Source organism: Lepus europaeus, chromosome 5, assembly GCF_033115175.1.
Source record: "Lepus europaeus isolate LE1 chromosome 5, mLepTim1.pri, whole genome shotgun sequence".
NCBI lineage: Eukaryota > Metazoa > Chordata > Mammalia > Lagomorpha > Leporidae > Lepus > Lepus europaeus.
Window position 1 is genome coordinate 25,133,641 of NC_084831.1, and position 69,597 is coordinate 25,203,237.

At 53.4% G+C, this 69,597-nt stretch overlaps 2 protein-coding genes across 3 annotated transcripts in view; one reads left to right on the plus strand and one right to left on the minus strand.

Moving 5' to 3' along the window:
- Positions 1–10,033: 10,033 nt before the first annotated feature.
- AZIN2 (antizyme inhibitor 2) lies at positions 10,034–45,425 on the plus strand. Of its 2 annotated transcripts, none has more exons than XM_062193235.1 (11): positions 10,034–10,155; positions 10,250–10,369; positions 11,010–11,190; positions 12,783–12,956; positions 21,681–21,853; positions 22,563–22,697; positions 23,418–23,583; positions 25,746–25,908; positions 27,094–27,206; positions 42,367–42,581; positions 44,966–45,425. In XM_062193235.1, exons 3-11 carry the CDS (start codon positions 11,086–11,088, stop codon positions 45,102–45,104), a joined length of 1,383 nt encoding a protein of 460 aa, XP_062049219.1. In that variant the 5' UTR covers positions 10,034–10,155; positions 10,250–10,369; positions 11,010–11,085; the 3' UTR covers positions 45,105–45,425. The 2 variants fall into 2 exon arrangements, with proteins under 2 accessions (XP_062049219.1, XP_062049220.1); XM_062193236.1 differs by having other exon boundaries at positions 10,253–10,369.
- Positions 45,426–68,960: 23,535 nt separating this feature from the next.
- The window catches only part of TRIM62 (tripartite motif containing 62), a 26,176-nt gene continuing 25,539 nt past the window's right edge, over positions 68,961–69,597 (minus strand). Inside the window, exon 5 of the mRNA XM_062190907.1 lies at positions 68,961–69,597. This exon is cut by the window's right edge and continues 1,622 nt beyond it. The gene's annotated coding sequence lies outside the window, so the exon portion shown is untranslated.

The following is a 69,597-nucleotide window of genomic DNA, read 5'->3' on the forward strand; positions in this document are numbered from 1 at the left end:
GCTCTGACTCCTTGCATCCATAGGACTGGGGACCCTGCCACGCTGCCTCTGTAAAGGGACTCACTGCATGGGCCCAGGGTCTCATGGATGCTGGCATGGCTGGAAGCCTCAGAGACACAGGCCCACACTGGGGCTCCCTCTGGAGAGGATCCCTCATGCCTGTCTGGCACCTGGCACCTGGCTACAGCCTCTGTGTCTCGGACTGCTCAGTTACCGGAGCATGTGGATGGGCGGTCAGTCAGCAGTGAGCAGGGCAGCAGAGGGTCCTGGGGTGCAGCCAGGGCACCCCCGCTTCCGTGGCATGAATGAACTGCTTTTCCGGAGAGCATGGCTACCATGGCAATCCTGGAAGAGGCCAGCTTGAGTCAGGCTTGCGTGACCCAGAGCTCGGCCTTTCCACTCCTGCCCCTGCGAAGGACGCCCACCACCCAGCCCCGAGCCCCGCTGGGTGTTCCTCTGCTCAGGGCCCCCACCTCCCTGGGGGACTGCTTCTCCCGTCCCACCCCAGCTGTCCCCTCCAACTCAACTCTGAACTTTCTCCTCTGACCCCATGCACACCGGCTCAGGGTCAGGATCCTAACAGCTGCTACTCAGAACACGTCAGCTGCTGCAGGTGTCAGGCGCTAGGCAAGAGTTGGATGGGCGCCTCGACTCCTTACACCAACCCTAGGAAGTAGCCATGGTCGTTATGCCCATTTTACAGATGAGTAAAGTGAGGCTCACAGAAGGTAAGAAATCACACCAAGGTCACAAAGCCAGTGAGGGTTGCCGCAGGAGGTCTGACTCCTGTTGTCTAGAAACTGTGCTGCCACCCAGCCCAGGTTTTGCCCTGTGCTACCTCCCTGCCAGGAGGTGGGGGAGGGAGCACGAGGCCTTCTCTCAAAGGTGCATGGCTTTGCCCTTTCTGCCTGTTGTGCTCCAAGTTCATTTAGGCCCAAGGCGTCTCAAAGTGTGGTCTGCAGACCGGCCACATCCAAAGCCCCTGGGGATTTGTCAGGAACGCAGGTTCTCAGGGGCGCCCCAGCCCCCTGGAACCCGAGTCTCTGGAGTGGGGCCAGGAATCCAGGCTCTACAAGTCCTCCAGGTGATCATGTGATTCTGTGCAGGCCCCAGCCCGAGAGGCGCAGGAGAAGGCAGAAGAGCGGCGGCGGCGGCCCTTCCCCACCCACTCCCAGACGGCACTGGACGAAGTGCGTTGAGTGTTTTTTTCTTTTAGGGTTGTTGTTTTCTCATCACAATTGTTAGAAAGGACTCAGGTCTGGCTTGAACGAAAGCGTGTAAATTCCTTAATTGTCGTATACTTCTCTGATTTTTGCCCCCAGATTTGTGTGAATAATAATATTAATAGAGATGATAATAATAATAATAATAATAATAATAGTGAAATAAACACAAAGGGATCCACTCCACACAATTCAGCATTTTAGTGTCTTGTCTGTCTACGAGAGGGCGCATCAAAGGTTCGTGGAAAATGTAAGTTTATTTTGCTGCAAAAGACTTTTGAAATCAGGGGCCAGTGTTGTGGCCCAGCAGGTTAAGCGCTGCTTGTGACACAGACATCTCATATGAGAGTGCTGGTTTGAGTCTGGGTTACTCCGCTTCCAATCCAGCTCCCTGCTAATGTGCCTGGGGAGGCAGCAGAAGATGGCCCAAATCCCTGGGCCCCTGCCACCCATGTGGGAGACCCGGGTGGAGTTCTGGGCTCCTGGCTTAGACCTGGCCCAACCCCAACAGTTGTGGCCATTTGGGGGAATGAATCAGCAGATAGAATATTCTCTCTCTCTCTGCCATTCAAATCAATCAATCAATGTTTAGAAAAACACATTCAGGGCCAGCACTGTGCCACAGTGGGTAATGTGCTGGCATCCCATCCCATATGGTGCCAGTTCATATCTTGGCTGCTCCACTTCCAATCCAGATCCCTGCTAATGCACCTGGGAAAGCAGTGGAGGATGGCCCAAGACGATGGGTCCCTGCCGCCCACCTGAGGGACCCAGATGAAGCCTCTGGCTCTGGGTTTCTGTTGGGCCCAGCTGCAGCCATTGTAGCAATTTGGGGAGTGAACCAGTGGATGGAAGATCTGTCTGTCTCGTCCTCGCTCTATGTAACTCTGCCTTTCAAATAAATACTTCTTAAAGAAAAGGAAAACAAGGCCGGCGCCGCGGCTCAATAGGCTACTAATCCTCTGCCTTGCGGCGCCGGCACACCGGGTTCTAGTCCCGGTCGGGGCACCAGTCCTGTCCCGGTTGCCCCTCTTCCAGGCCAGCTCTCTGCTGTGGCCAGGGAGTGCAGTGGAGGATGGCCCAAGTGCTTGGGCCCTGCACCCCATGGGAGACCAGGAGAAGCACCTGGCTCCTGCCATCGGATCGGCGCGGTGCGCCGGCCGCAGCGCGCCTACTGCGGCGGCCATTGGAGGGTGAACCAACGGCAAAAGGAAGACCTTTCTCTCTGTCTCTCTCTCACTGTCCACTCTGTCTGTCAAAAATAAATAAAAAAAAAAAGAAAAGAAAAACGCTTTTGAAACCATGTATATGAGGAAACTTTAAGAAGTTTATAGAGGGAATGTTACTGTGGCGTAGCAGGTAAAGCCGCCGCCTGCAGTGCCGGCATCCCATATGAGCACTGGTTAGAGTCCTGGCTGCTCCACTTCCAATCCAGCTCTCTGCTATGGCCTGGGAAAGCAGTAGAAGATGGCCCAAGTGCTTGGGCCCCTGCACCCACATAGGAGACCCAGAGGAAGCTCCAGCCAATGTGGCCAACTAGGGAATGAATCAGTAGATGGAAGACTCTTCTCTCTCTCTCTCTCTCTCTCTCTGTAACTCTGACTTTCAAATAAATAAATAAATCTTTAAAAAAAAAGTTTATAGAAGATACAAACCATGAAAAAAGAATGCATGGATTTCAAAACATTTTGGCATCACAATAAACTTACCTTTAATTCCACCTTTTCATAGCCTTTATGAGGTCCCCTTGGATAACTCCCCTTTCCATCAGTGTACTTGATCTTTCCTTTCCTGGTGCTGGTCCTGGGCTGGGTCCTGACGTACATGCCAAGCGCCTGCCTGCCTGTCCCCGTGTCAGGGGACATGGACCCCTTCCTAAGGACCAGAATGCAGGGTTTCGAGGGTTTGGGCCCAGGGATCTGTTCTACTGTGATCCTGAGCTGCATTATTTTAAGTTCCTCAGCTGTGTCCGGCCCTCAATTTGAGTCCAGGCTTTGTCATTTATGTGCTGTGTGCTTTGGTCCAATCGCTTGGCCTTTCTGAACCTCAAATTCCTCCCTTGTGGAATGAGGGTAATAGTTCCCACCTTGTGGGCTTGTTAGGAAGATGGACAAAATGCATGTAGCAGAATGGTACCACTGTCTTGCTGTGCGACCTTGAGCAACTTAGCCTCTTGATGTTAATTCCTGCCTTGTAACAGGCGGTTACTAACAGCACCATGGAGTTGCCGAGGCGCTCAAGGCTATGTAGATCTTAGAGCAGGCTGCACGGAAGCAAGCTCTCTCGGGAGGTGAGCTGTGGGTAAGCCTGCAGCACAGCGCCCAGAGTGCAGCAGAAGCTCAATAAGTGGCAGCTACAGTCACGATTCACTTTCGTCCCTACACGTGGACAGCTCCGACCGTCCCAAGTCCCAAGACTGCCTTTCCGTTTCTGGGTCTCCAGCTCACTAATGCCTTCAAGTTTGCCGTGCTGACCGGGGTTTGATTTCCTTCCTGCCAGTTCATCTGGTGTCTGACCCTGGGCTCCAGCCACTGCGCGGGTCCCCTGCTTGCTCTTGGCCTGCTGTGAGCATTCTTTGCTTTGGGCTCATGTCCTATTCCCAGGGCCCACCTCACTGGCATAAAATCAGACAGACCAGCGTTAAAGTCCTGCTCCATTACTCACTAGATGTGTAACTGTAGACAAAGATTAGTCTCAGTGAGCTCATCTGTAAAATGTGGCTGGTAACACTTATCTTGTAATTGTGTGTTTGTAAACAGTCAGCATGGTGCTTGACACATAGCAGGTGCTCAACAAGTGTTAATTTCCTCTCTGTCTGCCTCTCCCTGTGGAATGAGTCTCAAAACCATCCTGAACTTCTGGACCAGCCTAGGCCATTGCTGTCAGCATTGCCTACGGTGGCTTAACCTGCTGTGTCACAAGGCTGGTCCCCAGGAAACTGACTATTTTTAAAGATTTATTTATTTATTTGAAAGTCTGAGTTACACACAGAGAGAAGGAGAGGCAGAGAGAGAGAGAGAGAGAGAGAGAGGTCTTCCATCTGATGGTTCACTCCCCAATTGGCCGCAATGGCCAGACCTGTGCTGATCCAAAGCCAGGAACCAAGAGCTTCTTCTGGGTCTCCCATGTGGGTGCAGGGATCCAAGGACTTGGGCCTTCTTCTACTGCTTTACCAGGCCATAGCAGAGAGCTGGATCAGAAGTGGAGCAGCCAGGACTTGAACAGGCATCCATATGGTATGTCGGCACTGCAGGCGGTGGCTTTACCCACTATGCCACAGCACTGGCCCTGGTATATTGACTTTTACTTATTTATTTATTTATTTATTTTTTTGACAGGCAGAGTTAGACAGAGAGAGAGAGACAGAGAGAAAGGTCTTCTTTTTCCATTGGTTCACCCCCCAAATGGCCACTATGGCTGGCGCACTGCGCCAATCCAAAGCCAGGAGCCAGGTGCTTCCTCCTGGTCTCCTATGCGGGTGCAGGGCCCAAGGACTTGGGTCATCCTCCACTGCACTCCCGGGCCACAGCCGAGAGCTGGACTGGAAGAGGAGCAACCGGGACAGAATTCTGTTCCCCAACCAGGGTTAGAACCCAGGGTGCCGGCGCCGCAGGCGGAGGATTAGCCTATTGAGCCGCGGCGCCGGCCCCGTATATTGACTTTTTTTAAAAAAGTTTTTTATTATTTTATTTTTTGACAGGCAGAGTGGACAGTGAGAGAGAGAGAGAGAGAGAGAGAGAGAGAGAGAAAGGTCTTCCTTTTCCGTTGGTTCACCCTCCAATGGCCGCCGCGGCCGGCGCACTGTGCTGATCCGAAAGCAGGAGCCAGGTGCTTCTCCTGGTCTCCCATGTGGGTGCAGGGCCCAAGGACTTGGGCCATCCTCCACTGCCCTCTCGGGCCACAGCAGAGAGCTGGACTGGGAGAGGGGCAACCGGGACTAGAACCTGGTGTGCCGGCGCCGCTAGGCAGAGGATTAGCTTGTTGAGCCACGGCGCCAGCCTCCGTATACTGACTTTTTTTTTTTTTTTTTTTTGACAGAGTGGACAGTGAGAGAGAGAGAGAGAGAGAGAGACAGAGGAAGGTCTTCCTTTGCTGTTGTTTCACCCTCCAATGGCCGCCGCGGCCGGCACATCTCGCTGATCCGATGGCAGGAGCCAGGTGCTTCTCCTGGTCTCCCATGGGGTGCAGAGCCCAAGCACTTGGGCCATCCTCCACTGCCTTCCCGGGCCATAGCAGAGAGCTGGCCTGGAAGAGGGGCAACCGGGATAGAATCCGGCGCCCCAACCGGGACTAGAACCTGGTGTGCCGGCGCCGCTAGGCAGAGGATTAGCCTGTTGAGCCACGGTGCCGGCCTCCGTATATTGACTTTTAAAAGCAGGAAAAGTCTCTCTTACTTGTGGCAGAGGCTGCAGTTGCCCTGCAATACCTTTTCTTATTTAGGGGAGAACAGGTTAAGTCTCCCCGCCTCCCTTGCAGCCAGTGACCTGAGAGGAAGTGTTTGGTGGGGGTGAGGGTCGAATTATGTGCCCCTCAAAAACATCCATGGCAACCCTCGGTACCATAGATGACCTTATTTGGAAACAGGATTTACAAAGGTAATCAAGTGACAATGAGGTCCTTAGGGCGGACCCCAGTGCAATGTGATTGGTGTCCTTATTGAAAGAGGAAGTTTGGGGCCAGTGCTGTGATGCAGTAGGTTAATCCTGCACCTGTGGCAACAGCATCCATATGGGCGCCGGTTCTAGTCCCGGCTGCTCCTCTTCCCATCCAGCTCTCTGCTGTGGCCTGGGAAAGCAGTAGAAGATGGTCGAAGTTCTTGGGCCCCTGCACCCATGTGGGCCTGGAAGAAGCTCCTGGCTCCTGGCTTCAGATCAGCGCAGCTCCGGCCGTTGAGGCCATTTGTTGAGTGAACCAACAGAAGGAAGCCATTTCTCTCTGTCTCTCCCTCTCACTGTCTGTAACGCTCTCTCTCAAATAAATAAAATAAATCTTAAAAAAAAAAAAAGCAAATTTGGATCCAGTGATAGAGACACACAGGGAAGCTGGTGAGAGGACACAAGGAGAGGACAGCCATGTGGCTGGAGTGACACACCCAGAACACACCAAGGATTGTTGGCAAAGACCAGAGGCTGGCAGAAGCCAGGAAGGATCAGCCCCCCGAGGCGTCAGAGAGAGCTCGGCTCTGCCAACCCCTGGATCTGGACTTCGTACTTCCAGAACTACGAGATGATAAAGTCCTGTTGTTTTAAATCACCAGCTCATTACAGCAGCCTTAGAAAATTAATACAGGTGGGGCCAGTGCTGTGGCTTAGCTGGTAAAGCTGCCACCTGTAGTGCTGGCATCCTATACGGGCACCAGTTCAAGTCCTCGCTGCTCCACTTCTTTTTTTTTAAGATTCATTTATTTATTTGAAAGTCAGAGTTACACAGAGAGAGGAAAGGCAGAGGAAGAGAGAGAGAGAGAGAGAGAGAGAGAGAGAGAGAGAGAGGTCTTCCATCCGATGATTCACTCCCCAGTTGGCCACAACGGCCAGAGCTGTGCTGATTTGAAGCCAGGAGCCAAGAGCTTCTTCTGGGTCTCCCACACGGTTACAGGGGCCCAAGCACTTGGTCCTTCTTCTACTGCTTTCCCAAGCCATAGCAGAGAGCTGGATTGGAAATGGAGCAGCCGGAACCTGAACCAGTGCCCATACGGGATGCCGGCACTGTAGGCGGCAGCTTTACCCACCAAGCCACAGCGTCGGCTGCCCATAGACATTTTATTACTGCAGTGTTGGCGACTTGGATCACAAATGATTTAGGAAGAACAGTTGAAATTGGCTAACGTGACCCCGGCCAGAATTCAGAGACCCTTTATTCTGCTTTAGTACCCTGTTCTCCCTCCCCCTCCTTCTCTTCCTTCTCCCCCCTCCCCTCCCCCTCTTCTTCTTCTCCTTCTTTCTTCCTCTTCTTCCTCCTCCTCCTTCTGCTTCATCAGATTTATTTATTTACTTGAGAGGGAGAGTTACAGAGAGAGGAAGAACAGAGAGGTCGGTCTTCCATCCGCTGGTTCACTCCCCAGATGGCCGCAACAGCCAGAGCTGGGCTGATCCAGAGCCAGGAGGTAGGAGCTTCTTCCAGATCTCTCACGTGGGTGCAGGGGTTCTAGCACTGGGCCATCTTCTACTGATTTCCCAGCCCATCAGCAGAAAGCTGGATCAGAAGAGTAGCAGCCAGGGCTTGAACCAGCGCCCGTATGGGATGCCAGCACCACAGGCAGATGCTGAACCTACTACACCACAGCACCAGTCCCAGTTCCCTGTTCTTGAGGGCTCTGCAGAGCAACCATGGATGGCAGGAAAACAGTGGCAAGAGAGACCGGCAGGACAGGAGCCTTTGGGCCAGACGCCAGCAGATGACTGAGTAAATTTTGCTGAACCTTTGGCAAGCAGTCGAGCATAAAGGCTAAGGGTCAGAATCAAGCTCTGCCCTTACTTGCTGTGTGATACTCAGCAGGTTATTGAACTTCTCGGAGCTTTAGAGTCCTTATCTGTAAAATGGGAACAATTATAGCTCTTGTGATATAGGGTTGCCATGGAGATTCAGTGACATCACAGAACTGGTAGGGACAAAGGCAAAGCCACAGCCTACCTGTACCTCCTGGTGCCCAGGAGGCAGACCTATCTGCTCTGATTACTCACCCTTGAGAGATCGAAAATGGACAGAATGGATTCTGATTCATTCCTCCTTGCTTCTACTGAGGCACTCAGTAAGCACACTGAGTGCACCTATTTTGTGCCTCCTGTATACCAGGTAACGAAAAGCTGGTGAGACAGACCCAAGACGCAGCCTCCACAGGCTGCCAGCTCAAAGAATGAGCAAACAGAAGGCAGAGCCAAAGCCAGAGCCTCCCCTCCCTGCACTTCCACCTTTCCAGGCTCTGCCGTGGCCATCCTGATGTGTTCCCTCCCCATCACAGACGCTTGTTCTCGGGAGAACCTTGTTCCTCGCGAGAGAGGACTAGGATGTGAGTTCTCATACTATGGTGTAAATGACTACCAAGCTCTCAAACCGTGGACCTACAAATGACCCTCCTGGAAGACTGTCGCTGTGCACAGAAAGCCAGAGGGTTCCAGGTAGGAAGGCCCCCGAGAAGCCGGTCTGAACCCTCGCAGCACGAAGGGGGAACCTGAGCTAGATAACAGTGTCCCAGGTCCTGGCGAGATGACTCAGCCGAGGACACCCAGCTGGGTGCGGAGCAGAAAATGGCCCTCCCTGACTCCAAGGTCACTGCCCCGCACCATCCGTGGAATGAGCGTGTTCTGGCCAGGTTGTGCATGGTGCCCTAGGCAGAGGCCAAGGTTGGACAAGAACTGCCTCTGGGCATTTTTTTGGAAAAATGTTACTTTAAAGATTTATTTATTTGAAAGGCAGAGTTACAGAGAGAGGGAAACACACAGAGAGAGAGGGAGGGAGGGAGAGAGAGAGAGAGAGATCTTTCATCTGCTGGTTCACTCCCCAAATGGCCTCAATGTCCAGGGCTGAGCCAGGCTGAAGCCAGGAGCTTCTTCTGGGTCTCCCATGTGGGTCAGGGGCCCAGGCACTTGGGCCATCTTCTACTGCTTTCCCAGGCGCATTAGCAGGGAGCTGAATTGGAATTGGAGCAACTAGGACACGAGCCAGCACCCCTATGGGATGCCAGCATCGCAAGGGGAGGCTTAACCCACTATGCCACAGGCGGGAATGGGGTGAGGGGGTGAAGCCGGAGCCTGTGGGTTTTAAAAAAGCCACCTGCTGCCAGCAGACATGAGCACACGCTAGACCCAAAGCCCTGTGGCCACAGGGGTTTGAAATGCTGTCCTCACCGAGGACGGAATTCTCCCACAGGCACAAGACTCTGAGACTGCTGCTACTTCTTCCTGCTCCCGGCTGCTTTAAGGACCACAGTCGGGCAGAGCCAGACCATTGCTTCTTTTGTTTCTTTTCCAAGGGAGACCCAGCTGCGCTGGTACGGTTACTGCTCAGCTCAGCGTTTGCACTCGTTTCCAAGTAACACAGCTCCTGGGTCTTCCTGAGCCGTGGCGGTGAGCACTCGAGGAGCCGGGCACTCGGCGCCTGCCCCGGGAGCTCACCCGGAAGCTGAGCCGTGCCAATGAGGAGCGCGAGGCACCACAGGAGCCCCAGCCGCCGGCCGCCAAAGCCGAAGGAGGGAGGCCTCGGCGCGGGGGGTCTCGGCATGCTCCGCAGAGGAGGTGACACTCCACGGGATCTCGTCGGGAGGGAAGGAGGAGGTGCTCTGAGCTGGAGGCACTTCCCTTGACAGGTGAGCGCTGGCAGGGGGCGGTGAGGGAGACCCCTCCCCGAGCTGGGCAGGTCCTCTCTGTCTGGAGGACATTTTAGCCGGGCTGTGGGTCGGAGAAGTCCGGGAATATGTGTAGAAGCGGCAATGAAACAAAAACGCATTTTATTAGAAATACAGAGATGGCACTGGATCCGGACTCGAGGGATGAGCGGAGTCCTGAGGAGCGGAGGGTGCAGCGGCAGCATCTCAAAGGCTTCCCGCCCGCGCTCTGAGACCCAAGTGCGGCATCCAAGGCCGCCTCCCGCGCACACCCGCACCACCCTGCGCTCCCGACCCGCCGGCGCGGGTTTGCGGAGACACCGCCCCGCGCTGAATGCTTTATGTCGGAATGGACCAATGGGATGGCGGCACCCGGTTGCCAGGGCTACACGGCGAGCGGGGGCGGAGCCGGGGCGCCGTGGGCGGAGCCGGGGAGGGGCTTATATAAGCGGGCGGAGGGCGCAAGGCGGGGCGTGGGGTCGGTGGCCGCTGGGCGGGCGGGGCGCAGGCCGCGGGGCCCGAGCCGGGGGGAGCGAGCGAGCGGAGAAGCCGAGGATCCGATTCACTCGCTGGGGAGACCTATGGGCCGAAGCCGTGTAAATGCGTTTTAAGGCGAGTGCGGGGGGTGGCTGGGGAGCCCCGGGGAGCGGCAGCCCCGGGCCAGGGCGCTCACCTGCTCCCCGGGCGCCGCTTGCCTCCCTCTCAGCAGGGGCCTCGGCTCCGCAACTGCCACTCCTCCTCGGGGTGTTGCACAAGTTTCGAGGTCACCGGCGACCCCCCCTAGCAGCGCGCCTGCTCTGGCCCCCGCGAAGGAGGACGGGGCTTGGTAAGGGGGTCCAGGGGGTGGGGCGGGACCTCGGCCCTGCGCTCGGGAGGGGTCACCCGGACAGAGCCTTAGCCTACGGTGCTCTCCCGGGAGCTCGTGTCCCCCGCCCACCACGGGGCGCCCCCTCCTGGCACGTCGGGAGCAGCCCGAACACCCTCTCCAGACGGGGAAACTGAGGCCCTGAGAGCTGAGTGCGCTCGAATCTGTTTCTGTTCTGAGGCTGAGACCCCCTGGGTGTGGCTACCAAAACCCCGCCAGGTGGGCGTGGCCAGGGCGGCTTCGGGGAGCTGGAAACTACCCCACTCAAGTTTCTTATATTTTTTCTCTCATTCATTCCCTCTCTCCAGAGACCCAGAATTGCAGAACTGGAAAGGATCTTAAAAAAAAAAAAAAAAAAAAAAAAAAACCATTTTACAGATGTAGCCACTGAGGCTCGAGAGCCGGTGACATCTAGGCCTAGGATGCCTGGTCCCAGGGCCGCATCTAGGATTGTTGCCGGCCCACCCCCACCAGCCCCCAGTGAATTTCAGCTCCCGGGCTCGCGCTGGGGGCCTGGCGCGGTGGGACTGGGACGGGAGGGAGGGAGGCGGCTGCGGAGCCGGAGCCTGCCCCCAGCCCTGCTCTCCGTGTGTCCTCGCAGTGTTGCATACTTTCTAAGGCGGCGGCGGCGGCGGCGGCAGGGGCTCCATCCAGGTCGCCAGCCGCTCTTCCTCGGCATGGCTGGCTACCTGAGGGAAGCGGACTTCGTGATGGTGGAGGAGGGTTTCAGCACCCGCGACCTGCTGGAGGAGCTCACTCTGGGGGCCTCCCAGGCCACCACGGTGAGGGCTGCGAGAGGGGGTGGGGCCCCTGCCCGGGGAGCCCTCGCTGGTTCCTGTGCGGTTCAGCCCTTGCTCTGTGCCCAAGCCGGGCTCCTCTCCTCCCCATTCCTGGCCCTAGATGGAGGGCTACCCCTGAGCACGCTGGGCCTTCCCTGCTCCTCTGGCTCTCCGTGGCTCCGGCATCCAGCGTGGGGAGCTCTGTGCATCCGGCCTCCTGAGATAACTCACCAGGGTGCTCCTCTCACATCCCCCTCACTGTCTTAGCAGCCCACCCCACCTGGATCGCAGCCCTGCTGCAGCCTGGGGTTCTTTGGCAGCGCCCCAGTGCTTACAGGATCAAGGATCAGTCCCTGCCTTCCCGCAGGGCGCGCTAGGCTTGTCAGTGCCCAGTGACTGTTCATGTTTCCAGGGAGGCCATGCGCTGTTAGCACGCCTTTGCCCAGGCTGTGCCTCTGCCTGGAATGCTCTCCCCTCAGCCTCTCCCCTTCACAAAATACCCCTTTGCATCTTCTTTTGTAAGAGTTATGTTTGAAAGAGCTACAGAGAGAGAGGGAGAGACGAGAGAGATCTTCCAACCATTGGTTCACCCCTCAGATGGCTACAATGGCTGGGGCTGGGCCAGGCTGAAGCCGGGAGCCAGCAGCTTTTCCCAGGTCTCCCATGTGGGTGCAGGGGCCCAAGCACTTGGGCCATCTCCTGCTGCCTTCCCAGGCCATTAATAGAGAGCTGGATTGGAAGAGGAGCACCTGGGACATGAACCAGCATCCCTAAGGGATGCTGGCATCGCAGGCGGTGGCTTTCCCTGCTCCCCCGCAGCGCGGCCCCTGCATTTCTTTCCTCATGGCCTAACTACATTTTGTTGACATTCCCATTTGTTGCATGGATTAGTCGTTGCCTAAGGGCCCTGCCTGGTCATCCCCGTCTGGCACCATAATGTCTGGCAGCAAATGGGCATCAGTTAAAAAAAAAAAATGTGTCGCATAGAAGGGAAATGGTCCCGGGGAGGCTTAGCCAGTGTGGTCTCACCCACAGGCTCAGACATATTGGGCCTGCAGCAAGGGTTGCCCGCGGGCGTGGGTTGCGGTACATGGAGTCCCCTTGAGGCGTCATCCAGCACCTGTTGGTGAAGGCAGGGGGCTGTAGGCCACAGCTTCGGCCCTCAGGGGACTGGCCCTGCCCTAGAGCCCAACGTGCTGACTTGGGAGGCTCCAGCCGTTGCAGTGGGGAGCCTCAGAGGGGCAGTTGCCTTCGTGGTTTGGGGGAGGTGGCATTTGCGCTGGAATTGGACCAAGATTGGGATCTGGTGGTGGGATCTGGGGGGGTGGATTCTACAGGGAGGGCCTGGTGGGAACAAAGGCTGGAGGTGAGGAATGGGCTTTTGCGGCTTTGCGGGGAGGGGCTGGAGCTCGCTCACAGAGCCTTGGACGTCGGGCTCAGGAGCTCTGCAGGCTTGGGGGGCTTCAGAAAATGTTACAGCACCATGGCTTCTCGGCCAGGGCTGAACTTGGGGCCGGGAACTGGAAGGTCTGTGGATGGCACGCACAGGGAGGGGGCTGGGAGGGGTCTCACATGTGTCCTCTCTTGCCGTGCAGGACGAGGTGGCTGCCTTCTTCGTGGCCGACCTGGGTGCCGTGGTGAGGAAGCACTTGTGCTTTCTGAAGTGCCTGCCGCGAGTCCGGCCCTTCTACGCGGTCAGGTGCAACAGCAGCCCCGGTGTGCTGAAGGTCCTGGCTGAGCTGGGGCTGGGCTTCAGCTGTGCCAACAAGGTGAGCCCCACCCCTCGGTGCACGGACCCTCCGTGCCTACTGAGCGCCGCGGCCCAGCTGGTGCGGGTGGTGGTTGGCCCCTGCCCTCTGGGAAGACGGCCCACTCAGGAGGGGGCTCAGGGGATGAGTGGGGGAGAAACAAGTGTGGGATTTGTCAGCCTTGAAGTTCCAGTTTGGAGCCTTGTGTGTCCCTGGCAGATCAGATGGGTTCCTGTTTTAACAGAGGTTTTTTGTTTTTTGTTTTTTTATATGTTTTTACATGCAGCTATCTATGGTATCTTCTGATTAAAACAAAGCAAAACACCTCCATATTGTTGGTTTTATTTTCTTTTGTAATCTTAATAACGTGTGACCGCTTTTTCTTAACCAATCCTTAGCGTTGTTGTTGCTCCCAGTTCTGCTGACTTCCGACCCGATTCCTGCTGTTGTCTGGATTCCCTCCTGCTCTGTTCAGATTTGTGCGGCTTGTGTGTTACCATCCAGTGTTTGCTGACCCCCCCTATAACGTGGCAGTAGCTGTGTCATGGGGTTGGCAGTACAGCATGACCCAAGACAGACTGGAACGCTGGGTTCATCTGTTTTCATTCTGTTCTTCTTAGAGAAAAGCCTTTACGCTATGAGACTTCCTCGGAGTACAGCTTTGAACACATCTCGTGGGTTCATTCGTTCATCAGCTAGTTACCGAGCACGTCGCTTGGGACAGGTGCTTTTCTAGGTGGGGATTTAGCAGTGCATACAACGCACATCTTTAAAAAGTCCTTCCTTCATAGAGCCTGCTGTCTCAAAGATAAACAGTAGTCTCTTAGCTGCTCAGTGCTGTGGAGAAAAAGCAGGAAAGGGAAGCAGAGAATGTTAGGTGAGAGGAATACACTTTTTAGATCGTTTGGCCAAATCTTCGTTGAGATTTAGATACTGACTTGAAGGAGCCCAGGGCCCATGCCCATGGATAACTAAGGGAGGAGCCTTCCAGGCATGGGCAGCAGCCAGTGCAAAGGCCCTGAGGTGGGAACAAGTCCCGGCGGTTGCTGTCTTGTGATTTGCTGGTTGGCAGCATGGCAGTGTTGTGAGGTGAGATCCAGAAAGGGTTCCCGGGGGAGAGAGGCGAGCTGGGCCGCACAGGGTGGGGGCAGGGGAGCGATTCCAGCAGCTGGGGAGGTGTGCCCGACCTGGTGGGGAAGATCTTCTACAGAGAGGCCCTGGTGGGAACAAAGGCCTGGAGGGGGAGGGGTGCAGCCCAGTGCCGGAGTTTCAGCTGCACTGAGGGGAGGCCCTGGAGCTGGGGTGCAGACGCTCAGAAGGAGCGGGTTCGCCTTCCCAGATCTGAATGGCAGCTCTCGGTGTGGAAGCAGAGCCCCTCCCTCTTGTCTGCCTGAGCTCTCGTCTGACAGCTCTTTCCCTGCGTGGGGAGATAGTGCCACTGTACAGTTGTTGTACTGTCCTGGGGGCCAGGACTGTAGCAGCTGTCTCTGTGCCCAGCGAGAAGGAATAGGACCTTTTTCCGTCCCCTGGGTTGGGGTGAAGATGAGGAGCGGCCCCCACACTGGCCAGAGTCCTCTGTCTGGAAACCCAGGGACGAGGTGCTTGGCCCTCCGGTCGCAAGGCCAGAGCTGGGCAGTGTTAGGCTGAGGAAGACCTTGGAGCCGAGTGGGGACAGCAGCGCGTCCACCGTTTGCTGACGGCGCCTGCCGTGTCGGGCGCTTTGCTAGTTATTTTCTGCACGTGAGCTCATTTTATTCTCGAAACAACCCTGTGAGGTCATTGTTCTGGCGGAATTCTGATGACAGCCCTGCGGAAGTGCATTTAACAGGGAGGGAAGCAAGGCACAGAGGTTGAGCCACTCACCCAGGGTCCCGCACTGAGTGGTGGCACCTTGAGTCTAAGTAGTGTGGTCCCAACTCTGCCACTGTCGTCTCCTCCAAGGTCCTCAGAAAGGGGGTTGACTGGCCCTGGACTTGGCTGGTGACAACCTCTGCTCACTGCAAGGGCAAGGTCAGGCCCTGCCTCCCGGCCTTGGCATCTGCTGATTCCTCTGTGCGGTTACTGAGGACTCTTAGAAGGCCGAGGCTGCCCTCTGCTGGTCAGCGGTGGTGGGCGGCCATGCTTAACATCAACGCGCCTTAGCAGACCAAGGGCTGGGCATGAGCTGGGGTCAACAAGTACAGACAAGTGCATGTTGGACAGACCCCAGGGCCGGGGCACAGCCACTGCTTGCCCTGCAGCTGTGGTCCTCCTGGTCACCTTCCCAAAAAACCCTGTGCCCTCATCCCTTGCCTGGCTTTGCTGTCTCCCTTGGCATCCTCCCATCTTTAAAAGCTTTCTGTGAACTCCACTTCCTCCTCCAGCCCATCCCTTGCCAAACCAAATGTAGTCATTGCCCTCATCTCATGCCCCAGCCTGCACACTGCTATGCTAATGAATTTCCTTTTATTGAGGTCCCTCGCCGTCTCCAGGACCCAGTAAATGCTTTGTTTTAAACATTAATCACTGAATTATTCAACTCATCCTTTTGTTCACTCAAAAAGAAGGTACCTTTGTGTCATCACAGGTAATCGCCATTAGGGGTTTGGTGGACATACAGTCCAGATAGTCCCCGATGGGTGGGTTTTCTACTTTACAAAAGCAATGCACATTCCTTAGAAACTGCCCTTTGAGTTTTGAATTGTGGCCTTTTGTGGGCTAGTGATGTGCCGTGTGGTCTCCTCTCATGCTGCGGGCAGTGGCCATGGCCATGGCTCCCAGGCAGGGGGAACCACCGCTCCTCTACAGGGCGCTGTGTGCCGGAGTCAGAAGGCTTGGTAGGTGAGGCGCTATGTTTTCAATTAGTGCTGGCTTTGTTGGGGTGTAACCCATCCTAAGTTAAGGGGCATCCATATCTTAAGGAATACACATGTGATACACAGAAAATAGAGAAACTTTTGTGATCTTATAATGAAGCATGAGCAGATAGATATTCGTGGGATATATACTGTCTCACGGCAGCTTTAAGCTCAGCAGGTGTGGAAAGCTGTCCGTGTGATGTTGGGCACCTGATCTGCGGGATGTTCCTTGGTCCTGTTATCCAACCTCTCACCATCATTTCAACGCAGCAATGTATTCTTTTAAAAAAAGTACTCAATAATAACATACACCTCTAGCTTTAAAAAAATCAATTTATTTGAAAGAGTGACAGAAAGGGAAACGAATGCACGTATACACAGTGTGGAGAGAGATACTCATCATCCATCCACTGTTCACTCACTCCCCAAGTGTCCACAACAGCCAGGACTGGGCCAGGTTGAAACCAGGAGCCAGGAACTCCATCCTAATCTCCCACATGGGTGGCAAGGCCCCAAGTACCTGGGCCATCTGCTGCTGCCTACCCAGGCTCATGAGGAGGAACCTGGATAAGCAGTAGAGCAGACAGGACCCAGCCTGGCATTCCAGTGTGGGATTCCAGGATCAGAAGCAGTGGCTTCACCCGCTGTGCCACAGTGCCGGCCCCACACTCCTGGTTTTATGGACCAGACAGACGTAAATGCAAGTGGACGCTGCTCCGCCCTGCCGCACCCTCACTGGGCGCTTCTGACCATTGAGACAGTGCTGGCCGCTCGGACGCGAGTTTTGGTTTTACAGGAAAACGTTATGATCAGTGCAGTGCCCTCTTCCAGACAAGGTCTCCCGTGCCGCCCCGCCCCACCCCGCCCTTCAGCAGGTGCCGGGAGACCGCCCTTCCTGCCTTCCTCTGCCTTTAGGGACCCTCTTTGTGACTGTCCTCTTGATTATCTCTTCTAATGGCCTTACATGCCAGCAGCATGCCATGCCACCAGCAGCTGCAGTGGGGCCTGGCTATCCCGCGGACTGGCACCCAGCGTGTTCGGATACGCACCTTGTTTTGCCGTTGCGCAGGCCCTTCATCTAGCCGCACTCTCCGCACTTGCGATCTGTCACCCTGCTGGCCAGCCCGGCCTCTAGAACGGATCTCCTGTCCTTTTAGAGCTGGCCAAGTCATGTGTCCCAGGGCGCTGATGGCAGCTTCTGGCCAGACTCCCCAGAATTCCCTCAGGCCCTTCCTAAGGTAGCTGGAGTGAAGTGCATTTAAAAAAAAAAATCATTTGTTAATTTTGGTGTTATTTGCAAGGCAGAATTAGAGTGAGCAAGCCAGTGAGTGAGCGAGAGAGATATCTTCCATCTGCTGGTTCATTTTGCTAAATGCCTGCAACAAGCTGGCGCTGGGCCAGACTGAAACCTGAGACCCAGAACTCCACCAGGTCTCCCACATGGGTGGTGGGGTCCCGAGTGCTCCAGCCATCCTCCCAGGGTGCACGTTAGCAGGCAGCTGGACTTGAACCCGGGCATCCTGATATGGAATGCAGGCATCTCTGGTGGCACCTTCATTGTGAGGCCAAATACCCAGTCCAGTGATGGTGCATTTTGACCTTGTATTTAAACTGTCAATCGAACCATGTCATTTCCCTTCCTGGACCCTGTCACACTTTCCTGTAACCTGTGAGATATAAAGCAGGTGCAGCCTTTTTGGGTTCCTGGCTGGCCGCGCCTGCCTCCCTCTTGCCTCCTTTTCCCTGCTGCTCTTCCCTTGCCCCAGCCCCTCTAGCGTCCTCCGTTCCGTGACCGGGCTGAGCATCTTGCCTTAGAATTTTCGCGCAGGCTGCAGGCTGCTTTCTCTGCTGGGAACACTCTTTTTTTCTTTTTTCTTTTTTAAAGAGTTATGGAGGGGGAGGGGAGGGGGAGGAGGAGGGGGAGGGGGAGAGGGAGAGGGAGAGGGAGAGGGAGAGGGAGAGGGAGAGGGAGAGGGAGAGGGAGAGGGAGAGGGAGAGGGAGAGGGAGGTTCTCCATTCGCTGGTTCATTCCCCAGTTGGCTGCAACAGCTGGAGCTGTGCCAATCTAAAGCCAGGGGCCGGGAGCTTCTTCTGGGTCTCCCACATGGGTGCAGGGGCCCAAACACTTGGATCATCTTCTGCTGCCTTCCCAGGCCATAGCAGAGAGCTGGATCAGAAGTGGAGCAGCCAGGATTTGAACCAGCACCCATATGGGATGCCGGCATTGCAGGCGGTAACTTTACCTGCTACGGCACAGCACCGGCCCTGGGAACACTCTTTCCTTCCCTCCTGGCCTGGCAGAGGCCTCCTGTGGGGTTCTTCACCCCAGCCCCATCCCGAATTCTCTAGCCTCCTGTACTCCTTCTCCAGAGCTCTTAGCCGTTGTAATACCCATTCAGTGCTCGGTCATGACTACCTGCCTGCCTTGCCAGCCTCGAGGCTCTGTGGGTCAGAGGATCTGCCTGCTCTGGTCACTACTTCACAGGTGTGCATTGGCACCTGTCCCAGAGCTTGCAGCCCAACAGATGCCCCAGAGACGGCCGTCAGAGCAGCGCTGAGGCTGTGCCCCATTGCGGTGCTGGGGGTACCACCTCGTGTGCCGCTCAGAAGCTCTGTGACTTTGGAGAAGTCCCCTCAAAGTTCTTTGAGCCTTTCCTTTCTCAGGAGACTATTATGAGGATTCAATGAGACTGTATATAAAGCTTTTTCAAGGTGTATGTATTTTATTTGAAAGGCAGTGTGACAGAAAGAGAGGGAGAGTCAGAGAGAGAAAGAGATCTTCCATCTGCCGGTTCACTCCCCAAATGACTACAACAGGCAGAGCTGGGCCAGCCCAGAGCTAGGAGCCTGGAACTCCATCCGGGTCTCCCAGGTGGGTAGCAGGATCATTATCCGCTGCCTCCCAGGTGTATTAGCAGGGAGCTGGGTTGGGAGCACAGAGTAGCCGGGGCTCCGATTTCGGATGCGCCATCCCAAGTGATGACTTAACCTTCTGCACATAACACCCACCCCAAGAGAATGTATATAAAATTTTAATGCCGTGGCTGGTATATAGTAAGTCTTTAGTGGATGACAACACCTACTTAAATATTTAGAATCAAAGCTAAATCCCAGGTCCCCAGCTTCCTCCTGTCATCACATGTCACAGGGCAGGGAGCAGAACCACACTCACACCCAGGGGGTGGCAGAGTGGCTTCTGGGAAGCAAGCTGCAATGATGGCAGCAAGGCTGGCTCTGGAGTTGACCTTGGCGTCCCTCTCCACTGCGCATCGGCTGTGTCACCACAGGCAGGTGGCCCTCTGCACCTCATCTTGTCCTCCATAAAGCGTGGCCCGTGAGCATTTCATAGGTGAGCTCCAGGTGTTGTGTGTGCACAGCCAAGCCTAACGTCCCTTACTTCTCAGTTCGTCTTACTACAAACTCACGATGGCTAAACACGGCTCCCGTGTCTCCTACTGGGTTTCAAAACTGGCTCTCTCTGGACTTCCTTCCCTTCGTAATTCACAGAGCGTCAGAATTGAGTTTCAAAGTCCATGCTGGGGCCAGCCAGCATTGTGGTGCAGCGGGTTAGGCTACCACTGTGTCGCTGGCATCCCATATGGGATCTCCAGGTCTAGTCCTGGCTGCTCCATTTCTGACGCAGCTCCCTGCTAATGTGCCTGGGAAGGTGGTCTCAAATACTTGGACCCCGGCCACCCACATGGGAGACCCTATTGAAGTTCCAGACTCCTGGCTTCAGCCTGGCCCAGTGCTGGTTGCTCAACCACTTGGGGAGAGCCTGAGGATCGATCTCTCTCTCTCCGTTTCTCCCTCTGTCACTCTGCCTTTCAAATAAATAAATTTTTAAAAAATGGGGAGAGGGGTGCATTCTGCCACCCATTTGCTATTTAAGTGTTCTTTTGCTTCTCCACAGGATGGCGCCAACACCCATCTGAATGGGCGATTTGTAACACCTGAATAAAATGCTGGATCTAAAGCAGGGGCTGGCAAGCTATGGACAGGTGGCCAAGCCCAGCCCGCCATCGGGTTGTGCGGAGTTCTGTGGGACAGGGGCGGCCGCTTGGCACGGTGGTTAAGCCCCTGCTTGGGGTGCCCACATCACACACTGGAGTGCCTGGCTTGAGTTCCATCTCCTCTGGTTCCAATCCAACCTCCTGCTAATGTGCTCTCTGGAGGGCAGCAGGTGATGGCTCAAGTACTTAGATGCCATGTGGGAGAACTGGATGGAGTTCCAGATTCCTGGCTTTGACCTGGCCCAGTCCTGTGTTGTAGGCATTTAGTGGGTGAACCAGTGAATGGAAGATCTCTACCTCTCTGCCTTTCAAATAAAATGAAAATAAATGAATACAAATGAACGGTTTTGTGGAATGCCACCACACTCATTCATTTATCTGTTGTCTAAGGCTGCCTTGGGGCCACAGTAACAGTTGAGTAGTTTCAACAGAGATACATGTCTGGCAAAGCCTAACGTGTTTACTCTAGCCCTTTATAGAGAGGGTTTGCCAGCACCTGCTGTTTCGATATACGTGCACATTGTGGAATGGCTAAATCAAGCTCACTAACGTGTGCATTTTCTCACAGACGTCACTTTTTTGTGTTGAGAATCTACAATCTCTTCTAGCACCTTTCCTTTCCCTATATATTTGAAATGTGGAGAGACAAGGGAGGGGAGGAGAGGGGAGGGGAGGGGAGGGAAGGAAGGGGAGGGGAGAGATCTCCCATGCCCTGGCTTAATCCCCCAAAGCCTGAAATAGCCAGGAACACCATCTGGGTCTCCCCGACGTTGGCAGGAGCCGGAGTCTCTGGGTACTTCTAGGTGCATTGGTAGGAAGCTGGGTCGGAAGGGAAGTAGCTGGGGCTTGAACTGGCACTCCGGTGTGGGATGTGGGTGTTGAAAGCCGCGGTTTAACCTACAGTGCTGTGGCCACAACTCTGCCCCACCCCAAGCAGCTTTTCACCTCAGTGCACTGTTGGTAGCTGCAGTCACCTGTCCTCACTAAGGCTCTTCAACTTACTCCTCCGAATTCAAACTTTGTGTCTTTTGACCAACGTCTCTCTGCCGCTCCCCGTCCCCTCCTAGCCCTGGCGACACCATTCTACCTGTCAACTCCTCTGCCTTTGTCTCTGTCAGATGCCAGGCATGGGTGAGGCCGTGCACGTTGGCTTGTGCCTGGCTTATTTCATTTAACACAACATCCTCCAGGTTCCTCCATGCTGCAGCAAATGGCAGGAATTCTGTCCGTTTCGAAGAGGGAATAGTAGTCCGTTGTGTATCCGTAGACCACGTCCATCCATTCGTCCACCCGTCCCTCCATCGGCCCTTAGCCTGTTCCGTTTCTTGGCTGCTGTGACACAGCCGCAGTGCTCGTGCCAGCTCAGATGTCTTGCGACACACTGATTTCATTTCTTTTTTAATTTATACCAGGATGAGGTTGCTGGGTCTTGTGGAGTCTTATTTTTAAATTTTTGAGGAACCTCCACACTGCTTTCCAAGTGATAGTCTCTAAACATTTAAATCTACCAGGAAAATGGAGCCTGTTGTCAGTCCATATCATTCCTCTTTCTTAAGCCACTGAGTCGTTTTCATGAATAGAATCCTTTTTATTTGAATGACATATGAAGTAGAGAGACTTGCAAATCTGCCTATGTTTGCTGTAAATGGGATCCCGTCCACCCCAGGGTGGTGCAGTGTACCAGCCACACAACCGTGCGTGGCGGCCCCGCCTTTCACTCTGTGACCCCTAGGCATCGGGCCTGGTTTCCGTGTTATCTGTTGTCTTAAAGTGAGCCCCACCTGCGATGGACCTCCACCTGCGTAGCTTTGCTTTTGCCCGTCTTTGTGTTTTCTTGGGGTCCGTGGGCCAGCAGGCCCTGGTGCCTCTACACAACCACCTTTGGGGCCCCACAGGCAGAGATGGAGTTGGTCCAGCATATTGGTGTCCCCGCCAGTAAGATCATCTATGCCAACCCCTGTAAGCAAATTGCCCAGATCAAGTACGCTGCCAAACACGGGGTCCAGCTGCTGAGCTTTGACAACGAGATGGAGCTGGCCAAGGTGGCGAAGAGCCACCCCAGTACCAAGTAAGTGGAGGAGCTGCCTAGGGTGGGGCTGGGCTGGTGGGCATGGGAGGGGGTGTGGAGCTGCCGGGAGGTCAGGGCCCTGGCCAGAATAAAGACAGACGGAGGCCATAGAGGAGGTGGTCAGGAGAGCTTCATGGCAGAGGTGGCATTTGAAGCAGGTGTAGATAGTAAACTGTCTGAGCAAACACATGGCAGTGAGCAATGGCCCGGGGTGCTCTGGGGTAAGTGGATCTGTGGTGTGGCTGGGACCTGCCACGTGCATGGAGGGCAGGAGATGGTGAGCGACGTGGGTTCTAGGACAGTGGACTTTGGGATGGGTCTGGCCTAGATGTTTTCCTCCGGCCGTGGCTTTTCCTGGTTCCTCGACATCCTGGGATTCCACGGGAAGCCTGGCGGCCAGGTTCACCCGGAGCAGCTTCCATCATGGTTTTGGGCTTCTCCTTAAGACTTTGTTGAAAGCACAGGTTCATCTCATGCTCGAAAACTGCAAAGCCCTGGCTGCTCTGGAGGCTGAATGGGAGGATGGAGCTCTAGGGAGAGGCGGTGAGGTCCTGGACAACACAGGCCTTGGAGGCGGCTTGGCTGTACTGGGAGTGGACGGGCCAGGCGCCCCACTGCGCTCGCTTGTCTCTGAGCCATGCTGGGGTCCACAGAGGGCGTGTCTGGGGGCGGGGCTTCCCCTGCAAGCGTGCACTGCGTGTCTCATCAGGTTGGTCCTGTGCGTTGCCACGGACGACTCCTACTCCACGAGCCACCTGAGCCTGAAGTTCGGAGCGGCGCTGAATTCCTGCAGACATCTGCTTGAAAATGCCAAGAGCCGCCACGTGGAGGTGGTGGGGGTGAGGTGCGCACCAGGAGCCGTCCTCTCCCCCCACCCTGCCTCCACCGGGCCGGGTCGCAGCCCCTCTGTCTCCCAAGGGGGAATCCCTTCGGTCTGAGATCTCCCCTGGGCCGCCCAGCGGGGCCTATCCCTGGGTCTGGGATTCTGGAGAAGGGCCTCCCTCTGGAATGGTTAGACATATCCCCTTCCCTAACTCCCAGTCTCCACAATGCCTGTCCCAGGAGGTTCTCCCAGAAGCTCAGAGGCCGCAGCCTCGAGCCGTGGCTTTCCCTGCAGGGCTAAGGCAGAGCAACACAGATGGCCCGGCACCTAGCGTTGTCCAGTCATCCCCGGAGGCCTCTGCCAGCTGCTCTGTGCACATCACCCTTAGCCTGTGGTCCAGCCTCCCTCCCCTGGCCTTGCAGATGGGAGGCTAGAAGGGCAGGCTGAGCACCTCCCCAAGGCCACACCACTGACCAGGAGGCATGTCCAGAGCTGGCTGACTCTGGGGCCCCAATCCTCATCCTGGAAGGGTCACCTCTTGGGGCCACGTGGAGGGCTTGGGAAGAGTGCCAAGTGCCAAGAGGCCTCGGGTCTAGCTTGCTCTCCATGCTTCACCTGCCACTAGGCCCTGGGCAACCCATTTAGCATTTTGGGCCCTCAGTTGGTGCATCTGTGAAATGGGTACAGTGTGGTGGCACCGAGAGACCTGTGGGTAAGCCAAGGCTCCTCCTCCTTCCCCAGTTTCCACATCAGCAGTGGCTGTCCTGACCCTCGGGCCTATGCCCAGTCCATCGCAGATGCCCGGCTGGTATTTGAAATGGGTTCCGAGCTGGGTCACAGGATGCACATTCTTGACCTCGGCGGCGGCTTCCCTGGCATAGAGGGGGCCAAAGTGAGATTCGAAGAGGTAACCCTGGGTCTGGGGGTGTCTTGCTGGGCTCTTGGTGGGGGTGGGGGCAGGTAGCCCTCGTGAGTGGTCTTGCGTGCCACGTGCTGTGCGCTTGGTGCTTTCACTGCGTTGTCTCGCTGCTTATTAACCTTGTGCTGCCGCTGAGCAAACAGGCTCAGAGAGATTGCTCACCTCCGGAGTCCACAGCAGAGCTGGCTGCACACTGGCTCTGTCTGACTCCAGCTCACGGGCTTAACGAGCCCACATCTGCGTAACTCACAAGGCTCTGTTCACCCTCAGGCAGGGGGTGAGAAATCAGGTGGGAAGGCAGGGAAAGGCCAAACCACCCTTGAGTCACAGCCTGGGTCATCTGCCCCCTTCCCATCTGTGAGATGAAGAAAAATGTGTCATAGCAATCCCTCCAACAACCACTAGGAGTCGCTGCTCCTCCAAAAGAGCCTGCGTCTGGACTATTCATCCACATCTGGCAATTGACCCTAAGGAGATAATTCCAGTTAGACGGGAAGACTCAGCCTGGAAGACAGCTTTGTCAATAACAGACCAATGGACATCCCCGGTGCACCTAACACTTGGGATTGCTTAAATTATGATCCATTCTTGGGATGAAAACATTTGCTTGCGTGGGGAGGTCATTCTCAAGTCTGCTGAGTAAAACAGATTATTAAAAACAGGTACACATTCCCATGATCTTTATAACTGTTTATTTGAAAGGCAGAGTTACAGAGAGGCAGAAGGAGAGAGAGAGAGAGAGAGAGAGAGAGAGAGAGAGAGAGAGAGAGAGTCTTCCATCCGCTGGTTCACTCCCCAGATGGCTGCAATGGCCAGAGCTGGGCAAATCTGAAGGCAGGATCCAGGAGCTTCCTCCAGGTCTCCCACGCAGGTGCAGGACCTGGGCCATCTTCTACTGCTTTCCCAGGCTACAGCAGAGAGCTGGATCGGAAGTGGAGCAGCTGGAACTCTAACCAGTGCTCAAATGGAATGCCGGCACTGCAGGCAGTGGCTTTACCCACTATACGACAGCGCTGGCCCCTTATCTTTATAATCTTTAAAAGATGTATTTACTTGGAAGGCAAAGTGATGGGCAAAGGGAGAGAAAGACACACAGACAGAAAGAGAGAGAGAGAGGGAGAGAGAGAGACAATGTGAGTCTTCCATCTGCTTGTTGACTCCCCAAATAACTGCAACAGCCAGGGCTGGGGCAAGCTGAAGCCAGGAACCAGGAGGTCCATTCAGGTCTCCCATGTGGGTGCCAGAAGTCCATGCACTTGGGCCATCCTCTGCTGCTTTCCCAGGTGCATTAGCAGGGAGCTGGATCTGAAGTGGAGCAACTGGGTCTCCAACTGGTGCTCTCTCATAAGGGGTGCCAGCAGCTTAACCCGCTGTGCCACAATGTCGACCCCTATGTTTATACTTTTAAAAAGTTTTTTTTTGCGGGGCCTGGTGTTGTGATGCAGTGGGTTAAGCCTCTGCTTGTGGCCCCAGCATCCCATTTTGGAGCACCAGTTTGAGTCCTGGCTGCTCTGCCTCTGATCCAGCTCCCTGCTAATGCGCCTGGGAAAGCAGTGGAAGATGGCTCAACTACCTGGGCCCCTGCACCTACATGGGACACCCAGATGGAGCCCCAGGCTCCTGGCTTTGGCCTGGACTAACTCCCAGCTGTTGTGGCCATTTGGGGAGTGAACCAGCAGGTAGAAGATGCTTCTCTATCTTTCTCCCTCTCTCTGCATCTTCTGCCTATCAAATAAATACATAAATAAATCTTATAAAAAAGCGTTTTTGTGTGTTCATTGAAAAAAGAATTAAAGGAGCTAGTCCAGCAAGTTAGCAATGATTAGGTTCATCTTCAGGGCTAGGGAGCATTTTTTTCTATTAAGGGCCGTGTGGATATTTATAACCTCATGCGTGGGCCATGCAAAATTATCAGCTTAAAAAGTAACCTGCTCTGGATTGATTGAATTTCAAGTCCCACCTTTTAGGTACCTTGGCAGGGTCTCCAGCAGCCCCGCCCCTTCCTACATTCTGGCCAACCGCGAGTCACCCGCTGAGCCTTAGCAGCCCCGAACCCGGTGTCACGGAAGCTCTCACGGGAGCTGTAGCGAGTCTTGAGCAGAAAGCCCCCCTCCGAAACCCGTAACTGTGCCCCGCCCCCATCCCACCAGATTGCTACTGTGATCAGCTCAGCCTTGGACCTGTACTTCCCAGAGGGCTGCGGTGTGGACGTCCTTGCCGAGCTGGGCCGCTACTATGTAACCTCGGCCTTCACTGTGGCTGTCAGCATCATCGCCAAGAAGGAGGTTCTCCTGGACCAGCCCGGCAGGGAGGGTAGGTGCCAGGTGGGCAGTGGAGCCCCCGGTCACCCTTGAAGCAGGGACGGTGGCTGGCTGAGCAGGGTCTGGTTTCTAGGTCCAGTGACGGGGGTTGGGAGGACGAGGAGAAGGGGTCCTTGCTCTATCGAAACTTGCAATCAACTTCCCCCATCCCCACGATGCATAGCTGGCGTCTTTTTTCCTAGGCATGTTCTTATGTTGAGACTGGGCTCCAAAGAGCCTTAGGGGGAGAATGGATGCTTTGTTGACCCCATTTTACAGATGAGGGAACTGAGAGCCAGAGGGAATGCAAGTGAATTGCTTAATAGCGAGTAAGTGGTAAGGCCTGCGTTTGACCCCACACCTGTCTCCTCTCCAAGGGCTTCTCAAGACATAATGAAAATGACTAATGGCAATATTACAGATGACGGATGTGGGCAGAGAGACTGGGTCACTGGGCCAAGGTCACAGGGCTGATCAAGGCAGTGCTGGAGTTCAAGTTCAGGCTGGGCTGACGCAGAGCTGCTGGGCCAACACTGAGCACATCCATGCTCTTCTCTTGACCTTCCAGATGGATCCGTTCCCAGGGAGGGGAAAGGGACTCTGAGCTTGGGGCTTTCCCCCCTCCCCACTGCAGGACCCTCAGGCAGGGGAGGCTGAGTGCTGTGTGTTCTTCCCCAGGGGGAATGCATGTGCTGGGTGGGGGGCTCAGGGAGGCCGTCCTGTGTGTGGGTGTAGGATGGTGTTCCCGCGGCTTCCTTTATAGAGCTAGAGCATTGTCTCTGGCCAGGACACCTGGCTCTCCTTCAGCACATCCCCTCCCTATTGTGTGCCTCTGTGCAAATGGCTAAACCCCTTGGGGTCTCAGATTCGGGGCGGGGCTACTCTTTCTGCCTTTTCTGGGGCAGCTTGGGGCTCAGGTGCAGGCGGGGGACCGTGTCCCGGGCAGGGTTGCCCCGCTGCAGGGTGAGTGTTCCCAGCGTGGCTGTGAACCCTCCTAAGGCTGGGGGTCAGTGACAGGACAAGGCTGTGGTGGCTCCTGGAGCGAGACCCACCCGGTGGTTGAAGAAGGACCCGCCCTGTGGTTGCGCAGATCTGTCACCCTTGCTGAGGCCACAGTTGGGCCAGCTCCCCACGCCCAGCCCCCTCCCATCCAGCTTGTGCTGCCCCTGACCGCTGTCCCCCGCCCTCCACCCCGCAGAGGAAAATGGCTCTACCCCCAAGACCATCGTGTACCACCTTGCCGAGGGCGTGTACGGGATCTTCAACTCAGTCCTGTTTGACAGCGTCTGCCCAACCCCCATCTTACAGAAGGTGAGCTGCCCGCACGTGGGGCTGTCTTCAGTTGTGTGCCTCTGCGTGTGTGTGTGTGTGTGTGAGCCACACTGGTTGTGTTTTACTGATTTGTTAAAAGTACAACATACTCATTGTGGAAAATGGACAACAAAGTTGGAAAGGGTCCCACCCATCACCACTCCACGCAGACTTTGAGCATTCTATCTTTTTGTGTTTTTAAAATGTATTAGATTGGGCTGGTGCCGCGGCTCAATAGGCTAATCCTCCACCTAGCGGCGCTGGCACACCGGGTTCTAGTCCTGGTCGGGGTGCTGGATTCTGTCCCGGTTGCTTCTCTTCCAGGCCAGCTCTCTGCTGTGGCCCGAGAGGGCAGTGGAGGATGGCCCAAGTGCTTGGGCCCTGCACCCCATGGGAGACCAGGAGAAGCACCTGGCTCCTGGCTTCGGATCAGCGCGGTGTGCTGGCCACAGTGCGCTGGCCGTGGCGGCCATTGGAGGGTGAACCAAGGGCAAAAGGAAGACCTTTCTCTCTGTCTCTGTCTCTGTCTCTCTCTCTCTCTCACTATCCACTCTGCCTGTCAAAAAAAAAAAAATGTATTAGACTTTCCCCCCCATAACATTGGTCTCACATGGCTTTGTGACCTGCCTTTGTCATTGTGTGAGGTGTTGCTATTTCTGTGCCTTTTTCCTGTTCTTTGACAAAAGTGCCTTCTGCTTCTTTTTTTGTGACAATGTGCTTTTTGATGACCTTGTAATATTTCAACCCGTCTCACTCCGGTTGGGTTGCCCGTCTGTCTTCCTGGTTTGTGCGCTGGGAGTGTATCTGGACACACATCTCCGATTCCAGCCCCGAGGGAAATGCCTGTGTTGAGTGTTTCCATAGCAACAGGGATGCAGGAACAGACAACAAGCATCCCTCCCAGCCTGCTGAGTCAGCCCAGGGCCTCTGCAGCGTCCACGGCAGACACAGCTCTGGGCCTCCGTCGGAGCGCCCCGCCCCCCTCCTGAGCAGCACCTAGACCCTTGTGAGTGCTCACTGTGCTTTTCCCCTTTCCTCCCACTCCATCTTATTTCTCAAGACCCAATCAGGGGGACCTTGAACATCAGCTTCTCTTTGGCCCCTTATCTGGCTGCAGGTGGGGGGACTCCCCCCTGCTTCCCTCCTCCCGGAACCCACGTAGATGTGGACCTGCTTGGTGGCTCCAGGTCCCGACCTTAAGTGTGGCTATGTCCGCTTGTCTGAGGAAGCCTCATGCTGGCTGAGAAATCCAGACGTTTCCACCCTGACACATGGGTGTGGCCTGTGTTCCTGTGGCCGCTCACACCCCACTTCCTGTATGGAGAGGGGAACGGGCAGCAGCTGTCCCCAGAGACTCGTCCCCCGCCTGCCACCTGCTCTCTTCCCTTCACGCACCCTGCAGAAGAGCAGGACTGTGGCTCCAGCCATTGCCACGGCCCAGCCCCGGGTGCCCGCTTGGTCTGATCTCTGGTCAGCATTCCTGACTTCGGCACCGGATGTCACGGACTCTCTCTGGGGCCTGCGCAGTCCCACCTCTGGACGCTGCTGTGAGAGGCAGAGATCGTGCGGCTGACGGCACACGTACTACAAGTGGGAGTGTGTGTCCGGGGCGCTCAGCCTGGCTGGGTGGGGGTCCCAGCCAGGGTCCCCACCTGCTGGCCATGCAAACTTTGCACCCCTGCTCTTCCCTCCAGGGAGTTGGTGTTTAGACCCCAAGTGTAAAAAGTTGTGAGAAGCATAATCGTGGCTCAGGGTTTACTTCTTATTGTTGAACCTCGGTTGACCCTTTTTTTGTATTTCTTATTTTCTAAAATTCAACAAATGTCTGAGCAGGGGCCTGCAGGGACAGGGGGTGAGTGAGAATTGTCTGTGCCTGGGAAATAGAAACTCGTGGGATAGACGTGTGTGTGTCTGTGTGTGTGTGTGTGTGAGAGAGAGAGAGAGAGAGAGAGGGAGGGAGGGAGGGAGGGAGAGAGGGGGTCGGGTTGGTCCACAAGTTACAACAACACCATCAGGAACATACAGAGCAAATACCGGCATTTTTATTTTTTCAGAAATATTTTTCATGTACATATTTCTAAAAGACAAGGACTTTGAACAAAACCCCACAGCACCACTAGCCAAGTTAACAAGTCCCTAGTATCTCTCATCACACTGGCAGTGTCCAGAGATCCCTGAGCGTCTCATAAATGGATTCCTTTTAAAAAAAAAAGTTTTGTTTATTTGAAAGGCAGAGCTGCAGAGTGAGAGAGAGGGGGAGAGAGAGAGAAAGGTCTTCTATCCCCTGGTGCACTCCCCAAATGGCCACAATGGCCGGAGCTGTGCCGATCCAAAGCCAGGAGCCAGGAGCTTCTTCCTGGTCTCCCACGCAGGTGCAGGGGCCCAAGGACCTGGGTCATCCTCTACTGCTTTCCCAGGCCATAGCAGAGAGCTGGCAGCTGGGACTCGAACCAGTGCCCATAGGGGATGCCAGCACTGCAGGCGGCGGCTTCACCTGCTACGCCACGGCGCCGGCCCCTCATAAAAGGTTTCTATACTTGATTTGCTTAAATCAGGAACCCAAGAAGGTCCACTCAGTGCACTTGGCTGCAGTGCCTCCCTCTCCACCTGCCAGCATCGCCACCGTCCCTTGGCCTTGCAACCTGTTTCTGGCAGCCCATCTGCCGACGACACTGGGCTGCTGTCCTGCACTTGCCTGCGTGCTGGGCTCTGCTGGTGGCCGTCTCCGGGGTTCCCCCTGGGTGCTGTTGAGCGGGTTGCCCAGAGCCTGGGACTTTTTTTTCTTGAACAGATTCCCAATGAGTTTCTAGATGAACTTTCTTCAGGAGAAGTCTTGGCTTCGTTTTCCTCTTAGTAAGAAGCATCCTTATCATCTTACTGCCTCATCTCTCTCACCTTCCAGATCATTTGGTCACCTGTTTAGTTTCTTCATAGCGTGTCATCGTCTGAAATTCTCTTGTTTGTTTCGTTTGCTTGCTCAGAGTCTGCTCTCCCCACGGGCAGGTAGGCTCTGGGAGGGTCACTGCCTTCTCCAATTTGTTCCCTCGGAGTTCCCAGCCTGTGGCACTGTGTGCCAGGGATGGCAGGTGCTCAACAAAGACTTGTTGAATGACTTACGAATGGATCCATCATCCACTATGCTGTGAGACCTGGGGAGCAAGAACTGTTCACATCTGCTTCCCCAGAACACAACTTGGTACACAGCAGGTGCTTAGTATATGTTGGACTTGAGCTGATTTTTAAACATTAAATAAGCAGGGGCAGATGTTGTGGTGCAGTAGATTAACCCCACACTTGGGACACTTGTATCCCACATTGGAGTGTTGGTCCGAGTCCTGGCTACCCTGCTTCCAATCAGCTCCCTGCCAATGCCCTTGGGAAACAGCAGATGATGGCCAAAGTACTTCAGGCCCTGCCACCTATGTCGGGAACCTGGAAGGAGTTCCTGGCTCCTGGCTTCAGCCTGGCCCAGCCCTGGATGTTGAAGGCTTTTAGGGAGTGAACCAATGAATGGAAGAGCTCTTTCTCTGTGTCACTCTGCCTTTCAAATAAATAAATAAATCTTTAGTTTTATTTAAGTTATACAAGTTTCATATATTTCATATATACAGATTTAGGAACACAGTGGCCTTCCCCCCACCTTCCCTCAAACCCATGCTCCAACCCTTCCTCCCCCTCCCTCTTGAATTCCCACTCTTAAATTTTACAATAATCTATTTTTAGATATTATATCAACAACATAAAATTTTATCTTATTTATTTTTAAAGATTTATTCATTTATTTTTGGAAATCAGAGTTAGAGAGGGAGAGAGAGAGAGAGAGAGAAAGAGATCTTCCATCTGCTGGTTCACTCTTCAGATGGCCACAATGGCCAGACCAAAGCCAGGAGCTTCATCTCTGTCTCCCCTGTGGGTGGCAGGGGCTCAAACACTTGGGCTGTCTTCTGCTGCTTTTCCCAGCTCATTAGCAGTGAGCTGGCTTGGAAGTGGAGTAGCCAGGACATGAGCTGTTGCCCATATGGGATGCCAGGGTCACAGGCAATGGCTTTACCTACTATAACACAATGCTGGCATCACAAGCAACATAAAATTTAAAGGGACTTTTCAAAAAGGATAAAACACAAGTATTTGTGCTTTAAAAGATGTGCCTGGGTTTGGAAGGTGTTGTGTTAGCACTTACACGTAGGGGTCTAGACTAAGAGAAAAGAGAAGCCTCAAACAGAATTACAGATGAAAGAGGTGACATCGCAGCTGATGCTACAGAAATGCAAAGAGACTGCCGTATACCAACACAGTGAATACCTCTAAGACATGGAGAAGTTCCTAGTCCTATCCTTCTGACCAGGACTGAATCATGGAATAGAAAAAACACACATTGACACTTCATTGTGAGCACAGAAAGCCACACATATCTGGGAACTTGAGTCCCCTAGCACAGCTCTACCCATTCGCCCCTCACGTCCCCTCCTTTTTCACCTCACACGCGCAGTGGTGCACGGTTTTGAATGTCACACACACACTGGTGGCAGCTGAAGTCGTTGTGCACGTACGGTGCAGTACTCCTGTGAGGTAGATACTACTATGCTACTCACAGATGAGAAGACAGAGGCTTAAAGAGGTGAAGTGTGTTGCCCAAAGTCCCATGGTTAACAAGGAGTAGTGCTTGTGAACCACACACAGACCGTGAGCCCCTTGGGGCTGGGATTCACGTCTTGCTCATCTTTGATTATCCGTCTGGTGCCAGGGACAAAGCTCTTCCCTGCACGTCTACAAAATGACTGCCTCCTTATAAAATTGCTCTGTCACTGAGTGTTGGGCCATTGCTGTTTGTGTTCTCACTCATGCTTCCCTGACTATGCCCTCTGCCTAGGATGCGCGCTGCTGATCTGCAGACCTGGCTCCAGGCACTCGTGGAAAGCACATTCATTCTTAGGCTGAGTCTGCACTAGGAGGACTGGGTGAGAAGCTGGGAGCATTTCCTGGCCTTATGGTATATATGCCAGGTGGTTTTCCCAAAAGCTCCCATGAATATCTGGTGACCAGCTGTGCCCATTTCGCAGCAGGCTCACAGGCATTGCTAGCTACGCCCTCTGTTGTGTTGCTAGTTTATCTGAAGTTTTTCTCAATACTTCCTTCATTTGTAGGTCTTTGACGTGGTGAAAACATGTTGTTCCTTTGTTGTTTTATTCCCTTTGGCTTCAGTGTCAAAACCTTTGAAATCCTCTGTTCACCTAATTTGGGAGGTCATGAAGTCTAACAGAGACTGGTTTGCATAAGGATGTGTGTGCACTTAATATACTATTTTTTTTTTGACAGGCAGAGTGGATAGTGAGAGAGAGAGACAGAGAGAAAGGTCTTCCATTTTGCCGTTGGTTCACCCTCCAATGGCTGCTGCGGCCGGCGCATCTCGCTGATCCAAAGCCAGGAGCCAGGTGCTTCTCCTGGTCTCCCATGCGGGTGCAGGGGCCAAGGACTTGGGCCATCCTCCACTGCCTTCCCGGGCCATAGCAGAGAGCTGGCCTGGAAGAGGGGCAACCGGGATAGAATCCGGCGCCCCAACCGGGACTAGAACCCGGTGTGCCAGCGCCGCAAGGCAGAGGATTAGCCTGTTAAGCCACGGCGCCAGCCACTTAATATACTATTGAATCCAAATCTATTTTTCAATCTGTTGGTTTATTCTAGCTTTGTGGTTCTTTGTTATTTTCCCATAGACGTTTCCACACACAATCGTGTGTCTTGACAAAGTGTGCTGTGATGAACAGTGCGGAAATTTGTCTCCCTTTTGTGCCCTGCAGCATCTATATTCCCTTTTTATTAATATGTAAGGGTTTTTTCTTATAGAAACAGAGTGCCTACTGGAGGAATTTTAGCCCTAAACTGTAAAATAAATATAAACATTTTGTATATAGATCCCCTTTTTTTCTAAAGTACCATACAACACATTGTTTTAATTTCTTTAAACTGATACATTGTGAGCACATGGTTTTCTTCAAATACTGCATGTTGGGTGGGCTTTTATTATATAAACATTTTAAGTGTTTATTGTGTGGTCTAAAATGACATGTTTTGGGTGTAAAGATGCAGTTTAAAGCGTGTGCCACTCGTTCATAAATGCACAGCGTGGCTCGGTGCAGATAGAGACAGAGGGAGCAGGTGCCATGGGAGTTTTGTGGGAATCTTGGGGTGCAAAATTCAGGGTGGAAGCTCCAGTCACCCTGCTTCACATGGAGGGAAGACTGGTGCCATCCTGCTTATTCTAGTATTTGTGCCTTTTTTTTTTTTTTGACAGGCAGAGTCAGACAGTGAGAGAGAGAGAGAGAGAGAGAGAGAGAGAGAGACAGAGAGAAAGGTCTTCCTTCCATTGGTTTACCCCCCAAATGGCTGCTATGGCCGGTGCCTCGCCAATCCGAAGCCAGGAGCCAGGTGCTTCTCCTGGTCTCCCATGCAGGTGCAGGGTCCAAACACCTGGGCCATCCTCCACTGCCTTCCCGGGCCACAGCAGAGAGCTGGCCTGGAAGAGGAGCAACCGGAACAGAATCTGGCACCCCGACCGGGACTAGAACCCAGGATGCCAGCACTGCAGGTGGAGGATTAGCCTAGTGAGCCACGACGCTGGCCAGTATTTGTGCTTTAAAAATGTGCCTGGGTTTGGAAGGTGTTGCGTTAGCACTTACATGTAGGGGTCTAGACTAAGAGAAAAGAGAAGCCTCAAACAGAATTACAGATGAAAGAGGCGACATCGCAGCTGATGCTACAGAAATGCAAAGAGACTGCCGTATACCAACACAGTGAATACCTCTAAGACATGGAGAAGTTCCTAGTCCTATCCTTCTGACCAGGACTGAATCATGGAATAGAAAAAACACACATTGACACTTCATTGTGAGCACAGAAAGCCACACATATCTGGGAACTTGAGTTTTTTGTTTTGTTTTTTTTAAGATTGTATTTATTTATTTGAGAGGTAGAGTCATAGATAGTGAGAGGGAAAGACAGAGAGAGAGGGAAAGAGGGAGGGAGGAAAGGAGGGAGGGAGGGAGGGAAGGAGAGAGAGAGAGAGAGAGATCTTCCATCCACTGGTTCACTCCCCAAATGGCCTCAACAGCTGGAGCTGAGCCGATCTGAAGCCAGGAGCCAAGAGCTTCTTCCAGGCCTCCCATATGGGTTCAGGGTCCCAAGCACTTGAACCATCTTCTACTGCTTTCCAAGGCCATAGCAGAAAGCTGAATTGGAAGAGGAGAAACCAGGACTCGAACCAGCACCCATATGGGATGCCAGTGCCACAGGCAGAAGATCAACCTAGTATGCCACGGTGCTGGCCCCCTAAGTTTTTTTTTTAATTTTTTTTTAAGATTTATTTATTTGAAGGGGGAGAGAGAGAGGGAGAGGGAGAGGGAGAGGGAGAGGGAGAGGGAGAGAGAGAGGGAGATTGACCTTCTATCTGCTGGTTCACTCTCCAAATGCCTTCAAAACCTAGGTCTTTGCCAGGAGTCAGGAACTCCATTTTGGCCTCCCACATGGTTGGCAGGGACCCAAGGACTTAAGCCATCATCTGCTGTCTCCCAGATGCATTAGCAGGAAGCTGTATCAAAAGTGTAAAGTAGCCAGGACTCAAACCAGGCCCTCTGACATGGGTGCAGGCATTCTGAGCAGTGGCTTAACCTACTGTACCACAACACTTGCCCCAAAACTTCAGGTTTGCACAGCAGGTCATTAGGAATTGTTCAATAGCTGAAGCTGGGCAACCAGTTGTCAATATGCAAGAAATGAAATTAGATCCCTGACTCACACCCTCTACAAATATAAATTCCAGAAACCGATTTAGGAGAATCTCTGTTTGACCTTGAAACAGGGAAAAATATCTTAAAATAGAAAAAGTGGGGGAATACTTTAAGATTTCTAGAAAATGGAACTAAATGATAAGTTTATTTTGTTGCTAAACAATTTTGAAGTCCATGTCTTTAAAAAGTTCATGAAAATGCACATTATGAGAAATTATATATGAATTTCAAAACTGCTTTGTGCCAGAATAAGCTTACTTTTCTTTTTTAAAAATTTATTTATTTATTTGAAATTCAGAGTTACAAAGAGAGAGGAGAGGCCGAGAGAGAGAGAGAGAGAGAGAGAGAGAGAGAGAGAGAGAGAGAAAGAGAGGTCTTCCATCCGCTGGCTCACTCCCCAGATGGCCGCAACGGCCAGAGCTGTATGGATTGAAGCCAGGAGCCAGGAGCTTCTTCTGGGTCTCCCACATGGGTGCAGGGGCCCAAGGACTTGGGCCATCTTCTACTGCTTTCCCAGGCCATAGCAGAGAGCTGGATTGGAAGTAGAGCAGCTGGGACTTGAACTGGCAAGCATAAGGGATGCTGGCACTGCAGGTGGCAGCTTTATCTGCTACATCACAGCGCTGGCCCCAAGCGTACTTTTAATTCTATTTCCCACTAACTTTTTTGAATTCTCCTTATAAGAATCTTAAGAAAATTAGGAAAAAGCAACCCAATAGAATTATTAGCAAAAGACTTTACCAGGAAGTTCACAGAAGAGGAAACCCAAATGGAAAGTAAAAATGTGCTCACAGGTAATCAAGTAAATGCAAATTAAAATGAAATCAAGATTCCATTTTATACCAACTAGATTACACAAAAATGAAGAGTAGTATAATGTAGATGAGGGTATGGTGTAGACATTGCTAGATGAGAGTTGGTATACCTACTTTGTCAAACAAGTTGAGGGTATCAGATAAAATTAAGCCTAGGCACCCTATGTTTCAGCAAGTTCCTAGGTGTATGCCACAAAGAAGCCCCTAGCGTGTGTGTTTGAGGAGCTAGATAAGTATTCACAGGAGCGATCTTTACACTGTAAAACACTGGAAGCAATCTTAATGAGAATTGGCAGGGTAATAGGCCAATTATGGACTATTCCATACAGTGAACTCTGTGCAACATATTGTGAATTTGAACTATAGGCATGGATTGGATGACTCTTGGTAATGCAACTTTCAACACAACAAAGCAAGTAGGAAAGATGACATACTCTATCATTTAATTTCTACAAATTTGTAATTTCTACAAAGTGTGTAAAGCTAAACAATATATTATTCCAGGTTAGGGTACATTCATGGAAAACAAAGAAATCATCTCTTAGAAAATGGAAATAGGGGCTGGTGCTGTGGCGCAGCAGGTTAACACCCTGGCCTGAAGCACCGGCATCCTATATGGGCACTGGTTCTAGTCCAGGCTGCTCCTCTTCTGATCCAGCTCTCTGCTATGGCCTATGAGCAGTGGAAGATGGCCCTGGTCCTTAGGCCTCTGCACCCATGTGGGAGACCCAGAAGAAGCTCCTGGCTCCTGGCTCGGATCAGCACAACTCTGGCCGTTGCGGCCAATTGGGGAGTGAACCATCGGATGGAAGACCTCTCTCTCTCTCTATGTAACTCTTTCAAATAAAAATAAATAAATCTTTTAAAAAAAAGAAAATGGAAATAAAATTCAGGATAGTGCTTACCTTTCCTTACTGGAGGGGTTAGGGACAGCAGTGTCTTTGAGGTCAGCCATGCAAGGGTTTCAGAGATACTGGAATGTGTGCTGCTTTAGCTAGGTGGGAAGTACACAGTTACGCCTTTTATTCTTATTCTTTTTATCTTACATATGATATAAATAGTCTTTCATGTGAATCAAATATTTAAGAAAAATTGAGCCTGCTATTGCTTTATTAATATTCTTGGAGAGGCTAGTGTTTATTCTTTTTTTTCAAAAGATTTATTTATTGGAAAGGCACAGAGTGTCAGAGAGAAGGGGAAAGACAGATCTTCCATCTGCTGGTTCACTCTCAAATGCCTGCAACAGCCAGGGCTGGGCCAGTCTGAAGCCAGGAGCCTGGAACTCCTTTTGGGCCTCCCATGTGGGTGGCAGGGACTGAAGCACTCGAGACACCATTTACCACCTCCAAGAGGGTGCATTGGCAGGAAGCTGGATTGGAAATAGAGTAGCCGGGACTTGAACCAGGCACTCAGATGTGGGATGTGGGCATCCCAAGTGGTGGCTTAATCTGATGCATCACAATGTCAGCCCCCTGCACTTAGTCCTTTTTTCTAGGGTTCAGGAAAAAATATCATCAGTAGTAATAGTTTATTTAGTTACTTAATTTGGGAGAATTCTCTTTTTTCTTTACTAAATGTTTGCAGCTAAAAGAGAATGGAGTTCATGTATCTTATTCCTCCCATTAGGGTTTGGTGATTATCTTTGAATAGATATTATTGTAGCCCAAATACATCTAAGAATTTAGTAATTTAAAAAAATTCTTTTCAGATATTTACTTATTTCTTTGAAAGGCAGAATGACAGAGAGAGAGGGAGACACAGAGAGAGCTCTTCCATCTACTGGTTCACTTCCTAAATGGCTGCAATGGCCAGGGCTGGAGCAGGTTGAAGCCAGGAGCCAGGAGCTTCATACAGGTCTCCCACATGGGTGCAGGAGCCCAAGAACTTGGGCCATCATCTGCTGCCTTTGCAAGTGCATTCACAGGGAGCTGGATTGGAAGTGGAGCAGCCGAGATTCAAAGCAGCTCTCCTATGGGATGCTGGCATAACCGGCAGTGGTTTAACCTGCTGCGCCACAACACCAGCCGCAAGTTTAGTCACTTATGCGTTTGTTACTGTTGGGTTTTGCAGCTGAGACCTACCTTGGATGCCAAAGCTCATTGGCTTCCATTAAAAATCATCCTTTGGATTTCCCGGGCAGGCAAACATGCTATGTACAATGTAATGTTTTCTTTCATCATCAATGTATTACACCTTTGTGGATCCTTTTTTTCCTAATAGCTGTCGCCAGCGTTTCTCATGATAGGTAACACAGGAACGTTGGCAGAAGCTTCAGACTTGGAATCAGAAGACACAAGTTTGAGATCTGGCTCTGCCAAACGCAAGCTGAGAAGCCTTAGCCAAGTGACTTAAGCTCTCTGAGCCTTGCTTCTCTCGGAAGATGAAGTGCTGGGCCTTAATTAAGGTTGCTTCTGGCTCTGAAGTGCGGCCTTTCTCACCCAGCTCCGTGAAGTTAGGGTTAGTACCTTACTGAAGACAATCTCTCTTCATCATGGGATGGTTTTTGTTTTCTCTGTAGTTTTAATCAAATATGGATGCTACAGGCTGTTCACATGGACTGAGAAATTTATATTTGAATCACAGATCTACATTTTTTGTGTATTATGACGAAGGCAGTAATTGACTTTGCTCTTCCTGCCTTCCATTTACAATTATTGATCACTGAAGCTTGTTGAATATACGTTTGAATTTGGTTAGCTGAGGTTTCATCTCAGATTTTTGTCTCTGTTCACAAAGGAGATTTTGGCCATTGGGGTTTACTTCTGTGCCCCTACCCTGTTTGTGTGTTGCCCTTATTCATCTCATTTTTTTCACTTGGCCATCGTCTGCCGCTTTTCCCAGGCATTGGCAGGGAGCTGGATTGGAGGTGGAGCATCTGGGACATGAATTGGCACCTATATGGGATGCTGGCGCCGCAGGTAGCGGCTTTACCTGCCATGCCACCATGCTGGCCTCAGGCCCAACTGTCTTTTGCAGGTTTGAACCCTGTCTTCTGTGGATCTGTAGGGAGCTGCTAGGAGGTCCCTTGTCTGGGACAGCTCAGAGCCCTGCTACCAACCCCCTACAAAGCCTGGGGAAGGTCTCTTCCTCTGAGTTTTCTCATCTGTAAAACGGGAGTTTGCAGCCTTGCCAACTGCCTCCCAGCTGGGTGTGAAGACGTGGTGGACGCGCTGTAGACCAGGAAGCCCCGCCCCCATCAGAGGGCTTGGCAGCTGGCTGACTGGCTTCGGGCTCTTGTACAGACCTTGTCTGTTTCCACGCACTTATCACGTGTGCAGCCAGCTGAGATTCACAAGCTTGTCATGTGCTTTTGGAATATTTATCTTGCAGGTTTGTACTTTTTTCTTTTTTAAATAGTGACTTTACGAATCACTTTATTCTTGTGAAGTTTCAAAATTTTTTCCACCTACTTTGTACTTACACCTCTGTGGAGAAGTGAGTGCATGCTAACTTATCACCAAGGGTGCCTTTGCATTCATGGTGGACGAACATTGAACTCCCATTTTCTCAACAATCCTTGTGGATACATTTTATTTTTTATTTGACAGGTAGTTTATATATATATGTATATATATACATATATATATATATTTTTTTTTTTAGACAGGCAGAGTGGACAGTGAGAGAGAGACAGAGAGAAAGATCTTCCTTTGCCGTTGGTTCACCCTCCAATGGCCGCCATGGCCGGCGCGCTGCGGCTGGCGCACCGCACTGATCCGAAGCCAGGAGCCAGGTGCTTCTTCTGGTCTCCCATGCGGTTACAGGGCCCAGGCACTTGGGCCATCCTCCACTGCACTCCCGGGCCATAGCAGAGAGCTGGCCTGGAAGAGGGGCAACCGGGACAGAATCCGGCACCCCGACCGGGACTAGAACCCGGTGTGCCGGTGCCGCAAGTCGGAGGATTAGCCTATTGAGCCACAGTGCCGGCTGACAGGTAGTTTTTAGACAGTGAGAGAGAGAGACAGAGAGAAAAGTCTTTCTTCCGTTGATTCACTCCCCAAATGGCTGCCACGGCCGGCGCTGTGTCGATCCGAAGCCAGGAGCCAGGTGCTTGCTCCTGGTCTCCCATGTAGGTGCAGGAGCCCAAACACTTGGGCCATCCTCCACTGCCCTCCTGGGCCACAGCAGAGAGCTGGACTGGAAGAGGAGCAGCAGGGACTAGAACCCAGCGCCCATATGGGATGCCGGCACTGCAGGCAGAGGACTAACCAAGTGAGTCACGGTGCTGGCCCCTTGTGGATACATTTATAAAGCATGCCATATACCACATCTGTAAAAAATAGCAAAGTATTATTTTTAAGATTTTATTTATTTATTTAAGAGGCAGAGTTACAGAGAGAGAGGTCTTCCATTTGCTGGTTCACTCCCAAAATGGCCGCAGTAGTCAGGGTTGGGCCAGGCTGAAGCCAGGAGCCTGGAACCCCAGCTGGGTCTTCTTTGTGGGTGGCAGGGACCCAAGCAGTAGAGCCATTACCTGCTGCTTCCCAAGAGCATTAGCAGGGGGCCAGACTGGAAACAGTAACTGGGGCTCCAGCTTGCATTTCTATATGGGACACAGTTGCAAGCTACCGTTTGACCCAGTGGACCACAAAGCTGCCCCAGAGAATGTTAAATAAGCAGGACACACTTGTCTCTCTGGCCTGGAGCATGAACCTCTGGGGCACTGTGCTCCCTGCTCCATCCCAGCTCCTAGGTCTGGGCATATAGCAGGTGCTCAGTAAGTACTGACTGAATGAATCATGGCTTTAGGGTCCTTTTCATTATTGATTTTTAATAAGATGTGTGTGTTTTTGTTTATTAATGGGATGAATAGCTTATTAATGCATTTTTTGGGCCAAATGTCTGCATGTTATTTTATGGAATCTGTGACCTTTATTTCCCAATTTTTTCTCCATTGCCTTTTTCTAGGCTCTTTTATTTATATCCTTTTCTTTCTTGTTCTTATCACTCATGTCTTTTATTCTGTCATTTAAAACAAAGAGTACGCGAGCACCCCCTGGCTGCCAGATTGCCAGGCACGGAGGAGCTGGGGTGAATGAGCCCTGCTGACCCCTGTGCATGACGGGTTTATGGTCTGATAGTGAAGTCAGGCCTGAGCAGGCGTTTCACAAATATTGAATTATGAGAATGGTAAATATCAGGGCCGACACTGTGGTGCAGCGGGTTAAGCCGCCGCCTGTGACACCAGCATCCCATATGGGCTCTGGTTCAAATCTTGGCTGCTCCACTTCTGATCCAGCTTCCTGCTAATGCGCCTGGGAAAGCAGCGGAGGATGGAACAAGTTCTTGGGCCCCTGCACCCACATGGGAGACCCATATGGAGTTCCGGGCTCCTGGTTTCAGCCTGGCCCAGCCCTGACAGTTGCAGCCATTTGGGGAGTGAGCCAGTATAGATGGAAGATCTCCCTCCCTCCCTCCCTCCCTCCCTCCCTCCCTCTCTCTCTCTCTCTCTCTCTCTCTCTCCTTCTCTCTCCTTCTCTCCCCATAACTCTGCCTTTCAAATAAAAAACATGGCAAATGCTGTGAAAGCCAAGTTGGGGAGCACGGAACCTCAGGAGAGGCTTCCCCGAGGCTGCCTGGGATCAGATGGAGAAATAGGAGTTGGCAGATCGGGGGCCTCGAGGAACAGCCGGGGGACTGCAATGGGGCGGGGGAGCCAGCAGGGATTTCTTAGGGAAATCCAGAGTGACTGGGGTCACAGGATTGCAGCAAGGGGCTGCAAGGGGCACAGTTGGGGTGCTCTCACGCCCATCTTTGAGTGCTGACTCCCCTCTAGCACTGCCAGGCAGGTCCTAGCACTGTGACAAATGGCATTGAGCTCGTGGTCGCCCCCAGATGACCTGTGTTACAGGTTTCTTCTCTGGATTTGGAATTCATTTAAGAACACAAGGTAGATTTTATGTCATTGGTAGTTATATCTTTGGGCAAGTCACTGCACCTCCCGGAGCCTGGGCTCCCCGCGATGGGAGCAGTCACATCTGCCCCGACGCGTCTTCTGTGACCTCCACCTGTCCTCCTCACCAGACGCAGAGCCTGAGAGGGGCTGCATCCCACCCGCCTGGGCACTTCTGGCTCCTGCCCCTGGGCCTGCCACAGAATGAGGGGCTCAGGGAGGGCTTCCCAGCATAGAGAGCTGGGCTGGGCTTGAAGGTGGAGGTCTGGGAAGTGGCCAGAGAAGACCAAAGCACAAGGGCAGCAGCAACAATGACAATAAGGACAGTGGTCACAGTGCCTGCTCACTGCACCTGTGCCCACTTCTAAATGCTCTCCACTCAGGGAGGCACTAGTGTTCCCATGTTACAGATGAATACACTGAGGGACAGAGAGATGAAGGGTATTGCCCGTGGTCACGCAGCTCGCAAGTGTTGGGACCTGGATTGAAGACAAGGCATTGTAGCTTTCAGATCTAAGAGGCAACAAATGCAGAGAAGCAGCAGGTCTGGGAGGCTTCTATCCGGTCCTTATCCTAGTGGCTACGAGAGCCATGGAAAGCTTTGGAGGGAGGGAGTGCTAAGGCTGTGGCCTGCCCCACAGAACTGATGTGGCCATCGCTCTCTCCTACAGAAACCATCCGCGGAGCAGCCCCTGTACAGCAGCAGCCTGTGGGGCCCAGCGGCCGAGGGCTGTGACTGCGTGGCCGAGGGCCTGTGGCTGCCACAACTACACGTAGGGGACTGGCTGGTCTTTGACAACATGGGCGCCTACACCATCGGCACGGGTTCCCTCCTCAAGGGGACCCAGGCCTGTCGCATCACCTATGCCATGTCCCGGGTGGCTTGGTAAGAACTGGGGGGCAGGGGGCAGGCTGTGCAGAAGCAGCCTGGGGGAAGCTGAGATCTGGGACCCTGCTTCCGTGTCATCCAGTTTGACAAGTAGCTCTTGGCCGCTGAGTCCAGGAGAGGCCTGGGCTTGGCCTCTGGCTGTGGCCGTGAGTGAGGCCGAGCCTCCCCGGACGAGCTCACGGCCCTGTGAGAGTCACTGAGGAGCAGACAGGCACTCACGATCCGGACCGAGTACCCCCTGTCCCAAAGGCTGAGGGCCAGCTGGGTTTTGGATTGGGGCTTATTTCGGATTTTGAAATACTTGCCTATCTGTAATGAGATTTCTTGGGGCTAGGACCCCCATCGAAACATGTCATTAATCATGTATAAGATGTGTACACATATACTTATTTTTTATTTTTAAAAAAGATTTATTCGAGGCCGGTGCCGCGGCTCAGTAAGCTAATCCTCTGCCTTGCGGCGCCGGCACACCGGGTTCTAGTCCCGGTCGGGGCACCGATCCTGTCCCAGTTGCCCCTCTTCCAGGCCAGCTCTCTGCTGTGGCCAGGGAGTGCAGTGGAGGATGGCCCAAGTGCTTGGGCCCTGCACCCCATGGGAGACCAGGATAAGCCCCTGGCTCCTGCCATCGGAACATCGCGGTGCGCCGGCCGCAGTGCACCTACCGCGGCGGCCATTGGAGGGTGAACCAACGGCAAAAAGGAAGACCTTTCTCTCTGTCTCCCTCTACTGTCCACTCTGCCTGTCCAAAAAAAAAAAAGATTTATTCAAAAGGTAGAGTTACACACACACACACACACACAGAGAGAGAGAGAGAGAGAGAGAGAGAGAGAGAGAGAGACAGAGATCTTCCATCTGCTGGTTCACTCCCCAAATGGCTGCAACAGCTGGGGCTGGGCCAGGCTGAAGCTAGGAGCCAGGATTTTGTTTTTTTCTGATCTCCCACATGGGTGCAGGGACCCAAGGACCTGGGCCATCCTCTGCTGCCTTTCCAGGCACATTAACAGGGAGCTGGATTGGAAGTAGAGCAGCTGGGTTTGGAACTGGTGCCTGCAAAGGGCAGGGCTGGGCCAGGCTGAAGCCAGGAGCCAGGAGCTTCATCCAGGTCTCCCATGTGGTTGCAGGGGCCCAGGTACTTGGACACAGGGAGGAAGCTCTGAGCCCTCCCTCCCAGCGGTAGCGAGTCAGCTGGCAGGAGGGCATGGGCAGGGTTCTGCTGGCAGGAGGAACGGAGCCCAGATGTGTACTGGAGGCACTAAGGCGCTGGTTGTGACTGGAGAGGGAAGCAGGGCTAGGTCTGGGGTTGCCTTGAAGGCTGAGTGACAGGGGCGTGAGGGTGTGGGTTTGTCAGCTGCACCCATCACTAAGACCCCTAAATGTTCATGCGTTGAAATGTGCAAGTCTAGACGTTTCCCTTATCAACTTGTACTCCTGCAAACGCTTTAGTGCCTGGCTCTGTGCCCGGCCTCGGGGCCATTGGAGCATCTGCAACAGCAGGCAGTCAGCTGTGGCGCCAAGCTGCACCCAGATGCAGGCAAAGAGAGTGACAGGGCCACAGGGAGGGGGAGACAGCGAGCTGGGGAGGGGTGCTCAGGGCAGCCTCTCGGGAAGCAGCACCCGACAGGCAAGGGGGTGTCACTGGCCTGCAGGAACAGGGGAGCAGGGAGGACAGTGCGGTCTGGGAGGGGCAGGGGCTCTGGCACTTAGGGAGCTGCTCAAAGCTCCAGAGCGGGGGTTTGCCCTTTGGGGAAATGTCTTGGGCCAGGGAGGGAACATGAGCAGTCCGGGAGACCACGTGGGGCTGTCAGTGGGAGTGGAGACCAGAGCATACATGCAAGGATGTTTGATGGGGCTTCGCTGGGAGCAGGGACAAGATCCCCAAGGGCAGCCCCCGCAGCTGATCAGAAGGTGGAGCCATTTGTTAACGAGGGCACACAGGGGGAGAAATGGTTTGTGGGATTGGGGGGGGGGGGGCAGGAGATGATGTTTTTCAGGCCCTAAGCCTGGGGTGCAAGGATACGGACTTTGGAGTGTGATTGTTGGGTTCACATTCCACCACCTGCTAGAGATGTGCACTGGGCAGGCCCCTCCTCTCTGGGTCTCACTTTCCTCAGCAGCAAAATGTCCCCTGGTGGGGTGTGGGGGAGGCCACTGTTAGGTAACGTAAGTCAAGTGCCTAGCACATCTGGCACACAGTGTTCAATCAATGCACTTCCTTCTCCTTTGTGGGGGGTGGTGTTGGTGGAAGGGGGCAGTGTGGGGAGAGGGTGGGCAGGTGTCAGCAGGTCTCCCCTGCCCCCACCCCCCTGCCGGCCAGGTCTACAGGCACAGGGGCAGTGAGGCATCCCCAGGCCCGAGGCCCCCAGCACCCCTCTCGCCCCCAGGGAAGCGCTGCGAGGGCAGCTGCTGCCCGCGGACCAGGAGGAGGACGCCGAGGGCGTGTGCAAGCCTCTGTCCTGCGGCTGGGAGATCACAGACACCTTGTGTGTGGGCCCCGTCTTCACCCCGGCGAGCATCATGTGAGCGGGCCCCGTTCCCCCCTGGAGAACCCCCGCGGGGCCCCAGTGATGCCTCTGGGAGAGGTGGGGCAGGCGGCGAGCAGAGCGCCCTGCGGCCAGGACTTCGGTGCCTGCTCTGCCGCCCCCACACTCCACCTGTAGTTCCTGCCCTGTAATAGGACCAGTCTCACACTCGCTGTAGTTCAAGTATGCAACATAAATCCTGTCCCTTCCAGTCGTGTCTGCCTCCTGTGGCGCGCAAGGGCCTGGTCAGCCAGGTGTGTGTGTGTGTGTCGGGGGGAGGGGGTGCAATACGGGGTCTCCCGCCATCTCCTTCCTCCCTTTGTAAATATGAAGCAAATAAATATTTAGTTTTCTTATACTCCAGTGGCCCCGAGCAGTTAATTCATGAAGCAGCCTGGATGAGACTTCCCCGCCCTGCCCGCCTGCACCCATGTCCTCGGCTTCAGCCCTGGCCTCACCCCTGGTCCCCAGCTGCGGTGTGGGTCTCTCTCATGGGCGCCCACCTTCTCAGACTCATCCCTCTCCCTGCAGGCCTCTAGAGCTGGCAGGGGTAGCTAGAGACTGGCGAGTGGCCTCTGCGTGAACCCAACACTCAGCCCAAGGCCTGGCCCAAAGGACTTGATAGGACTTTGGAAACTCACGCCAAAGGTCAAGGGCAGAGATGGGTGTCTGGGAGGTCGTGAGTGGCCCCTGCCTCCTGTTCTCCTGTAAGCTGGCAAGGTGGGAAGAGGGATGCAGGTGCGTGGCGGCTGACTTTGTGCCTTCAGGCAGGAGCTGCTGGAACAGACTTGACCATAGACTGCTGCTGTGTCCCGGTGCACATGGCCCTGCCACCTGAGAGCAAGTCCTTATCACAGACAAGGTTCCCGCACACAGCCAGGGCCCCACGCTGTGCTCCTCGGGTGTGTGAGCAGCTCAGCAGCTGGGCTCAGAGCCTGGATCTCCCCTATCTGCAGCAGGAGATCTTTCAGTTCACATGGCATAAACTTGGCCTTCAAAAATACCTTCCAAAAATATATTTACAAGAGACAGGAAGCGCGGGCTCACTCCTGTCTGCTGGTGCACTCCTCAGTGCCTGCAATGGCCCGGCTGGGAGCCATAAACTCAATCCAAGTCTCCGACGTGGGCGGCAGGAGCCATCAGCACTGCCTCCCAGAATCCGCATTGGTGGAAAGCCGGAGTCAGCAGCTGGAGCTGAGAACTGAACACAGATTATTCTGCTACTGGACACAGGAGTCTTGCCAGTGTCCTCACTGCTAGGCTAAATACCCCCACATTCACCCTTTCAGAGTGTTGGCGGGACCTTCCCAGAGCTGTGCAACCATCACCAGTCAACCCTGGAACACGGCCATCAGCCCCGGAAGGAACCCTCCACCCGTTAGCAGTCTGCATTTTCCCTTTCCCCACCCGCTGCCAGCACGGCCCCACTCTCCAGCTCTATGCATCTGCCTGCTCGGGACTTTTCACTCAGTATCCCAGCCGGTCCTTGGAGCCCCTCCCAAGTGATGCAGGGGCAGTGACTCCTCACCAGGCTGTCCTGCTGGGACCGCCGGAGGGACACCGCTCCCCAGCACCTCCCGTGGCCCTCCCCTTCCACGCACTCCTGTGCCCGCTCTGGGAGGTCTGACCACACCGTCTCCATAGCTGAGCCTGTGCTGACTGCCCTCGCCGGTGATCGGGGGCCTCATTCCCTTCGCTCAGCTTCTGCCCAGACGCCTTCTCAGGTGGAGCCTTCCTGGACCTGGACTGCATCTCGCAGTCTCCCGCCGCGCCCCCGCCCCCCCCCCCCCCCCCCCCCCGTGTCCTCACAGCGCCTACGGCTAAGCCCAGCTTCCTCTGTGGCGCGTTTGCGGTACATCTGCCGCCCGTCGGGACAGCAGCTCCTGGGCTGCAGCAACCTTATTTTTTATTTTTCTCACTGCTGTTGTCCTTGTCACCCGCAACAGAGCAGGTGCTCAAAAAGTATATGCTAATGAATAACCTTTCTGAATCTGTTTACTCGTTTGTAGAATGTGGCTGCTGAGTATTTTCCCTCTGGGTTATTGAGATCAAACAAACAAAAAATGGGGATAAAGTACTTAGCGCAGGGCCTAGTGCATCACTAGGTGCTCGATAATGGCACCGAGAAGGAATCCCTCGGGCATGTATTAAGCGCTAACTGTGGCCATGCCCTGCGGTGGCCATCGGTGATGCGGAAGTCCCCACGCGTCCTCAAGGGACGCATGGAACAACGCTGACATGAGGAGCTTGAGTGACAGCAGGCAGCAGGGAGCCCCAGGTGCTCTGAGCAGAAGTGTGACAGGCCCTGTGGGAAGACAACTGAAGTACTTTCGACAGGGACAGCTGCATCCGCGGTGCCTGGAATACTTGGAGCTGTCCAGTAGCTGTGGACCAAAGGAAGGACCTTTGGGTCTCAGCTTGGGGCTCTATGCCTTGGTTAGAGCTGCTTCTCCCGGCTTCGCCAGCATCCTGTATCCATCACCATCAGAGAACTCTGCTCGCAACGTCCTGGGACTGTGCTACCTTCCTGCGCCTCTGTTCACTCCACAAGGGCAGCCAGCACCTCTCCTACTTGCTAGCGGGATCTGAAGCCTCCGTCCGCGCTTAGTCGATGGTCTTGCTAACTCTGGGGAGAGGGTACCCCTGAATCCAGAAGGGGGCAGCATTTTGGCCCTTTCTCAGCTCCCGAGTTGGGGTTAACACAGGGACTGAGAGCCCTAGGAGTGACCCCAGGGTTGCATGTTCAGGTCCAGCCTCACCCACTAGCGGCCAGGCGCTTTCTGCCGTCACTCAGCTAGGTGACCCTCTGGTAGGCTCGCCGGATAAACCCGAACGCAGCCGCTGGCGGCCCACGCAGTAGTAGGAATCCTAACACTCACTACTCGGTCAGCTGACACCCAACTTCGACGTCCGGCCAGTTATCTGCTCTACCCTGGCAATCCCCTGTACGCGGGATGCCCGTCCCGGGCTTCGCTTCCCCGTGTGTGGGACGCGGACACCCCGCCCCAGGGACGCCGCACAACGCGACCCCGCAGCCCGTGCCCCGGCGTGTGTGGGACGCGCGCTGTGCCGGGGAGGCTCTCGCAGACGGAACACGAGAAGCCCCTTTCTCTGGACGCGCCCATTCCAGGGTTAGAAACGCCTCTCGGAACTACCGCCTCGTCCAAACAAGACGACTCGGTATCCAGCCGGCGGAACCACCCCTGCGCATCACTCCCAGTCCTGGAGGCTGTGGAATGCCGGCGTGTGACGTCACTTCCGGACCTGCCCCCCCCGCCCCGCCCCGCGCACTCCCTAGCCCCGAGTCACAGGCTCTTTCGCCCTCTGCCGGCCCGGAGGAGGAACTGAGTCCACACAGCGGTGAGAAGAAACAACAGAGCCCATTGGTTGAAGTTAGAGAGACGCAGCTCCGCCCCCTAACCTCCACCAACGAAAAACCGATCTTCTCCGAGGGCGGGACGTCGATGGGAAAGGGGTCAAGCCAGGACGAAGGCGGTGTGGGAAGGGGGCGGCCTGGTGTCTTCCGGGCTAGAAGGGCTCCTGACAACACCGGAAGTGGGCTCGGTGACCATCAACTACTTCCGCTTCCACTTAAAAAGCACAAGTATCCCAGAATAAAAGACCTGGAAAACACGCAGGTCTGAGAAGATGTGTCCGCAGAGTTCTCAGCCGTGCGTTTCGTATTTTTTTTTCTTTTTTTTTTAACTTTTATTTAATGAATATAAATTTCCAGTGTACAGCTTATGGATTACAATGGCTTCCCCCCCCCCATAACTTCCCTCCCACCCGCAACCCTCCCCTCTCCCGCTCCCTCTCACCTTCCATTCACATCAAGATTCATTTTCAATTCTCTTTATATACAGAAGATCAATTTAGTATAAAGATTTCAACAGTTTGCACCCACATAGACACACAAAGTGAAACATACTGTTTGAGTACTAGTTATAGCATTAAATCACAATGTACAGCACATTAAGGACAGAGATCCCACATGAGGAGCAAGTGCACAGTGGCTCCTGTTGTTGACCCAACAAATTGATACTCTAGTTTATGGTGCCAGTAACCACCCTAGGCTCTCGTCATGAGTTGCCAAGGCTATGGAAGCCTTCCAAGTTTACCGACTCTGATCATATTTAGACAAGGTCATGAAAGACAGAGTGAGGATAGTAACCAATGATCCTAAGAGTGGCATTTACCAGGTTTGAACAATTATACAGCATTAAGTGGGGAAGAGGACCATCAGTACACACAGGTTGGGAGTGGAGCCATTGGTGGTAGAGTAGAGGTTATGATTACAAAGGAATGAGGCCCAAGTACGCTAGACAGGGTCTAGAACAAAGGACAGAGTCATTATTAGAGGAGCTAAGAAAGGTGCTGTCTAAGCTACAATTAAGTTTTCTGATTGAGAGGCAAATAGAACCTGATAGAAGGGGCTTGATAATAATCTGGTGGGCTTTAGACCTTGTAAGTTAAGAGGCCCAGACCTATCTATCTCTTCACATGGGGTATATCCTAAGGGAGGTGTGAACCTCCTAGGGGAAGGCACTCTGTTGACTTTCATTACTTGGCTGGCCTGGGAGGAGAGCTGGCCAGGTAAAGGCAGGGGGCATCTCTAACAAGAAATTTACAGTTCTGCCTGCAATGTTGCTGACCCTACTTGACCATCCCCTCAGCTGCAGTGGTCACTTTGGAAGTTGGGCTGAGTGAAGGGCTTTTCAGCTTAGAGCCAATAAGATCTGTGGCTCTGACCTGGGCATCCTTCGACTCCAGGGCAGGTCCATGTCCAGTGATCCAACTCTTGGCAGAGCTGCCAGGGCTCTTCACAAGCTGACTTCTGCTGAAGCCCAGGCTTACCACATTGAAAGCCACTGCAGTGGACTGGCCTGTTGGGTCTCCTTGAGGGCAGATCACTGTACAGATCAGCCATTAATAGGCCTGCCACCCATTGCTTCTGATGCCTAGCTTTCTTTTCCTCCTGGTTTGTGTTCAAGCAGACCAAAGGATGCAAGTCAAGGGAGTGCCCGTGTCCTGTCTCTAATCTTCGGTGGCCTGAACTACAAGTCTATAGTCACAGGCATGCTCTGTAGTAGTTTTTCTAAGGTAGACAATGCCCATGAGGAAAATTATATTCTCACTTTAAAACTTTCTTTCCCTTTGGTCTGAAAGGGAGGTTTTTTCTACTTACTGTATACTTGGCTGATGGCGAAGTGAATCTAGCTATGAGATTATTATTTAAGTTCTTATTTTGGCTATGCTATTACAGAAAAATGTTAGCCATCTCTTTTATAAGGTCTAAAGATTAAATTGTGCATCCTACAGATTCTTTCATAATAGAATTAGTTTCCTACCTTGAAGAGAACAGAGAAATGAAAGGTTAAATACTTGTAAAATCCTACAGGTGCTTTCAAAAATACTGTGAAGTAAGCAAGTGCCTCTTGTTGGTTGATGAGTTTATACTTTTAAACATGGCGACTTAAAGTCTTTTGTCATCCACAGTTAGATATGATTTGCTGCTCATAAAACTAAAGCGTTGTTGGTTCTGTGTTTAGCTGTCCTCCTATAGGTTCCTATGGACTTTTTCCAGCCACTTCCATTGTATTCAGTACTTTGGGATGGCTCTGTAAACAGATGAAGCCAATAATGTATTAACAGTACCAACTGAGAGAAAGTATGGTTAACTGAGGTTACTAAAAAAGCAATTCAAATCAATTGGCAATCTACAAAAAGAGTTAAAGATTTTAAAAGCTATTATTAAAATTGCTATATTGGTCTATTATGCTATGTTATATGTGTGTACATATTGTATGTCCACATGGGGAAATTTTATTAAGAGTTTTATTTTAAATGGCTTATAGATAAGATTGTTCATAAATTTAAGCTGCTAAAATCAATCAAAGATACATTTTAATTTGTGTGACCTGAATCTCTGCATCATATGTTTTATACTTGTTGGTAGAAAGAAACTAAAAACATTTTATATGGTTGTGCTTAAGTTTACTGGTTAAACAAACTACACCATGTTAGATATTTAAGAGGTCTTTTCAAGTACATGATTCTTAAAATTTATAGAAGGCATTGGACCTTCTGGTAAATGTTTTCTTAAGTTGTTATCTAATGGTTGAAACTGTTTGCTAAGTATTCATGTGATATTGCTATTGTCAGCAAGCGATCTAGGACTTGCTCCCTCATTTCTCTATTCTAAGCATTTCGTATTTGAGAGAGGACATCTGCTGAGTTCATGCCGAAAACCAGGGGCTGTGAACAAATTCTTGATTTCCTCACCAAGATGTTTTACATTTTGAAATGAGTGTCTACCAGCTGCTGTTACCTAGCTTCCTCCTTTACTCGCAGTTTCTTTTTTTAAAATTAAAGTTTTCTTTTTCTTTATTTGAAAGGGTACCAGAAAGTGGGAGAGACAGCAAGAGAGATCTTCCATCCCCTAGTTCACTCCCCAAATGGCTGCAACAGCCGGGGCTGGGCCAGGGGAAGCCGGGAGTCTGGAAGTCCATCCAGGTCTCCCATGTGTGTGGCAGGGGCCCACATACTTGGGTCATTTGCTGCTGCTCTCTGGGCACATTGGCAGGGAGCTGCATCAGAAGCAGAGTAGCCGGAACGGAACCCTGTGCTCTGATACAGGATGCTGGCTTGGCCTTTGTGCCACAGTGCCGGTTCTTCGCATTACATGATTTAATCCACACAGACTTGTAAAGTGCTTGTTATGGCACAGCCCTGACCCCTCACTGCCTGTATTGCAATCCTGATTCTGCCACTTATTAACTGTATTCTTGCAAATCATGCTTTGTGCCACGATTTCTGCGTTTGCTCAAATGAGATCATTGTACCTACCTTGTGCCATTGGCCTACAAATTAAGTTAATATGTTTAAAACACTTAGAACAGTGCCTGCTACGTCTTGGTGCGCACATCATTTATTTCCATTTGCCAATTGGGAAACTGAGACTCAGATACAAAATGACTTTTCTAGAAGAGATAGTGACTCGTGGAGGCAGGTTGGGAAGCATCTCTGCCTAACCTAAAGGTGCTAGAACCTGCTACACCAACCTCACCCTCTTCCTGTGCTTCAAGAAAGCCTGGGATGGGACCAGCACTGTGGCGTAATGGGTAAAGCTGCTATGTACAGTGCCAGCATCCCATGTGGGCACCAGTTCGAGACCTGGCTGTTCCACTTCCGATCCAGCTCTCTGCTATGGGCTGGGAAAGCAGTAGAAGATGGCCTAAATCCTTGGGCCCCTGCACCTGCATGGGAGACCTGGAGGAAGCTCCTGGCTTCACATCGGCACAGCTCTGGCCATTGCAGCCAATTAGGGAGTGAATCAGTAGATGGAAGAGTTCTCTCTCTCTCTCTCCCCCTCTCCTTCTCTGTTTCTCCTCTCTCTGTGTAACTCTGACTTTCAATTAAATCTTAAAAAAAAGAAAGAAAGCTTGTGATGATTATAGTGGCCGTAATAGGAATACGTGTATTTGGTGGCACTCTGTTACCTAATGATGGCTCTCTGGCGTTCCAGTAATCCAGTGAAGTTATTAGAGTTTACAGCGAGGGTCCACAACTTGTCCCCCAGACTCAAGGCAAGGTTTCTGGGAGAAGTTACAGTGGAGAACTCTGAAGAACCATCTTCTGCTAAATCCAATTGATTTAAAAACAAAAACAAAAAAACAGTAGAGGGGCTGGTGCTGTGGCACAGTGGGTAAAGCTGCCACCTGAAGCACCAGCATCCCACATGGGTGCCAGTTCGAGTCCTGGCTGCTCCACTTCCGATCCAGCTCTCTGCTATGGCCTGGGAAAGCAGCAGAAGATGGCCCAAGTCCTTGGGCCCCTGCACCCATGAGGGAATTGCAGAAGGAGCTCCTGGCTCCTGGCTCTGGATCGGATCATCCCAGCTCCAGCCATTGTGGCCATTTGAGGAGCAAGCCAGCAGATAGAAAACATCTCTCTCTCTCTCTCTCTCTCTCTCTATATATATATATATATATGTGTGTGTGTGTGTGTGTGTATCTGTCTCTCTCTGCTTCTGTGCAACTTTGCCTTCCAAATAAATAAAATAAATCTTTTTAAAAAGCAAAAAAAGTAGAAATGAGCGTATGAGCATGTGAGGTTTGAGATCCTGTGACAGCCAAGTGGAGGGCACTGATTTGGTGTGTTCGGTGCTGTGTGAGTGGAAAGCGCTCACGAGGAGGTCTGGTTAGGGATGGGCAGAACTGCCTGCTCGGGTTAGCACAGGTGTGCCAGAAGCAGCACGTCTTGGAGGATGAGTAGGAGTTGGCCAGGTAGAAAAGTCTGGGGAGACTGGAGGAGCTTCCGGACCAGGGGTGTAGCGTGCAGAGGTGCAGTGTGTGATAACTCAGAGTCCTGTCTTGGGAACTGGAGTACAGGCTGGAAGATGGGAATGAGATGGTTGTGGGCATCTAGTGAAGGGCTGTGTCCTGGAGGGATCAGTAAGTCATTTGAATTTCCGAGCAGGGGAGAGAGGAGGTCAGTTCTGCACCTTGGGTGGTGCAGATAAGAAAGAGGCCATAGGTGATTTCTAAAATATCTCCAATTGGCCGGCACCGCGGCTCACTAGGCTAATCCTCCGCCTTGTGGCGCCGGCACACCGGGTTCTAGTCCCGGTCGGGGCACCGATCCTGTCCCAGTTGCCCCTCTTCCAGGCCAGCTCTCTGCTGTGGCCAGGGAGTGCAGTGGAGGATGGCCCAAGTGCTTGGGCCCTGCACCCCATGGGAGACCAGGAGAAGCACCTGGCTCCTGCCATCGGATCAGCGCGGTGCGCCCGCCGCAGCGTGCTACCGCAGCAGCCATTGGAGGGTGAACCAACGGCAAAAGGAAGACCTTTCTCTCTGTCTCTCTCTCACTGTCCACTCTGCCTGTCAAAAAAAAAAAAAAATCTCCAATCGTCCCACACTGCAGCGTTCACCCCTCCTGCGCGTCCCTCCCCTTGAGGCTGGCCTGGGTGTGTCGGTTCCATGCTAATGAGCAGAATCTGCCGGCAGTGATGGGTTGTCACCTCTGCAAGCAGATCCCAGAAGACTGTGGCATCTGTCTGTCGCTCACTTTCTTTTGGGGAAGACATCAGCAGTGTTGTGAGCTTCCCTGGGGGCAGGCCCCTGTACTAAGGAACCCATGACTCTGATCAGCTACCCAGAGAGGATTCCGATCCTCTGGCAGCCACATCATGTGAGCAAGCTTTGGAAATGAATTCTCCCCCAGGCAAACCTTGGGCTGACTGCTTTCCAGGCCCACACACACTGCAGCTCTGTGAGGGGCCCTGGGGTACCCAGCTAAGCCACACCCAGGCCCACAGAAATTGTGAAATAAATGTTTATGGCTTGAAGTGTTAGGTAATTTGTTACGTGATGATTGATAACCACCACAGAGGGAGTAGAAGCAAAGAGAGAAAGCAGGGAGATGAGATCACGTTGTAGGCCGTGGATGGGGCGGTGAGGAGCTGAACCAGGCAGCAGCTGTGGGGATGGAGAGCAGGGATGAGACTAGGCCGTGTCTGGAAGAGGATGGACGTCATTTGGCGATGGAGTTGGATGTGGGAGCCAAGAAGAAGGCAGAGGAGAGAACGAGGCCTGTGCTGGGTTACACAGGGGGATGGTAGCTCCTGGAGCCGCCAGCACACGGGTCACTGTTGGGGAGTTAACCGGTAGCTCCTTGAGGTTTCTGGCAACAAGATACATCTGCAAAGCAGACCTGAGGATGGACAAAGAGAGGGTGCTAGGTCTTAGTCCACCCGAACGAGGATGGACTGGGTCCGAAGAAAGGTAAGTGCGCTGCTCGCCCATTCCCCAGCCTCCCGATCCGGGAGACAGTCAGACACAGCAGGGAGTCAAGTCAAGCAAGCAAGAACTCGGTTTATTGCATGCATAGCAAAGCCTTTTAAAGCACAAGACCACAGGATTACTGAGGCAGGGCTTAAGGAACAACCAATTACTTAAAAGGTCATTTTACAGGGCGACTTTTTACAGGACCAGCCATATGTCTGTACACTCGTCATCAGTTGTCACCTCCCCTGATGCCGCGTGGCCAATCAGCTTTGGTGGTAAACGACTTTGGGTACCACCCACCTTACTTCCTTTGGGCGCCGTCTTTGAATTGCCACGTGTGCATAATTTCCTCACAAGAGGGAAGGAATATGGGAGAGAAATGGAACTGGAGAATGAGAGCTGGGGGAACTCTGTTCCCTGACGGGAGTGCTCGCCTCTCCGCCCAGTCGTTCATTCCAGTACCAGGTGGCCCCGTTTCAGGCACCTGGGGACACAGAAGTGAGCACCAAAGTCCCTGCCTCCTAGTGTCCACAGCTTGGCGGCAGAGAGAGAAACGGTAAGAGTCTTAGCTTCTAAATGTTTCTCAAATAGCTTAACCCTCCTGATCTTGGAGGACACAGAGATGATTCCCCCCCAACACACTGTCCTGTCAATCTCCTGACCTCCCCCAAAGACCTTGTCCCCGTCCACCCCCGCCACTTGGCCTTGCCACGACTGTCATTCCCTAAGCAGCACATCCTGCGTTTCAAGCCAGTCCCTCCCACGTTTTGGTCCATCCATCCTTCCACACTAGGAGCTGCAGTCTGTCGGTCCTGCCTCCTGTAGGGCCCGTCTCCTTGTAGATGTGCTTTCTCCCAGCTGTATCAATTAGCACAGACTCCCAGGAATTCAGTGGCTTACGTCTAAGCTATGGCGCAGTGCAGGTTTGTTTCTTTTTTTTTTTTTCCCTTTCTCCTTTATTTGACAGGCAGAGTGAATAGTGAGAGAGAGAGAGACAGAGAGAAAGGTCTTCCTTTTTGCCGTTGGTTCACCCTCCAATGGCAGCTGCAGCCGGCGCATCTCACTGATCCGAAGCCAGGAGCCAGGTGCTTCTCCTGGTCTCCCATGCGGGTGCAGGGCCCAAGCACTTGGGCCATCCTCCACTGCCTTCCCGGGCCATAGCAGAGAGCTGGCAACCGGGATAGAGTCCGGCGCCCTGACCGGGACTAGAACCCGGTGTGCCAGCGCCGCAAGGCAGAGGATTAGCCTGTTAAGCCACGGCGCCGGCCAAAAGCTGGCTGCGGTTTGTTTCTTGTTAACACTGCTTCAACACTGAGGGTCGACAGGGGATTTACTTACTGCGGCTCCTTAGAAACCCAGGCTGATGGTGGCGCCCGTGTTGTGGTGCAGCAGGTTAAGCCATGGCTTACAATGCTGGCGACCCCTACTGGCTGCTCCACTTCTGATCCACCTCTCTGTTAATGTTCCTGGGAAAGCAACAGAAGATGGCCCAAGTACGTGGGCCCCTGCCACCCAGGTGAGAGTTGCAGATGGAGTGCCAGGCTCCTGGCTTCTGTCTGGCCTGGCCTAGCCCAGCCCTGCCTGTTGTAGCCACATGGGAAGTAAACCAGCAGAAGGAAGATCTCTCTCTCTCTCTGTCTTTCAAATAAATAAAAATCTTAAAAAAAAAAAAAAAAAAGAACCCCAGGGTGATGGAAAAGCCACCATCTCAGATAAGGAGGACCCTGTGCCAGAGGGAAACACAGCTCCAGAGAGGCTTGTAGGCAAGGAGAGGCTCCAGCTGGGATCTGTTCCTGTTGAATTGGCCAGAGTGAGTCATATGGCCACACCCAACATCAAGTGGACAGAACAATACTTTCCTACTCAGTGTCCACAAAGGGGGTGAAGGGGTGGGTTGGAGACCTGGAATATTTGTGCACAGGGATCTCAGGAGGCAGATGTTGTGAAGGTTCTTGTGCCAGCTTGAATTCCATGGTCGGGGCTGGCGCTGTGGTGTAGTAGGTGAAGCTGCCACCTGCGGTGCCCGTATCCCATATGGGCACCAGTTCAAGGCTTGGCTGCTCCACTTCTGATCCAGCTCTCTGCTACGGCCTGGGAAAGCAGTGGAGGATGGCTCAAGTGCTTGGGCCCCTGCACCTGTGTGGGAGACCTAGAGGAAGCTCCTGGCTCCTGGCTTTGGGTCCGGTCGTTTCGGCCATTTGGGGAGTGAAACGGCAGACACCTGTACACCTGGAAGTCCCTTTCTCTCAGGTTCACAGCAGCTTCCCAGGGCAGGACATTCAGCCTCCCTGTGACTGGGGCAGGGGGAGGGGCAACATTTCCGTTCCTGACGTTCAGATTTCAGGATTCGGACTCAGGCGTGGGCTTGGGGCATTCAGGTGTGGGCCAGAACATTCAACAGAGACTTTCTTGAAGGGGGAAAGAAACAATCATTTATTGATCTCCTACTGTGAACCACTTTTCTCCCGCTTGGGTTACTTCAACTGTTTCCAAACCTACCTCCTCAACTCTAGTTTCACCTCCTCTCCAGTCCATACTTTATTAAAAATGTATTTATTGATATGAGAGGCGAGGAGACATACACACACAAGTATACACACACACACAGTGGATTTGCAATCTGTAGGTTCACTCCTCCAGTGCCCACAATGGCCAGGAGTGGGTAGAGCCAAAGCCTGACTCCAGGGATTCGATCCAGTTCTCTCACTAGGATGGCAAGAATCCACCCACTGCCTCCCATGCTGTCTATTGGCAGGAAGCTGGAATCAGGAGGCAGAGCCAGGAGTCAAGCCCAGGCACTCCAAGGTGGGACATAGGCGTCTTGATTGGTAACTTTGTCTCAAGGCCAAATCCATCTTCTGAGGTCCAGTTCAATTGTTGAGTCAGCATGTTCTACCTAAGATGCCATTTTGATCAGCACATTCTACCTAAGATGACATTTTGATCATGCTGTGTCCTGGCTTGAATCCCTCTAGGGGATGCCCCCTGCTTTCAGAATGAAGCTAGGACTCTCCAGTCAATACCGCATGGCTTAGCGGGTAAAGCCACCATGTATGATGCTGGCATCCTCTATGGGTGCCAGTCGAGACCTGGCCGCTCTGCTTCTGATCCAAGCCCCCTGCTAATGTGCCTGGGAAAGCAGCAGAAGATGGCCTCAGTGTTTGGGCCCCTGCCAACCATGTAGGAGACCCAGATAAAGCTCCTGGCTCTTGGCTTCAGCCTGGCTCAACTCTGGCCATTACGGCCATTTGGGGAATGAACCAGTGGATGGAAGACTCTCTCTCTCTCTCTCTCTCTCTCTCTCTCTCTCTCTTCCTCTCACTGTGTAACTCTGACTTTCAAGCAAATAAATGCATCTTTAAAAAACAAAACAAAAACAAAAAATCCTACATGGCCCTAAGATTCTAAATCTGTGCTTCCCATCACAACAGCTGGCCGCCAATGGCCATGGAGCACTTGTGATGTGGCCAGTCCAAATTGAGATGATCCATACATCAAAGATGTCATTGCAAAGAAAGGACTGTACAAGGTCTCAATAATTTAAAATACTACATACTGGAATGATTATAGTTTGTGTACATTGAGTTAAAATATATAATTAAAATGAATTTTGCCCAATTCTTTTTGCCTTCTTAAATGTAGCTATTAGAAAGCTTAACATTCTATGTGAAGCTCCCATTATGTTCACATTGGGTCACACTGAATACCCCACCAGCTTCATCTCTCTCCACTCCTTTAATTTTAGTTAATGGAAATATTTTTTACTTGAAGGTAATAGAAACTGACTTCGAGGGGAGATGAAAGTGAACGCTAGGAGAGTTGGTCAGCAGGCCTTCTGACCCTAAGGATCTGTGGGTCAGGGAGTCTGGAGGGAGCCGGACAGCGCCAGAGGCCTCAGCGGCAGAGGTGCCCGCATGCTAATGGGACTGGGCTCCGTTTCGGGTCGCATATTCCACATTTCAATTATTTATTTATTTGTGAAAGTTATTTGAAAGGCAGAGAGACAGAAAGGGACAGAGATAGAGAGAGGAATTGTCCATCTGCTGGTTCGCTCCCTGAATGGCTCTAATAGCCACAGCTGGGCCAAGCCAAAGCCAGGAGCCTGGAACTCAAACCAGGCCTTCCGTGTGGGTGTCAGGGTCCAAGTACTTGGGCTGCTTCTCAGGGTGCGCATTAGGAGGCAGCTGGAATCAGGAGAGGAGCTGGGACTTAATTCCAGGCACTCAGTACGGGATGTGGGTGTCCCAAGTGGCGTCTTAACTGCCGCACCAAATGCCCTCCCCTGACATCCCACAGTTCAAATTCCTGGGAGGAGACACCTGGTTAACTTGGTGCGAATCAGGTGCACCTGCTCTGGATCCACCCCCTGTGGCTACAGAAGGACACGGAGAGCTGCCGGCTGCCTACTCCCCTCCCCTATCAGGCAGTGTGAGCTCTGTAGCCCCCAGGGCTCAGCGGGCCTTTCTGTCCAGAGCCCGAGGGTGAATGATTTCTGCTTAGCAATGCAGACAGTCTCTGTTTCAATGACTCCGCTCTGCTAGGCAGAGCAAAAGCCGCCAGACAATACACAAATTGTAGGTGTGACTATGTTTCTTTCTTTTTTTTAAAAAAAGATTTATTTATTTATTTGAAAGTCAGGGATACACAGAGAGAGAAGGAGAAGGAGAGAGAGAGAGAGAGGGAGAGAGAGAGAGAGAGAGAGAGAGAGAGAGAGGTCTTCTATTCACTGGTTCACTCACCAGTTGGCCACAACAGGCGGAGCTGCGCGGATCCGAAGCCAGGAGCCAGGAGTTTCCCCTGGGTCTCCCACACAGGTGCAGGGCCCTAAGCACTCAGGCCATCTTCTGCTGCTTTCCCAGGCCATAGCAGAGAGCTGGATGGGAAGTGGAGCAGCTGGGACTCGAAGAAGCACCCATATGGGATGCCAGCACTGCAGGAGGTGGCTTTACCTGCTACACAACAGCGCTGGCCCTCAGTGAAGGTTTCAAGACAGGAGAATTGCAAAATTCTAAGGACAGGGAGCTTGCCTAATGTGAGAAGCCACACCCCAGGTGGGTTGCAGCCAGGGGTGCGCTCATCCCGTCCTGGGATGAGGACCTGATCCTGGTCAGGGCCCTGTGGAGGCAGGGGGAGGCTCACAGTCGCTCAGGGCCACGGTTACAGGCATGGCACCATGGCCCTGCCTCTTAGTAACATCCAACAGAGCCTGGACAGGGGCAGGGGAGTCTCTGGGGACATGCACCACGGTGGTGGCCCCTGTGAGGCTTGGTCCAGCTGAGCACAGCATCCCTGTTGCCTGGACAGAGTCAGGAGAGTCTCTTCTTTAATGTCACATCGTTGGGCAATGCGGATGTAACAGGTCTTTTCCCAAGCCTTGTGCACAGAGACTCAAGAGTAACAGAGCAATGGCTCCTCCCTGCCATTCTGGTCCACAAGAAGCTCCCCTGGGCCCCCGGGGTGGTGGTGGTGCGGAACCACCGGCGGCATGCCTTCCATAAGATGTAGCTGACCGTCAGCAGAGTGAACGAGGTGCCCAAGGCCGGGAGGATGGTCACTACAGCCTGCAAGCTGCCCACGTCTGCCAGGAGAGACGCGGGCATCAGGGCCGGCTGAAGACCTGCACCGCCCAGCTCACACAACGCGAGGCTCCCCTGGCATGGAGGGAGCACAGGGCTTGGAGGCAAAGAGTGAGCAACCGTGGGCAAGTCAATGGTTCTGACCCCACTCGGCAGGTGCTTGTGCTTGGGTCACAGGGAGAGACAAGAATGGTCACAGCAGGTGCTCTGCATGCCCTGGCTTATTCAACAAGCAGGCCCTCTCTGCTACCACCATGTTCCCGCTGGACAGGCTGGCTTCTCAGGAGAAGCACCTGAACCCAGGTCTGCCTGCTTCCAGGCCATCCCCCTCTCCTCTTGCTTCTACACTGTGTGTTCCGGACACTTACCAGGAGCTAGCCCACTAAGACAGCAGCTGGCACATGGGAGACCCAGAGTAAATTCTAGCTGTCGTCAGATGTTACTGTTACTTGGATGCATTTGGTCCTCACGGGACCCAATAAGAGTAGAGATTTTTATCCCTATTCTGCAGCTGGGAAAACTGAGGCCAGTGAGGTGAAGAGTCTGGCTGAGGGTCACCCAAGCTTCCATATGGGCTGACCCCCTCCCCCTTGTCAGCCAAAGGGCTTGGTTAGCAGAGAATCCACTGCTTCCGCCTTAGTTTATTCAGTTCGAGAGTGGAATGAGTCCTTGGAAAGGGGTGAACAGAGGCCCTTTGAAAGGCCCATCCCATAGAAGGCAGGCCAATTGTGTAGGCACAGGCTCAGAGGACAGAGCTGGGACTAGTGTGGGCACAAGGGAACCCATGTACGGAAAGGCTTGCTAGTGATTGTTGTCCAGGAGTGGGGTAGGCTGACACACAGGTAGTGAGCCCCCCACCATGGTGGTGTAGGAGCCTGCAAGAGGAAAAGGCGGGGTTGTGCAGTGCCAGGAACATGTGTGTGAGCTCTGGGTTCTGGTCCCCTAGCAGCTGTCAGCCTGCGGCTCTGTGAGAGGGGAGGGCAGGGACAGCAGTCCGGCTTGGAACCTGCCCCCGGTGCTCCCTGGAGAAAGCCCTGCCTCCTCACTTCTCCCATTTTTTTTCATTGCAACCCAGGACTCAGCCTCACCCACCTCGCAGCCTTCTCTCTGGACTCCCTACTCCAGCTCTGCTCAGCTCCTCACAAGGGGTACAGACACTCATGCTGCCCAGTCCCTGTCCTGGCCGCCTGCTGTCCTCAGGCGCCTCCCAGCAAAGTATCACAGGCCCCGCCTCCCTCTCCAGCTTCACCTGCCCCTTCTGTCTCCCACTCAGCCCTTGCCACGTGGCACCTGTTCCTCTCTCTTCCTGGGATCTTTGCTCAGTTTTGGCAAGACCTCCTCCAGGAGACCCCTGTTCCCCGATTCTCCGTGGTCTCCCCTCCCCACTCAGCGTGTGTGCAGCAACACTGGCTCGCTCTCCACTCTTTGATGGACACTGGGGATGCTGATCTCAGTGCTAGCATGCAGTAGGCACTCCATAGGGACTCTCCGGGAAGCCACGGTAGGAGTGAGCAGGGAGTGGCCAGCACCCTGGAGCTGTCTGAGGGCTGGAGAAGGGGTGTTCTCTGGTCCGGCCCACCCCCCACCCGCCCCACAAGTCATATGGCAGTTTCTGTCTCTGGGACTTGCCCAGAGTCAACACTTCTCCCACCTGAGCCGGGGGAGGATGGACCTGGCTTGGGCTGAACAAACAGGGCCTCCCCTACCCCGGCCAACTGCCCCACTCCAATCAGTTTGGGCCTTGGCTCCAGCCCAGGGGGCTGTTTCTGGTTCACCAGCATTCCTTTGTGTTTAATGTAAAACTTTTTATTAGTTTTATTTATTTGAGAGGCAGTGAGCTAGAGAGAGAGAGAGAGGGAGAGAGAGAGAATCATCCTCCTTCAAATGCCTGCAACAGAAGGGCTGGGTGGCAGCCAGGACCCAGGCACTCAATCTGGGTATCTCACATAGGCGACAGGAACCAAACCACTTGGGCCATCACTGCTGACTCCCAGGGTATGAACCAATAGGAAGCTGGAGTCAGGAATCGGAGCTGGGACTCAAACCCAAGCTCTTCAACCAGTGTCCCAACCGCCATGCCAAATGCCCACCCTAGAAAAGCTGTTTGAAAACAGCCGGAGGCACTGGGCACTGCCTGGGACGTCTGCATCCCATATCAGAGTGCTTGGTTTTAGTCCTGGCTGCTCCATTTCCAACCCAGCCTCCTGCTAACATGCACCCAGGAGGCAGCAGATGGTGGCTCAAGAACTTGTGTCCCTGCCGCCCACATGGGAGACTTGGCTCCCCATTTGGCCTGGCCCAGCCCTAGCTGTTGTGGGAATTTGGGGAGTGAACCAGCAGATGGAACATTTTGCTCTCTCTCTGCCTTTCAAATAAAAGGAAAATAAATACAATTTAAAAATTAAAACGAAAAGCGGGAGCCAGGCGGGAGATAGGAGCGGGCGAGGCCCAGCTTCACCCAGCAGCAGCGGCCGCTGCACCCCGCACTTTCTGCAGGATTTTGAGCTCATTGCCTCCCCGCCTGGCCTCAGCTCCTCCACTGTAGCAGGGGAAGAATCACCCCTTCGTCATCACAGAATAGCGTGGGGATGGGAGACTAATAATTAAACAAACAAACAAAAACCCAGGCTTTGGGAGCCACACAGCCCTGGGTCCCGGTCTGAGCTCTGCTATTTAAGATGAAGCCTTTGGACTTGGGCTTCTCCTTTGTAAATAAGGAATCTCCTTTAGGGTTGTTGTGAGGATTAAAGGAGACAGCAGTAAATGCTAATTACTATGTTATGGTGCCTCCAGCAAGGCCTGGAGCCTAAATGAGTGGCAAATCATTAGGTGTCAGGATCTTTGAGAGGGAAGGGAGCATTTGAGACCCTGGGGTCGAAGAGTTTCAGCTGGAAAGTCCCTAGGAACCACGTGGTCCCAGGATACAATGGGTGAGGATCTTCCCAAGCTCACACCTAATTCCGGTGTCTGGCCGGTAACTTCCTTGGGTCTGGAAAGTTGGGTGTTTTCTTAGGAAACCAGAAAGTTTTCCAGTGGCTCAGCCTCTCCCTGTCCCACCCTTTGTACCTGCTCTGTCCCTTCCTGGCCAAGGTTCAAGTACAAGGGGCCTTGCCCTTGCCCGGCTGGAAACCAGAGGGCCTCTCCTGCCTCGGTCAGGACCACTCAAGCTCCCTGGCTGTTGGCTAGGGAGCCCAGGGCCCAGGGAAGTGACAGAGAGGAGGGGCGGCGTCTACTAACTGTAGCAGAGGGCAGCAGTGGACAAGCTGCAGGGGGAGCTACAGACCCAGGGGGGTGGGAGGATCTTCAGCCCTGGGTGGGTGGAGGTGGCAGGTGCTCAAGGCCCTCCCAGGGTATTTCCCTCCTGTAAGGGGGTGACAGGCAGAGGTGTCACCCTGGGGTGACAAGGGTCCATCCACCTACTGCAGCACCCCCTGCTGCTCAGCACAGCAGGCTTCTTAGATGCCTCAAGGTCAAAGTTCCTATTAAACTGATGATGGCAGAAGGCTGTTTGACACCATGGAAAATGCTCATGGTCTTTCAATTAAATGGAGAACAAAAACCCAGGCTATGGAGCGCTAGGTGGAATGTGCTTTGGTTTTTGTCAAATACACTCACATGGAAAGAAGACTGTAGTAAGCCTTATCACCTAAATGTTGGCAGTGGGGATCCCTGGACAGTGAGCGATGCGTGGTTTTCACTTTTGTTCTGCAGGCAGAACAAAAAAGACAAAACAAAAAACAAAAAAACTTTTTACCAAGGAAAGCAACACATTTTCAACGTGCGCCTTCTGACCACATTTCTGTTTGTAGGAACTGAATCTGCAGAACGCGTGGAAGGATGAGCAGTAGGTGACACACGACCATGTTTTTTGTAAAAGCAGATGACATTTTTACTGATGCATAAGCCAAAAGGCCTGGGAAGACCGCGTTGATGGTTAACAGCTGCTGACTCTGGGTCGTGGGGCGGGGCCTGTTTGAGTATAGTTACTTTTATGTTGCTTTGAATTGTGCTTCTTTTCCATGAGCATAGATTGTGTTACAATTTTTTTAAAAAAGAAAGGCAAACAAACCACTTCCCTAGTTCTAGTTCCTGCTGGTTTTTCCTGGTCCCTCCTGCATAAGACCTAGCCAGGGGGTGGTCTGTGGGGCTGCCCTGGGGCTGGGGGCTCAGCTCCCAACTGAGCATCTTTCGAAGTGGGTTCTCTCTGACTTTTTTTTTTTTTTTTTGACATGCAGAGTCAGACAGTGTGAGAGAGAGACAGAGAGAAAGGTCTTCCTTCCGTTGGTTCACCCCCAAAATGGCTACCACGGCCAGCACGCTGTGCCGATCCGAAGCCAGGAGCCAGGTGCTTCTTCCTGGTCTCCCACGTGGGTACAGGGCCCAAGCACTTGGGCCATCCTTTACTGCCTTCCTGGGCCACAGCAGAGAGCTGGCCTGGAAGAAGAGCAACCAGGACAGAACCGGCGCCCCAAACGAGACTAGAACCCGGAGTACCAGTGCTGCAGGCGGAAGATTAGCCTAGTGAGCCGTGGCACCAGCCTCTCTCTGACTTTTAGGATCCCACCTGGGGGCTGGCATTGTGGCTCAGTGGGTTAACGCCCTGGCCTGAAGCGCTGGCATCCCATATGGGCGCTGGTTTGAGACCCAGCTACTCCACTTCCCATCCAGCTCTCTGCTATGGCCTGGGAAAGCAGTAGAAGATGGCCCAAGTGCTTGGGCCCCTGCACCTATGTGCAGGAGACCCAGAAGAAGCTCCTGGCTCCTGTCTTCAGATTGGCACAGTTCTGGCCATTGCAGCCATCTGGGGAGTGAACCATCGGATGGAAGACCTCTCTCTCTGCCTCTACTTTCTCTGTGTAACTCTGACTTTCAAATAAATAAATAAATCTTAAAAAAAAAAAAAAAACAGGATCCCACCTGACTTGGAGATGGTGGCATCACGATTCCAGCTCTGGCGCTAGCCAGTTTACCCAGCAAACTCTTTCTACATCCAGTGGGTGGACCCATATGACATGGTCCCTGCCCAAAGATGCCCACAATCTTGAACTAGTGGAAGACCCCACATGCTTCAGGGTCCCAGGCCCATGAGTTCTGCTGGGGCTGGATGACTGGCCTGGAGTGGGCGTGGTCTTGGTGGGACATGAAGGAGGAGTAGGATTCCAACCTGGAGGAACAGGAAGGCACAGGCCTTCTCAGCAGGGAGGGGAGTCCTACAAAAGCAGATGTGTTCAGATCAGGAGCAGCTCCTGGTCCTCAAGTGCCCAGGCTTAACATCACGTTACAGTTGATTTCCTGCAGGAAGTGCCTACAGACAGGAAGGCTAGGGAGTGTCACCAGTAGTCTGTGCTGGGCGCTGGTGATGAGATGAAGCTGAGGCCTGGGCCCAGAGCAGGTGTCCTACCAGCTGAAGTGAGCACCCTGCCACCTCCAGCCTGCTCCGTGCCTACACAGTAGCAGTGGCCCCAGTGCGGCCCACACCGTGTCACCAGACGTCCCCTCTCCCTTCCTGTCCAGAACCTGTCCCGCTCTTGCTTGCCTTGATACCTGAATCCCATGATTCCTTGCTCTTCTAGAAGTGTCCTGTTAGAATTGTGCACAGGTCAGGGAAGGGGAGACAGCCCTGAGCCCAAGCCTGTGACCCTGAGAACACGGTGGGGGGATGGGAGGGTGGGAGGCACTGCAGGCATGTGACAGCGGGTAGCCCCTGTAAGAGCCTTGGACCAGGGACCCCCTCCCTCTTACGGAGCCAATCAGGCATGGAGACCCTTCAGGTAGAGATGAAGGCAGCTGTCCATGGTCAGCTCCCCCGAAGTCGGAGCCTCTCGAGGCTGGCTCAGGTCTCCCCCACACCAGCGGATGCCCGCACCTGAAGCCATTGCCACTCTTCTCTCGGACCTCTGGGGGCCCTATCAGCACCTCCCTCCTCGTAGTGGCAAGAACAGAGCTGCTGGGCCCCAGGAGCCTGCCCCAAGTTGGGAGACCTAGCAGCTCGGTTGGGCAGGGGCTTTGGCCTGGAGCAGGCAGTGGGCATGGAGGTGGGTCCCGGGGCTCCTCTCCTCTCCTCCCCTCTCCCCTTTCCTCTCCCCTCCCCTCCCCTCCCCTTCCTTTCTCTTTTCTCTCTCCTTCCCTCCTTCTTCCCCTGTTCTGCCTCCCATCACCCTCTCTTCCCTTGTGTGGCTCAGGCTTCCCAGGGACATTAGGAGGAATCATCAGTGTCCCAGAGAACGACCACAGCCGGTCCCGGTGGGCAGTGGTGACTCAGCACCGCGGTCAGTGCCCCCTTCCCTCCTGAGCACCCGCTTTCCACTGACCTCCTGGGGGGGCGCTTGAAGACCCAGGCAGAAGGGGCAGAGGCAGGGGGTGTGTCCCGGTGAGAGCAGTCTCCATGACAGGAAGGAAAGCCGGGTCCCGGCGCCCCTGAGGCAGGCCCTGTGCTGCCGGGAGACCTACTCTGTTGTTTTCTGCTGCCGGCTGCCACCCAGGGAGGACTGAGAGCTAACGGCCTCATTAGGGCTGAGCTGGCCAAGCTGTGGGACCCTGATCATCAGTGCTAGGATGCTGGCAACCAATCCTCTAGATCCTTGAGGCCTCCCCAGTAGGCAGGGGGAGACTGAGGCCCTGCTCAGGGTCCACCCTGGGCCCTGGAGACACATGAGGCACGGCTCACAGCTGTGCCTGGACACCCAACGGCGCAGTTCTATGACGGCGTGGAGCCTGGCTTGAGCCTCCCGCCTGGCACCGCAGGCGATCACAGTTCTGGTGGCCGCCGCCTGTCACTCCAAGTCGAGCCTTTCCCGAGAGCTCCAGCGAAGAGTGTGGCTCTAGCTTCGGATGGAGCTGGCCTGCCTGCCAGCTCTGCCCAGCACGGGCTGAGGGCCCCTGGGAAGAGATGTTTCCTCTCTCAAACACTGAGGTCCTGAGGCCAACCTCCCCGCTGGTCTCAGTGGGCAATTAAGGTGTAAAGGGTACCAGCGCTTTGCTTGTCCACTAGAGATGGACACCCCGGGTGTGGTCACTCCTTCCTGCCCTGGCTAAGATCTAGCTGATCTCCTCTTCCTCCCCAAGGCTTGGCTGCCTGGGTCCCCCATTTCACTGGGGTTCCTGGGATTCTTTCCTTTGGGAGTTCTCTGGACACTTCTGCACACGTGCCTCTTGGAGAAGCCCTCATTCCCTGGAGTCCTCACTTGGGTATGGAAGCAAGGTCCCCACAGTCACTTCCAGAGTCAAGCGTGAAGGCTGGGAAGTGGCATTTCCCGGGCCTGGTGCTCAGGCCGGGTGGGGAAGGGGCAGGAAGGACTTTGCAGAGGGTGCTGCTCCCAGGAGGGAGAAGACAGAAAAGACAGATCCACTGCGCTGAAGGGGAGGGGCATGGTTTTGGGGGAGCCAAGGAACATAAGAGAAATGGGGTTTGGGGACACCCTAGTCTCACAATCACTGCCCATAACTTTGCTTAAATGGGGCTGGTCCCCACCAGCCAACAGCCTGCCACCATCCTGGCCCAGGTTCCTCTTCCCAGAGCTCCAAACAGGTCAGGGACTGGGTGCTGACCCTCTGCCCCCACCTGCAGGCTACAGGTGAAGATCCACTGGTGCCTCGGGCTGCACCTTTAGGGTGAAACGAACCAAAGAAGCCAAGACTGGGCCCAGGACTCCCGCTTCCAAGGCTGCTGCCCTGCAGAACTGTGGAGGGCCAGGGGCCTTGCCACTTCCCCAGGCTCTGGGACCAGCCCGGGGGGCCATGTGCACGGCTCTCCCAGCTCCGGACCAGGCTGCTCCCCTGGTGGTCAGCTGTCACGGTGGTAATCTTTCTAATAGTCTGCCACGTGGACCTGGGGACCTCCCTGGCCTAGGTGGATGCATTCAGCTCACAGGGCATAAGGGGTAGGGTGGGCTCCTTACAGGAAGGGCCAGCCCAGGGGTTCCAAATTCCATACATCTCTAGGCACTGACATTGGGATACGGCTGCAGGGAGAGACAGGGCCCCTTTGAGGGCACTGCATTTTATAGCTTACCATGAAACCATGCAAAATTGCCATTATCGTCCCCATTTTCCATGTGGGACAAGTGAGGTCAGAGAGGCTAAGTCATTTCTCTAAAGTCACATAGTGACGGAGCCTGGATTGAAGCCCAGGCTCTTTCCACCATCCCATGAGCGCCCCTCTGCCTGCTCCCAAGGCCACCACTGCTGCTCTTCCAGCCAAAGACTGACAGTCCTGCCTGGCTGTTAAGCTTCACAGACTGGACCGGGGTGTGAGCACTAGCTCAGATCTCAGTTCTAATCCGAGCTCCTGCACTTACAAGCATGGGACATGGGACTCCAGGCAAGTCACGTGTGCTCCCTGAACCTCGTTGCTCCTCCTCCGTAAAATGGGCACAATCCCACTGACCTAGCAGGCTATAGTGTGGACTGGCCATGCTGACTAGGACCCTGCCTGGGACAGAAGGGGCGGGGCTCGGTGTTTGTCACAATGAACGAAACTGACCACTGACACCCTGTAACGTTCATTTAATACAAATGGACCCTAACGCACAAAATGGGCAACGTTTTAAATAAAAATACTGCTGGCAGGGGCTCAGATTCTGGTAGCTGAGTGGGTGGGTCGGGGCTGAGGACTCCCCTAGCTCAGGGGAGGGCCCGGTGGACAGAAACCCCCCCAAGTTCAGCTATTGTGGCTCCCTTGGGATGGGTGGGCTCAGAGACCCCCTAGGCCCCAGGACTAGAAAGAGAAATGAAGGCAGAGGGGACTCTGCTGCCTGGCAGTGCAGTCCTTGGGTTCCCACCTCTGGGCAGGGCCAGGGCCTTGCAGCAGGGCACCTGGAGGCCCTGCTGCTTCAACGCCACAGCCCAGAGGCAGACTCCGGTCTGAGTGCCTCACGGTTGGATGCTGTGGAGAGCAGCACGGCTGGGCTTGCCCAACATCCATCCCGACTGCTTTCCAGTGGCTTTTTTTGTGTGTGGTTGCAGCTGGAAAGAAGACAACTACATTTCCCAGACTCCCTTGCAGCCAAGGGTCTGGCTATGACTTCAGTTTCTCCAAACAGAATTGCACGTGGAGATGTGGATTTGAGACCTGAGTTAGGTGGGAGAGAGGCAGGCCTCAGGATGTCCACTGGTTGGCCTGGACGGCGGCAGG

Coding starts and splice junctions, on each gene's coding strand:
- AZIN2 (XM_062193235.1), top strand. CDS start 11,086: ATGGCTGGCTACCTGAGGGAAGCGGACTTCGTGATGGTGGAGGAGGGT. Junction 27,207..42,366: donor CAACCCCCATCTTACAGAAG/GTGAGCTGCCCG, acceptor TCTCTCCTACAG/AAACCATCCGCGGAGCAGCC. Junction 42,582..44,965: donor GCCATGTCCCGGGTGGCTTG/GTAAGAACTGGG, acceptor TCTCGCCCCCAG/GGAAGCGCTGCGAGGGCAGC.